Source organism: Miscanthus floridulus, chromosome 1, assembly GCF_019320115.1.
Source record: "Miscanthus floridulus cultivar M001 chromosome 1, ASM1932011v1, whole genome shotgun sequence".
Taxonomy (NCBI): Eukaryota; Viridiplantae; Streptophyta; class Magnoliopsida; order Poales; family Poaceae; genus Miscanthus; species Miscanthus floridulus.
The window spans coordinates 113,505,176-113,577,264 of NC_089580.1; the positions used below are offsets into that span (position 1 = coordinate 113,505,176).

At 42.5% G+C, this 72,089-nt stretch overlaps 1 protein-coding gene across 2 annotated transcripts; it reads left to right on the forward strand.

Annotated features, from left to right (window-relative positions):
• Positions 1–30,762: 30,762 nt before the first annotated feature.
• On the forward strand, positions 30,763–46,767 carry LOC136491242 (protein NRT1/ PTR FAMILY 8.2-like). Of its 2 annotated transcripts, none has more exons than XM_066487492.1 (6): positions 30,763–30,900; positions 41,719–41,818; positions 41,927–42,144; positions 42,224–42,762; positions 42,924–43,697; positions 46,511–46,767. In XM_066487492.1, the coding sequence occupies exons 1-6, from the start codon at positions 30,820–30,822 to the stop codon at positions 46,668–46,670; spliced, it is 1,872 nt and encodes a 623-aa protein (XP_066343589.1). In that variant the 5' UTR covers positions 30,763–30,819; the 3' UTR covers positions 46,671–46,767. The 2 variants fall into 2 exon arrangements, with proteins under 2 accessions (XP_066343589.1, XP_066343595.1); XM_066487498.1 differs by having other exon boundaries at positions 46,526–46,766.
• The last annotated feature ends 25,322 nt before the right edge of the window (positions 46,768–72,089 follow it).

The window sequence follows — 72,089 nt, forward strand, 5'->3', positions numbered from 1 at the left end:
TCGCCTGAGATGATCAGTCTGTTGACCTACTACCAAGGAAGGTCGGCAGGGTTCACTATGAAGCCTTTTAAAGGTTCGTCTAACAAGTTAGGGCCATTAGATTCACTCGGCAAACAGATATAGGAAACCCCTATCAAATGGCACAATTTCATCACGATTATATACATAAGAGTAGAGGCTGTCCTATACCCGATTCGTCAAACCATTCTTACACCAATAAAGGTAACCTCTAACAAGCTAGAAAAGGTCCTCATACTAAGCTAAAACCAGAGCCATGTAGCCCTCACAGTTGTATTGTAAGTCCTCGATGTTCGCTTATAGATAAGTTCTTAGGGAGAGAAATCTATAGCACCATAAAAACAGCCCAATGTTCTAGCCCCCTGATTCCATATTGCTAAAAAACATCTTTTAATGTTTATTGCATATTCCATTAGTCAAGTTACAAGATCATGGCTTTAGTTGGCACTAGCAAAGCTGCCCAATGCAATAACCCAAAGGTATTAAGGTACAAGTACAAAAGACTAGAATATCCTTAGTGGTAGTCAAGGTAACCACATGTAGCATGAATTAAATAATCAAAGGTGTATAGGACAACACGAAATATCCCATGCTATACTTGCCTTAAACTCAGATCCTTCTTCTATTGAATTGTAACCTCCAAAGAACTTCTTCTAGATCTTCCACTTTTTTATATCACCAACGCAAAGTTCACTGACTGGACATGATCATAAAGCACCATACAAGCATCCATGCAATCATATATGAAGCAAACAATAAAACTAAATCAGAACAGTATACCAAATAGATGAAACAACAAGTAAAAAGGTTTTAAAGATGTTCTATACGTTGCTACGAGCACACATGCGCGAAAAGAATGCTAACCTGAACTACGGTGCGAAAGATACAACTATCAAAAGGCTTGCTTTTATAAGAGAGAACCATAGGCTTTATTAATTTTAACTATATAAAGGATGCATAAGGTATTTCAGAGAAATACCTAAGTTGAATTAAGTCAAACTTATTTTTGGTTTTCAAAACTAAAGTGGAATTTATCATATTTTATCTACAAATCCGATGACATAATTATTAATAAAGTTGGGATTTAAACCATGAAAATTCTAGAGCTGGTAACAATATTAACATTATTACTAATGTGTAGTTCTCGTTGTAATGAATCTAGCGTAACATGAACAGGTCAAATCAGAGCTTAAACGTAGAAGATATGAATTAAACAAGATTTCCTTTAATAAAATAATAGATTAAATCTAACCTCAAATTTCATAAGTTGAAAACATATCTAACAATAGTATGAATATGTAGATTATGGAATTACGAAACTAACGCAAGTTGAACATGTCAAATTGGAGTTAAAACGGAGAAAATATGGCCTAATGAAGATAGTGGCAATTTTGTAAATATTTTGAAATCAATTTCGTGTTAAAAATTATTAAAAACCGAATTAAAACAGTCCTGTGGGCCGGGCGTCATTTTTTGAAAAACACAGGGGTCAAAACATAAAAATTAGGGGCATTGATTGAATTATTTTAGAACTACTCAGGACGGCAAGTTGATTTATGGAAATCAGAGGGTCTCTTAAGCAAAATGTCCATGTAGTCAGCGCAGTTGCTGGCGTGGCGCGCACGTGGTGACATGTGGTGGTGTCTGAGTGGTTGGTCTATGGTGAACCGCTTATGTGGCCGGCTGACTGGGCTGGTGAACTCGGTTTGTATTGTTCTTGTGGACTAGATCGATGGGGTACGACTTGTTCTAATCTTGGTCGTTGACAATGGATCGAATGGCTGAGGGGATTTGGGGAGGAAGAGGTTGTTGGGGCGGCGCTCTAGCATGGTGGCATGGCCATAGAGACTCAGACCTCGTCGGAGTTCGGCAATTTTGACGTTCCGAACATCATCGGTCAAAAAAGAAAGCACTGGAAGCTAGATAGGACTACGATGAACTCATCTCTGCAACCTACGGCAGCTAAGATCGAGCAGACGTGGCTAGCTATGAGCAATGATGGCAGCGGTGCGACGGCGACACAGTGAAGGTTAAAACAGAGTGAGAAAGAGGGAGATAAAGGGCTTGGCATGCTCACTAACACGACGTGAAGCTCGGGGAGGAACTTACCAAGACAGAGGGGCAGCTAAGCAACGCGGCAACGGTGGCTTCTTGACAGCAAGATCTCGATGGCGGCGCTAAGGCATAGGAAGGCATAGTAGCTTGAAATAAGGTTGGGGATGGAGACAGCAGACATGGGCTTGGCTTTTATGAGGTGGAGTGGCGTGAGGTGCATGGTACCATGCAAAGATGTGGGTGGAGCGGACTTCCAACGGTGGCAGTGTCTAGCTTGGGTACAAACGGGAGGAGGGGGACCACTGACAAGAGGGCCTAGGGTGATAGCGAGTGAGAGTGCGAGGGGAGGAGAGCGCGGCAGCGGTGCGAGCGTTGCTGGGCTGGCCAGCTGGGCCTCGTGGAGAAGTGGAAAATAAGGCGCGTGCCATGGGAGAAGGTGGAAACAGGAGCGAGCCGGGGTGGAGAGAAGCTGGGCCTTTGGGCCAAATTGAGAGGAGAGAGGATTTTCCATTTTCCAAATCCTTTTCTATTTTATTTTCAAAACTAAATTCAAATGTAAACCAAATCAAATTCAAATAGAGTTTCAAATATACTTTTCACTCAAATAGAAATGAGAAATTTTGGTAAGTTCTCCAAAAATAAATTTTACAACTTTTTAAACTCTTTTATTTTCAAATTTTCTTTTCTTTTGTTTCAAAGCCATTTTCTAATTTATTTTTGAAAGCATTTTAAATTCATTTTGAATTTTGGATTCAACCACTCATTACAATAGATCAAATGCACTGGCATATATGCACATCCATGTTTCTACATCCTATGATGAATTTTATTTTAAAGAAAAATTTTATTTCCTACATTTTCATGAGCACATAAAATACCAAAATAAATTATTTTAACTCTATTTTCAAAGAAGCAAATTTTAGGGTGTTACAATTCTACCCCTCTGAAAATGAATCTCGTCCCGAGATTCAGGCGATGGTGATCAAAGAGATATAGATTCTCCACCTTTGGATTCTTCTTTACTTCATCGAGTAGTTCCATCTTCTTGATAAGGATCCCACTTTCCTTTGCATACCTATTGACCTTACTCTAAGTAACTTGCCAAACTGATTCCAAGATTCTAAAAGGTACTCCAAACAATATTCAGGTAACTCCAATCACTAGGCCACCTTTCCTTTTAAGTCCATAATTATTAGACCCCTTTCTTCATATGTTCGCCATCCAACGGACCCTGATGAATCTCTTGGTCAGAAGGAAATTCTACTACCAATCTTCAAAACATTAAAGATTCTAGTTAAGTTGCTCAAACTTGGAATACAATTCCTAGTTCTTGGTGTCACCCGAACCTTCTTAGCACAATTTTCCATTGCTAAGGGCATCGGCTATGACTTTGCTCCTTGAAATAATAGCGCTTTTCCAAGTCATAATCAATTTCATTCCAACGAGGACAACACAAGCTCAAGACCATCTTAGTGAAGATGTCCTATAGATTCTTGTGATCCACCTTGATGTCACTTTTACTTCCAAAAAGATAGTACTTCTAGACTTCACAATGGATAACTCCGGATAACATATTAGGTAGTTCAACTCACGCTTCCTTAGTTGACTTAGTGAACAAGCCACTACTTTTCTTCTAGTATAAGGACACATCCCACACCTTGACAAGGTGCATCATAGTGGATATAAAGCTCTTGTCCTGATCTAGCAAAGCTAATACTTAGGTTTTACTTCAATCTCTTCTCCCTTCAAACACTTAGCTGAGGTCTCTTGATCCAAACTAACTTAAAAGATTCTCTGGTAGTTCTACAAATAATTGATGATCTTGGATAAAATGTCCTTGAACCTTTAACCAAACCTCATTGGAACTCTGAGTTTCTCTCACATCTTTGGGTACCACCATGGTTCCACTGCGCAAACTAGAACGTAGGATACTTCATCTTGTAAATTCTTCAACTTAGCTACCCCCTTACGAAAAGATAAACTAGGGGACATAAAAAGGGAAGCTTGCACCTCTCTCCAGATGAGCTAACTAGTATCAAGATGTTCTGACATCCCAATGAGACTCTTGTTTATGGGCAAGGATAAGAAATCTAAAATTCCTCATGAGCAGAAAAACAACAATGAAGTAAAACAGTTGTAACTCTCATTCTGTTAATCCAATTGTTTACACCAAAATTTAGAAGAAGAGTCATAGGGACTCGAAAGTTCCCAAGATCATGTCATCAAGGAATCAATTGCGTGCAGATTGGAACCAACTGATTCAGATGCAAAACTAGAATCAGCTTTCTTCAGATAGCGCCAGTGGATAATGACAAAGGCTATGATCGACGCCAGAATGAGGCATGTTGGACTCTATAAAAAGGGAAAAATTAGAGTCCAAGTTATCTTAAATTAGGAATGTTTTCTCTAGGGTCAAAAATTGTAATGAGTCGTGCTTAGACTGATCCGGTATAAGTTAGTTATAAGTTAGTTATTGATTCTTACCTAGTTCAAGTATGGCTGCATCGATCCGGTCGACCCCCACTGCATGAACTAGATTAAGGTCAAGTTATCGGCTCTATCTAAGGGTGGCATTCCTTCGGATAGATTCATTAAGTTATCGATATTGCTTATTACTTTCATTATTTATTTAATTACGACAATATCACTTCACCCGATTGGGATTGATCTAGATCGACCTTATATCCTTTTTAACCCATCGTTTGTTAATCTAAAATTGATCTAATCTATACTTTAAACGATGAGTTATGTTTTATTGGCTATTTTACATAAATCTTGATCGTGCAGAGCATGTGGTTAACGCGTGTCTGATCTTGAGTAGATCTATCGGTTAGCGAAAATTGTTCCATGGCCTGTTTCATGGCCTGTGTGATTCTGCCACACACCCCACTATTAGCACTGTGGAGTAGGAATTGTTATTTGGTAGATCTATTTTTGAGAGGGCATGACCTTAACTATGCGCTATGCCTAAATCGGTTGTTTTAGCTGATATTGAGCGCTTTCACGAACAGTTTGCATCACGAGATCGTTGAAGTAGCGATAGGTTGAAAGATGTGTTAGCCCCATGATCTTATTATTGTATTATGGCCTGCATGATTCTGCCTCATGCCCCACTGATATTAGTAATAAGTTAGGGTCGTTGAGTCTATTGTTGTTTCTACGGCCTGCATGATCCTGCCTCATGCCCCACTGGTCATAGCGATAGATGAGATCTAATATGTTCATTAGATTTATTTCTATTAAATGGTTGAATAATGATGAACTATTTCTTTTATAAAGGAGTTCTGTTACTTGTAGTCATTGGCTTAGCCTGAAGTAATTATTGTTGATATCTTTTTGCGAGTGACCGGTATTTGTTTAAAAATGAGATTCATAATGATAACCGATTCTTCTTAGACAACCCCATGAGCTTTAATCAATTTATTTTTATGAATATGCTGGAATCAGCTATTTAGTCGATCTCCTTTCATATCGGCTCTCAAAGCCACACATTCGGGACTGTCTGGCAAACACCAGCATGTTCCACCCTTAATTACTGATAAGCTTTCTCTCCTTGTCAATTATGGGGTCAAATTGACTGGAACGTCTTGAGAGGAGTGTGTAGGATCGACCACCCTTGCGCTGAAGTAGGTGGATCTCTAGCTCCATCGAGCGGACCCTTTCGGCTTGCTACGTGTGTCCTCGGCACGGGACAAAATTCTGTGTCGACACACGTTTCTGGAATGCCCGGTGGGACCCCACAATCATCATGGTGGTTTACAACAACAACGACATCCTTATGCTACATTATGAAGATCTACCTGATGGGGATAAGGGTATCATCAGCAAAGCTACAGAAGAGTTTTAGAACAAGTGTTTGTTGTCCTACACCAAAACATGTGACAACACAATTGTTCAAAAATTTCTACTACCAAGAGTTCTATTGCACGGGCAGACGGATACAACTAAAGATGAAGACAGGCGTTTCTGTAAGGAAGTTGTTGACAAATCTATTCGTGATGCCATATCAAGCCATAACGAAGCTTTCGTGGACATATTCCACAATGCCATGTGAGAGGCGATTCATGGGTTTCTAGTTGGTCAAGGTGGGTCAGCTTATTACAACATTCCAGATCTGTCGACCTAAGGGACTAATCAAGTCGGTACCAGCCATCAAGAAGCAGCACCAGCTGGTAGTGATGATGTCTAAATAGTTTAGGGTTCATCTGAACAAACTGAAGGAACTACTACAAATTAGACACAGTACAATCCTGGACCATCAATACAGCAAGTGCAATAGCCGGTGGGGCAAAGTTAGAACCAGGTAATCAATTTTGCCACATCAGGCCACATACCGTCGTCGGCTCAAAAAAATAGCACCATCAATTCAAAGGATCCATAGAGATATAGATCCTTATGTCTACAATTAGAGACTTCAAGCAGCGAGCCAGCAAAGGACCCAACAGATCGAGATTCCATAAGGGTATCACTTTGGCATAGATTATAACACCCTTCACATGATGCCAAATCTAGGATGTTAAGGCACATGGGATTTCAATCCACAGATGGGTCAACAGGTGCAGAGGAATCAAAATCTGTAAGCTAATGAATTATTGGTGAGGGTGATCGACATGATGAAGAATTAGTTCGGTCTAAAGCCAAAAGGGCTAACCTTTTCGTACAAACGCCCATATCTAGAATGGTATGATTTGGTCACCCTTTCCACAAATTATAGGCTCCTAGAGTTTGCTAAGTTCACTAGCCAAGACAGTATAAGCATGATAGAACATGTCAGTCGGTATCTTACATAGTTGCACGAAGCATCAGTTGAGGATGCCCATTGAGTTCGTTTCTTCTCCTTGTCCTTATCAGGGCCAGCCTTCACTTAGTTTTCATCATTACCAGTCAATTCCATTGCCAATTGGGCTGACCTAGAGAAGAAGTTTCATACATATTTTTACACTAGGACTACATAAAAGAAGATTACCGATCTAACAACTATAAGACAGAAGACTAATGAATCGGGCAGTGAATTTCTTCAGAGGTTCCGAGAAACTAGGAACTTGTGCTTCTCCTTAAATTTGGTTGATGATCAACTGGCTGCTTTAGCTGTTCAAGGAATGCTGCTAATATGGAAAGAAAAGCTACTAGGACAAGAGTTTGACAACTTGGGACAATTGGCTCAACGAGTGGCAGCGCTCAATAGCCAATTCCAGAGTATGCACAGAGATACCTGGTTCTAGAAGAGTACCACAGTAGCCAAAGCTTCTGATCCATACTCAGCCGATGATGGCTATGAAGATGAAGAAGAGGTTGCTGCGGCTGAATGGAATTGAGGCAAGAAGACAGTAATGGTGCCCAATCCTTGGGGAAGAGGAGTCAAGGAGAGCTATGACTTTGATGTCACCAAATTAGTTAAGCTCTTTGATTTCTTGCTTGAAAAAGGGCAGATCAAGTTGCCCGATGGTCATGTCATGTTGCCCCTGATCTATTAAAGAATAAAAAGTTCTGCAAATTCCATAATGCTAATTCTCATTCCACCAACGAATGTAGAATTTTTTGGCAGCATATACAGAGGGCTATTCAACTGGGGAGGCTAAAATTTGATATGCCTCGAAAAATGAAAGTTGTTGATAATCCTTTCCCAGGAGACCAAAACATGGTTGATGCTGGGCTATTCAAAGGAAAAACTAAGGTCCTAACAACAATCAAATCAAATGAAGCTGGAACAGTCGATCCCAAGATGCAAATATCGGCTGACGAATACAGAGAGATTAGAAGACATTGTGTCGAGCAAAAGAGTCGATATGAGCAGGGGGGGACGTCAAAAGCAGAGATGACAAAACCATAGGTTACATCTCGGATTCTATTGAATAAGTGGTAGCGATAGAAGGAAAAGGATTATCAGCATTGGTTAAAGGATCAAACATACCAGCATCAACTGAAAGAAGAGATGTATGAAAGGAAACAAGCCGAATTACATTGGAATTGTCATTTATTCAGACATTGCTAGAATGAACATTTGAAGTTGCCTACAAGACATGACTGTCCAGAATGCAGCAATCAGTATTGGGAGTTTAGGCAATCTCAAACCAATTGTTGGTCTATCTATACTCAAGATGCATATCATCATGATAACAAGGATCGGTGCTTAAAAAATGGAAGTGTTCATAATTGGCTGGGAAAAAGAGTTGTTGACTAGGATTGGGCTGATTATGAAGGGGAAAGCAACGAAAGAAAATATGTTTGGTAAGAGGGCCAATGGTGTCCAAGAGGTTTAACAAGAAACCAAAAGAGAAGGGTGCAATGCCTAAGAAATAAAGAGATGGAATAGGCTTAGGCATCCGGTAAACCTCAAGTATGGCGTACCAAGCAAACAGCCGATAGAAAGCAACCATCGTCTAATATCCAAATGGCTTTTCTGTTGCCATCAGAATTTAGAGTCATTGGTGAGAGCCAACAGCCAATCCAAGCAATCAGCTTTGAAAACCTGTATTAATGGATAATCCAATAGATGGTATAGATGGCAAACTAGGACATGGCTTCACGTCGGCCGATGAATTAGAAGAAGTAGATATTTGTCCTGGAGATAGACCTAGGCCAACATACGTAAGTGCCAAGTTGGATCCAGAGTATAAGCGGGAATTAATTGATTTATTAAAGGAATTTAAAGACTGCTTTGCTTGGGAATACTATGAGATGCCTAGTTTAGACCGGTTAATTGTGAACATCGGTTGCCAATCAAACCTGGATATCGGCCATTTAAACAAGCTCCGAGAAGATTTAATTTGAACATACTGGATGATATAAAAAAGGAGACTGAAAGGTTATTGGAAGCAAAATTTATCTAACCATGCCGATATGCAGAGTGGATATTGAATGTTGTCCCTGTATATAAGAAGAATGGAAAACTAAGAGTTTGCATCAATTTCAGGGATCTAAACAAAGCCACACCCATGGATGGTTATTCGATGCCAATAGCTAATATGTTAGTAGATGCAGCAGCCGGGCACAAGGTTATTAGCTTCATAGACGGTAATGTAGGGTACAACCAAATTTTCATGGCTGAAGAAGACATAGCAAAGACTGTTTTCAGGTGCCTTGGCGCAATCGGTCTGTTCAAGTGGGTTGTGATAACCTTTGGTCTGAAGAATGCCGGTGCAACTTATCGAAGGATGATGAATTACATTTTCCATAAGTTAATCGGTAGGATTGTTGAAATCTACATCGATGATGTGATGATAAAATCCAAAGGGTACAAAGAGCACCTGGTTAACTTGCGTGAGACTCTAGAATGCACAAGAAAGCATGGTTTAAAGATGAATCCTAATAAGTGTGCTTTTGGAGTATCAGCTGGACAATTCTTAGGGTTCATGGTCCACGAGAGAGGAATCGAAGTTGGTCAGAAGAGCGTGAAAGCAATTGATGAGACAGTTCCACTGACTACCAAAATAGAGTTGCAATCTTTGCTTGGTAAGATTAATTTCATCAGAAGATTCATTTCAAATTTGTCGAAAAGGATCCTGCCATTTTCTCCCTTGTTGAAGCTAAAAATGATCAAGAATTCAAGTGGGGTGACATACAACAAAGGGCATTTGAAGAGATAAAAGAATATATGAAGTGTCCGCCTGTGCTGGTCCCTCCTTAGTAAGGTAAGCCGTTTAAGTTGTACATATCAGCTGATGACAAGACAATTGGATCGGCCTTGATACAAGAATTTGAAGGAAAAGAGAGAGTTGTTTTCTATCTAAGTAGAAGACTACTGGATCCAGAGACGAGATATTCTCCCACCGAAAAGTTATGCTTGTGCTTATATTTCTCTTGCACTAAATTGCGACACTACTTATTAATGGTCGAGTGTACAGTTGTTTCCAAGGCTGATGTGGTTAAGCACATGTTATCAATGCCAATACTGAATGGAAGAGTGGGAAAGTGGATTCTTGCGTTATCAGAATTTGACTTGAAGTATTAATCGGCTAAAGCAGTCAAAGGACAAGAAATGGCCGATGTTGTCACCCAGCATCATAAGCCAAGCATTGGTTATGTAGAACCGATGCCTTGGATGTTATTCTTTGATGGGTCATCATTCAAGCAGGGTGGTGGCATTGGTATTGTTATTATTGCGCCTCAGGGGGCAAGTTTTGTGTTTGCTCTTCCAACTGAGCCAATGATTACTAACAATCAAGCGGAGTACGAAGCTATTCTCAAGGGACTTCAACTTCTTCATGAAGTAAAGGCCGAAGCAATTGAAGTGTTTGGAGATTCACAGTTAATCATTAATCAGTTGATCGGCCTATATGAGTGCAAAGAAGAGACTAAGAAGCTAATCATTTAGCTCAAAGTGCATTAGGATATCGAGTGTTTCAAGAAGTCTTGAGTAGTGAAACCTCAAGTGATGACTGGAGAGTCGAAATAGCCAATTACCAGAAAGCTAAGGTATAAATTAGCTAAGTATGTTTTGTTAGATGATCAGTTATACTATAAAATAGTCGATGGGGTGTTGCTCAAATGCCTAAACCAGGAAGAAGCTAAGGTGTTGATGGGTGAGGTACATGAAGGGATATGTGGAGCTCATCAATCGGCTTATAAGATGAAATGGATTATCCGCAGAGCTAGATATTTCTAGACAATGATGTTGGAAGATTGTTTTGAATATTACAAGGGGTGCTAGGACTGTCAATGTTTTGGTAACCTCCGGAGATCGCCTACCTCAGCCATGAATCCAATAATCAAGCCATGGCCGTTTTGAGGCTGGGGAATTGATTTAATTGGCCAGATTTTTCCACCTTCAAGCAAAGGACATAAGTTCATATTGGTAGCAACAGATTACTTCACTAAATGGGTTGAGACAATTTCTTTGAACATGGTAACCTCAAAGAACATGATTGATTTTGTTAGAGAACACATTATGTATCATTTTGGGATTTCTCAAACTATAACTATAGATCAAGGAATAATGTTCACATCAGAAGAGTTTGGGGATTTTGCTGCTAGTATCGGGATCAAGCTACTGAATTCCTCTCCTTACTATGCCTAGGCTAATGACCAGGTAGAGGCGTCCAACTAGATTATGATTAAGATGATCAAGAAAATGATTGAGGAACAGCCAAGGAAGTGGCATTCGATGCTAAATGAGGTGTTGTGGGCATATAGGATGGCCTACCATGGATCAATTAAAATGTCACCTTATGAGCTTGTGTATGGCCATAATGTAGTTCTTCCTTGGGAAGTTCAGACTGGATCGAGGCATGTTACACTATAGAATGATTTGTCAGCCAAAGTCTACAAGAATTTTATGATAGACAATTTGGAAGACTTTAGTTGCCTTTGGCTGCATGCTCTTGAAAATATCAAAGCCAATAAACTGAGGGTTGTAATATATTACAATAAAAAGGTCAAGATTAAGCAATTCTCTGAAGGAGACTTGGTCTGAAAAGTAAAATTGCCGATCAGGTCAAAGGACAGTAAATTTGGCAAATGGTCACCTAATTGGGAAGGACCTTATCGGATCAAATGTTGTGCGCCTGGTAATACTTATATTTTGGAAACACTAAAAGGAGAGGAAGAATTTGGCCGAGCAATCAACAGAAAATATTTAAAGAAATATTATCCTAGTGTTTGGATCAATACTTAATAAGCGATTTGTTCGGTCGATAGCTTTAATAGCCGATATGGAAGGTATCGCCTCAAGTGCAAAAATGAACCCAAAGGGGTGAAAGCCAGTACCATATGTATCGCCTATAGAAGCAAACCAAACACGAACGAAGTGATGTGTATGAAGCACAAAACAAAGGAAAATCACTTAAGACGAAGAAATTGTTTGCTAGACATCACCTATTACAAGCTACGGGCCAGAGAACACTTTGCCTACTATATCATCGACTAGGGTGTTGAAGGCTACAGAGTTGGTGGCGCTCATGAAGTCTTCAACCAAGCACTCATGCTCCCTAGGGTACGTTGCATCCAGAAAACCATGGGGAAGAAGCCAAAGATTGTGACCAGAATGGGCTTGTGCAGCAGCTAGTGCCATGGCGGCACCATGACGAATGCCATAAAGGGTGATCTCCCTAACATCATTTGGGATGTCATGCAAATGAACCACCAGAATGGTGCCTCTGACATTGACAAATCCCACCGTGTGATCCATAGCTGATCGAAGACTCTCCAACTGAGCAGTTAGATCTAAAAGATTCAAGGAAAGAGTGATCAGAAATCTTGAGGGCAAAACTAAGTAGAAAACAAAGAAATTATGACAGACATCTCACCCATGATTCTAGCTTCAGTACTGGCCAACCTTTCTCCCATCAGGCCAACCTCGGGGAGTGATTGGCCTTCAATCATGGCCAAAGCCAATTTTGCTAGGGAGAGGCAGTTAGCTAGATGCTGGTCGGTCCGATTGATGGAGGCCAGTAGATCATCATTGTTGATCTACCTCCTCGAGTGATGAGGAAGCTGGCGATGAATTGGTGCTAAAGATGACCCCGAAGGCTAGGCAGAGTCGGCCCTCTGATCCGAAACGATAGGAGTACCCCAAGTTGTTCTCCATGATTTCAAACCTATGGGAAGGTAGGAACTATACTGAAGACGAAGAAGGTTTGAGACGAAACGGGTTGTTTTTTTTTTGAACCACAGCCGTGGCCCGTATATATAGCCTAGGAAAGCGAGAAGGTAGATCTCACTGGGGATGTAAAATTGAAATCAATAATAGAAATGGTTCAACACTCTAGAAATTCAGGGGACAGATAACGAGGAGATAATGGACTCGATCTTATTGTTTCCCCAAATTACAAAATATCATGGGATGGATACAAAGAATTTACATTGACCAGGGGTTAATCCACCAGGGCCTCTTTGGATTGAAGGGAGTTTGGATCCCCACAAGGCCGAAACTCATCATGAACCAAGTCACATCGGGCCATTGATGAAATTGTGCCAAAGAAGAGGAAAGGTCGCCCGCCCAACATATGATCAGCAGATTTCTCGGTAAATTGAGGAACTATGGGAAAAAGCCTATGGCTTTCCTAGTGGGCATTTGGAGGAGCAAACAAGGGGAAGATATCCACACATTTAGGCCCTCACAAACACTAGAATAGCTTTGCGAGCATGGAGAGAAGACTCAGGTGACATCACAAGAATTCTTCTAATCACAATGGCTGGTCTTCTTGCTCAACGAGGTGCTAGAATGAGCGACACAGTCACCCTATGCACAAGAATTTTTCTAACCGCTTGAGATCTTCATAGCAAAAGGATAGACCATGGAGGGTCCAGTGGAGTTGGGAGCACTCAAGGAGGCAGATAGAAGAGAAACATGGCTGAATTGTTGAGTTTCCCCCGCCAGGGTTGGATAGGCATTTTATAGCTGGCCCGGAAAGATGAATCCAAGTGCCCATGAAGCAATGATGCTCTCGTAAAAGTTTTTGAAGCATAGGCTCATGAGCTAGCATAGGTGACGACAAACAGTAGACCCTAGATCAAGATTCTTTACCCATGACTATAGACCTATCGGGGGCACAGACATGATAATTTTGGAATAAAATTACTTTTATCCTAAAATTAGGGGGCATGTGTTTACACCAAAATTTGGAAGAAGAGTCACAGGGACTCGAAAGTTCCCAAGATCATGTCATCAAGGAATCAATTACGTGCAGATCAGAACCAACTGATTCAGATGCAAAACTAGAATCGGCTTTCTTTAGATAGCGCCAGCGGATAACGACAAAGGCTATGATCGGTGCCAGGATGAGTCATGTTGGACTCTACAAAAAGGGAAAAATTAGAGTCCAAGTTATCTTAAATTAGGAATGTTTTCTCTAGGGTCAAAAATTGTGATGAGTCATGCTTAGACAGGAGTCATGCGTAGGTCCCAGGTATAAATATCAAACCTTGGCTATTGTAAAAGACACAATCAATCCAATATATAAGTCATTTACTTTTTTGGCTCTGACCACCCCTTAGGAGTACGAGTAGAGTAGATCATAGTGAGTTCTTCAGCAAGTATGGCTGCATCGATCTGGTCGACCTCCACTGCTTGTTGTAAGTACCGTCATGGCTTATACCTCTGTTCGTACGGCTGCATCGATCCGGTCAACCTCCACTGTGACTTTGGTATAAGTTAGTTATCGATTCTTGCCTAGTTCAAGTATGGCTGCATTGATCCAGTCGACCTCCACTGCATGAACTAGATCAAGGTCAAGTTATCGGCTCTATCTAAGGGTAGCGTTCCTTCGGATAGATTCATTAAGTTACCGATATTGCTTATTGCTTCCATTATTTATTTAATTACAACAATATCACTTCGCCCGATTGGGATTGATCTAGATTGGCCTTATATCCTTTTTAACCCATTATTTGTTAATCTAAAACTAATCTAATCTGAACTTTAAACGACGAGTTATGTTTTATCGACTGTTTTACATCAATCTTGATTGTGCATAGCGTGTAGTTAAGACATGTTTGATCTTGAGTAGATCTATTGGTTAGTGAAAACTATTTCATGGCCCGTTATCAAGGCCTATGTGATTCTGCCTCACACCTCACTGTTAGCACCGTGGAGTAGGGACTGTTATTTGGTAGATTTGTTCTTGATAGAGCATGATCTTAACTGTGCGCTATGCCTAAATTGGCTGTTTTAGCCGATATCGAGCGCTTTCACAAACAGTTCGCATCACGAGATCATTGAAGTAGCGATAGGTTGAAAGATGTGTTAGCCCCATGATCTTATTATTGTATTACGGCCTGCATGATTTTGCCTCAAGCCCCACTGATATTAGTAATAAGTTAAGGTCATCGAGTCTATTGTTGTTTCTATGACCTTCATGATTCTGCCTCATGCCCCACTAGTCATAGCGATAGATGAGATCTAATATGTTCATTAGATTTATTTCTATTAAATGGTTGAATAATGATGAACTGTTTCTTTTATAAAGGAGTTCGGTTACTTGTAGTCATTGGCTTAGCATGAACTAATTATTGTTGATATCTTTTTGCCAGTGACTAGTATTTGTTTAAACAATGACACTCATAATGATAACCGATTCTTTTTACACAACCCCATGAGTTTTAACTGATTTATTCTTATGAATATACTGGAATTGGCTATTTAGTTGATCTTCTTTCATATCAGCTCTCAAAGCCGCACATTCAGGACTGTCTGGCAACTCTAGCATGTTTTGCCCTTAATTATTGATAAGCTTTCTCTCTTTGTCAATTGCAGGATCCAATTGACTGGCACGTCTTATGAGGAGTGCATAGGATCGACCACCCTTGCGCTAAAGCTAGGTAGATCTCTAGCTCCATCGAGTGGACCCTTCTAGCTTGCTACCTGTGTCCTCAGCACAAGACAAAATTCTGTGTCGACACCAATGAAGTTGTAACTTATACCGTTGGAAATATTATAAAATTCTCCACAACTTCCTTATAGAACACTTTTCTAAATTCTGTGGTTCTGGTAGTCGAAAATAGTGCACAACAAAAACTACTCTAGGCTTCGGACAACATAGGTGCATCGTCTTGTGATTTTCATAATTCCATAACCAACATAGCTATCAGGGTGATTCTTATGGTCAGAGAAAGATATTGAAGTCTACTATTGCCCATAATTTTCTAATGATCTCTGATCGTCCAAAATCAGAGACATAAACCGAAGAGGGCAGACTACTCTGAAAGGTAGGATAGGGAAAATAGAAGAAAACCATAACCTAACTATTTATTTAATTAATCCTTATGCCTTAGGCCTATAAGCTAAATAAAATTGTGGGAACACCCAACAAGATCATTGCAGTCATTACAAAGATGCAAAACAATCATAAGCATAATGACAATTCAATAAAGCACTAAAGGTGCACAACTCAATCATTGACTCAAGTTGCAATACTATCGTTTTTATTACATAAAGGGCACAAACTCCTATTCCTTAACTATGGTGTGGCTATGAGGGCATCTAGGGTAGCGTCCCTTGCATGATAGTGAGGGCAACACATATTCCACTTTGTTGATCTTGGGTAGTCTAGCATGACTTCTTCATTCATCACTCTCACCAAATGCTTCTTTCGGGTTGGGTATCACTGACACTTTATGTTGGCAACCCTCTAGCCACTTCCATGGTACAATTGTTGACTCTTCTAGGGGCAAAGTTTAACATAATGTCCTTCCTACTGGCAATTATAACACTTCCTCTTAGCTGGATCTTTAGTGATGTCATACTCCACAATATTTGTTGCTTAGTGTGTTGTCAGCTTGCTGACTCTAAAAGTTCATCTTTGTTTGACTGGACCACTTTCTAGCTCGCTTGATCTTTTGAGGTTGAAACTCCTTATAGGCGATTGTCCACCCATCTATGCATACCTCATGTGGAAAGAGTGGAGTAATCTTAGCTTGAGAAACTTCTGATTCTTTAGAGTATGAGTTTATCTGACTAGGGATTGGAGCTGAATGTGACCATGTAGTAGAACTCAAATGTTGATTACTTCCCAATTTTGGATCTGGTGAGACCGCCTTCCTCTTCTTGTCCACATTAGCTTCACAACTTGGGTTCGCCTTGACTTCCCTCTTATTAGACTTGTTCTAAAGATAGGGAAAACCATAATGCTTGCAACATTGACATTGATACTGACTTCCAAGCGTATTACTACCAGCACCTTCATTGGACTTCATTTTCTTCTAAGCTTCTACCACTTGTCTCTTCACTAGTCCCTTTGATATGTTGGTTTGGCCCTGTGGCAAGCACTGTTGAAAACTCCCGTGTTGAGTCATTCCTTCTAATACTTGTTGTTGCATAACTACAAGCTTCTCCTTGTCCAATGTAGTCAAGGACAACGTAGCTTGGTCCTCCTGATCTCTGATGTTGGTGGTCTCCTCATTACAACCCATCTATTTAGACAAAGAGAGAGGATTTAGAATAGAGACAAGGTTTTCATAATAGATCAGAGGCCGAAGTGAGCATAACTTTTAGTAAATAACAAGGTTGGATAGAAAGCAAGAACTAAGCAAAGATGAAAACATGCTAAAACATCCAGTTCTAACTAGGCCTGCATCCTACAGTCAATATTACTCTGATACCACTTTATAGCACTCAGTTTTAAGAACAAAACCAGATAGACATCATATGTGAGCCCAGGAAGTCAAATCTCACATATAGCTACAAGTAAGGGTAATATCAATAGACAATGCTCAATATATAACGTACTTGGTATAAAGAATATAACCTTAGATAGCAAACAACGGAAAGACAACTCTGATCTTTGGGTGAAGACTCCAATTCCACAGGGACAACTGACTGGTTGATCACAAACCTAATTTCTCCAAACTCTAGCAATCTGGTACCTATCTAGGATTTTTTCCAAATATGTGAAAAATAAAGCAAGTGTAAGTACATGTCGTACTCAACAAATATAACATGGGGTTCATGAGGCTCAAAAGGTTGACACTGGTTTAACTGCGATTAGCTTTTAATTATCACAATTTTAGCATAGGAGTAGAAACAAGTTTATCACAAGCCCATATAAACACATGATTAGGTAAACATGAATAATGAATATCATAAGCAGTAATCATTAGTGAGCATCTTTATCATCAGTATCATCAGTGTTCATCATCTATTCCGTAAATGTTCTAAGGCCGCTCGTGACCGTGAGCACGACAGATATACTAGTTTTACACTCTACAGAGGTTGTACACTTTCACTATGAGTCATGATTTACCCTTTCGCCCAAGGTGATCAGCCTCTTGACCCACTACCAACGAAGGTTAGCAGGGTTCACTATGAAGCCTTTCAAAGGTTCATCTAACAAGTTAGGGCCATTAGATTCACTCGGCAAACAGATATAGAAACCCCCTATCAAATGGCACAGTTCCATCACGGCTATACACAGAAGAGTAGAGGTTGTCCTATACCTGATTCGTCAAGCCATTCTTACGCCAATAATGGTAACCTCTAACAAGCTAGAAAAGTTCCTCATACTGAGCTAAAGCTAGAGCCATGTAGCCCTTATAGTTGTACTGTAAGTCCCGAATGTTCGCTTACAGATAAGTCCTTATGGAGAGGAATCTAGAGCACCATAAAAACAACCCAATGTTCTAGCCCCCTAATTCCATGTTGCTAAAAAGCATCTTTTAATATTTATTGCATATTCCATTAGTCAAGTTATAAGATCATGGCTTTAGTTGGCACTATCAAAGATACCCAATGCAATAACCCAAAGGTATCAAGGTATCAAGGTACAAGTACAAAAGACTAGGATATCCTTAGTGGTAGTCAAGGTAGACACATGCAGCATGAATTAAATAATTAAAGGTGTATAGGACAATAAGAAAGATCCCATGCTATACTTGCCTGAAACTCAGATCCTTCTTCTATTGAATTGTAACCTCCAAAGAACTTCTAGATCATCCATTTCTTTTATATCACCGACGCAAAGCTCATCGACTGGACATGATCATAAAGCAACACACAAGCATCCATGCAATCATACACAAAGCAAACAATAGAACTAAATTAGAACAGTACACCAAATAGATGAAACAACAAGTAAAAGGTTTTAAAGATGTTATATACGTTGCTACGAACACAAAGGCACGAAAGAACGCTAACTAGAGCAACGGTGCGAAAGATACAACTATCGAAAGGCTTGCTTTTATAAGAGAGAACCATAGTCTTTATTAATTTTAACTATATAAATGGATGCATAAGGTATTTTAGAGAAATACCTAAGTTGAATTAAGTCAAACTTATTTTTGGTTTTGAAAACTAAAGTGGAATTTATCATATTTTATCTATAAATCCAGTGACATAATTATTAATCAAGTTAGGATTTAAACCATGAAAATTCTAGAGCTGGTAACAAGATTATCATTGTTACTAATGTGTAGTTCTCGTTGTAATGAATCTAGTGCAACTTGAACAGGTCAAATCAGAGCTAAAACGCAGAAGATATGAATTAAACAAGATTTCCTTTAATAAAATAATAGATTAAATATAACCTCAAATTTTATAAGTTGAAAATATATCTAAAAATAGTATGAACATGTAGATTATGGAATTACGAACCTAACGCAAGTTGAGCGGGTCAAATCAGAGTTAAAACCGAGAAAATATGGCCTGATGAAGATAGTGGCAATTTTGTAAATATTTTGAAATCAATTTTGTGTTAAAAATAATTAAAACTGAATTAAAACAGTCCTATGGACCGAGCATCATTTTTGGAAAAATATAGGTGTCAACAGAATATCATCGGTAGTCCTCCTAGGGGTATCCCACGAAGGCAGATTGATCGGCAGAGAAGCGTGTCATCAAGAACAAGAAGGCAACAGAGACACATGAGTTAGACAGATTTAGACCGTTAGTATGACATAATACCCTACTCTTGTGGTCTGTTGGTTTGTATTAGCTATCGTATAATATTGTGTAAGTTTAGAGGGGGGTCCCTGCCCACCTTATATAGTCTAGGGGATAGGGTTACAAGTCGGTTAGATCTGAGTGATAACTAGAAAGTAATAACAGATTACAGGAATCTTGGGATCATACATATCCTAACAGATCTCGTAGTATCTTTAGGATATCCTCCTGGTGTCTTGCGGAAGGCACCGAGCAGAGTCGTGTCCCGTAAGGCTTCATCTTGTGGGCTAGGCCACCCCTGGGGGCGCAACCCATGTGGTCTACCGTGGGTATCTAGGGTCATATCCCCCATAGCTAGTCCTCGAGCACCTTGTACCTATTGTGCAACACCATCTTGAGCTTCTCCAAGTAAGTGCGAACAAAGCCGAGCAGTTAAACTCATGGTCTGACCACCGTGATGAGTTGCCAAGCAGCGTGAGCAGTTGTCGAGCAGCGTGAATCATCGCTGAGCAGCGTTAACCGTAGCCGAGTAGTATAACCCAAGTACGGCTTGCCATTAGGGTGTAAGGAGCTCAAGTTTAGAATCAAAAATTTCTTCGCAGTGGACCAAGTGTGCCCACTTAGAGTCCGACCACAAGAAAAGGAGATAGTCTTCTTCAGCTTCAAGAGGTGCGGAGTATTCTAGAATAAAGCAAACACACTCACTGCGAGGTGAAGTGTGCCCACTTAGTCCCTGCGCCTGACAGTAGATGATATAGTCATGTGGTGCTAGGGTCCAAAGTAAAAGAAAAGCAGAAGATCAGCCAAGCAGGCAGCCAGTCCCCGGGCATAGCACCAAAATGAGAAAAAAACACATTCACCGCGAGGTGAAGTGTGCCCACTTAGTCCCTAAGCCTGATAGTAGGTGATGTAGTCACGTGGTGCTAGGTTCAGAAACATCAGTCAACTTGGAGAAAACAGAATCACGGAGAAAACACAGGAGCAATGGTTGTACAGTAGTGATTACTGAGCCATAATGGTTGGCGAAGATGTTGGTGAATATTCGATGAGCTGTAACAAATGACGGAGATAAATCGGTGATATGGGCTGGGGCTACACGAAGGCCCAAGTAATGGCCCACCTTCAGTTGCGGGGAATTCAGAGAAACACAAATTGCGGGAACGGTTTCCCAAAAACCCTCGAATGCGATGAGATGGGGCAAGTGCTTTATAACTACGGCGCTGCACCCCACACTCATACCTTTGCCCCTTTGCCATTTTATCTTCCTCCTCCACTATTGCATTTCTAGATTCACATCTACTCCCGCTTCCCAAGCCAGATCTAAGAGATGGCATCGAAGAAGGGAGGTGCAAAACCGAAGAAGACGAGCCCCTAGAAGGCGAGCGTTGAAATCCAGCATGATGAAGAGTGGGTGCCATCGTGGACGTTAGAGGCGAAGCTCAATAGATTGGTGAAGGCGGGCTTTCTACCTGACCGCATCACCGCCGGATGGCGTCCGGCCCTCGGTGAGCCCTTCGCCATGCCTCATACCGATGAAGTGGTGGTATTTGAGGATTATTTCTAGCACGTGTTGGGATTTCCTGTTCACCCATTCTTGAGGGATCTGTTGGACCTCTAAGTGGTTAGTCTGTGCTACCTCCACCCAAATACCATATTGCACATATCTATCTTCGTCTATTTCTGTGAGGCGTATCTTGGAATCCTTCCACACTTCAATCTCTTCCGTCACCTGTTCTGGCTGAAGAAGAGAGGCGGCGGTGGTTCCAAGGTGGTCGGCGGAGTATATCTTTAGCTACACAATGGGATGGCGGGGGAATACCTTACTATTTCGCTAAGCAACTCGGCGGATCATGTTGACATCCTTCGACAACCACGACACACGTCTTCATACGCGGATTGACACCACCAAGCTCTGACTATGTCCGTCCTACTACAACATGAGATCAACTTTGTTCCAGCCATCAAGCGAGCCGCTAAGCGAGCTGCCCACGTCGCTGACCAGATAACACCATACGCCGTCGGCCAGACATTCTGTCTAAAGCTAAGTTACGCTTTAATATTCTTCTAAATATTCTCCAATCTTTGTATATCACCATAATGTTTCTCTGAGCTGTTTTCTCCATGTTTGCCCTCCAAATGATTTTTTAAACCCCCAAACAGTCATGTTGATGCTCGAATATCCCTAGAGACGGCCCTGTCTCCGACTCCTCCCTACACGTGCACGAGCGTCTACCCTCTGCGTTATGGATGGTCGGCAGCAGCTCCTTAGCGATGCTTTATTCTTCCTACACTCACACGGGCTCCGTGCTCCATGTTATGGTTAACAGGCTAACTAGGGCTAGAGACTCAGCTACACCCTAACTGTTCGGGCAATTTGTATTAAATATAAATACATCTTCACACCAACTGATCGCTGAGCTGCATACGCTATTTCATCGCCATTCCTGATTTTTCTCCAGAGTTCATATATTTTTACATCATGTACTACCCGTTCTACATATTTGTATTATAGGATTGTTGTCCAGGTGATTGGACCACCTGGTGCTCGTACTTCTCCACCGATTAACTGGTCGGACCGCTTGGTTCATGGACTTCGTCACCGACCAGTTGATCGGACTATTCACCGGTCGCTTCTACTCAATGCTCACTTCACTGTTGACTAGTTGACCAGACTGTTCATCGCTCGTGCTTCATTGCCAGCTACACCGAGGACTCCTCGATGCTCGGACATCGCAAGCTACATTGAGGACTCCTTAGTGCTCGGATTCTTCATGCTCGGAGACTAAGTGGGCACACTTCACCCCACTTCACCTTGCAGACATCGCCAGCTATGCCAGGGACTCCTCGGTGCTCGGACATCGCCAGCTACGCTGGGGACTCCTTGGTGCTCAGACATCGCCTGCTACGCCAGGGACTACTATGCTGCTCGGACATCGCTAGCTATGCCTGGGACTCCTCAGTGCTTGGACATCGCCAGCTACGCCGATGAAAGCTCTAGTTTGGTTTTGGTGAATTGATGAACCCCTAAGTGCTAACCTAGTTTATCAAGTGATCATGAGATAGGTAGCACATTCCAAGTGGTGAAGTAAATGATGATCATAACATGATGATGGTGATGCCATGGTGATGATCAAGTGCTTAGACACGAAAAGAAGAAAGAGAAAAACAAAAGGCTCAAGGAAAAGGTATAAATGGTAGGACCCATTTTGTTTTGTTGATCGAAACACTTAGAGAGTGTGATCACATTTAGGTTCAATAGTTGTACTATTAAGAGGGGTGAAACTCATATCGAAATACGGTTATCAAAGTGCCACTAGATGCTCTAACTCATTGCATATGCATTTAGGATCTAGTGGAGTGCTAACACCCTTGAAAATGTTTGTGAAAATATGCTAACACATGTGCACAAGGTGATACACTTGGTGGTTGGCACAATTGAGCAAGGGTTAGAAACTTCACCGGTAGAGTGTCTACCCGTAGAGTGCGGACAGTACGACGGTGCCACCGGCGCTCTATATAGAAAAGATGAAGGTCACTATAAGTGACCGGACATTGGTCTCAGTTGGACCGGCATGTCCGGTCAGTGGCAGCAGAGGGCGTGCGGTTTTGGTCTCATGACCGGACGGTGGCATGAAAACTGACCGGACACTCAGGGCCTGAGTCCGATCAGTCAGACATATGATGACGTTGAGTGACCGGACACTGGGTGTGTCCAGTCAAGCATGATCGGACGCATCTGATCATGAATTCTTGCTTCTAGATGCTTACTGGAAATGACCAGACGCTGAGCTCCAGCGTCTAGTCACTTCACAGCAGCGCGTCCGGTCATCACTTGACCATTGGGATCGAGTGCTCAGTATTTGAAGAGAGGGGACATATGGCGTGCATCGCACGATTGGACGCTAGGGTCCAGCGTCCGGTCAATCTGACTAGAGCATTCGGTCGCCCCATGTTCAGTGCAGTGAGGAGCCCAATGGCTCTATTCATGGGGGCTCCCTATTTAAGCCCCATGGAAGGCTCAAGCTCACTCTCTTGGCCATTTGCATTGACATAGCAACCTTGTGAGCTTAGCCAAAGCCCTCCCACTCATCTCCATCATTGATTCATCATCTTTGTGAGACTGGGAGAGAATCCAAGTGCATTGCTTGAGTGTTTGCATCTAGAGGAACTTGGTGTTCGTGTTTTGCTATGGAATTCGCTTGTTACTATTGGTGGTTGCTACCACCTAGATGGCTTGGAGTAGCGAGGATCATCGAGCGGAGGTTGGTGATTGTCTCCAGCTCTGATCATGGTGATTATGAGGGGTTCTTGACCTTTTCCCAGTGGAGAGCCAAAAGGTACTCTAGTAGATTGCTCGTGGCTTGTGTGATCCTTATCTTGTGTTGGTTGTGTGGCACCCTATTGAGGGTTTGGCATGTGATGCCAATTAGCACATGAACTTCCAAGTGAGTGAATCGCCACAACGAGGACTAGCTTGCCGGCAAGCAAGTGAACCTCGGTAAAAAAATATTGTATCATCATTTGATTCTGAGGTGATTGGTCTTCATTGTTATTCATTCTTGTGATTGATTGGTTCATTCCTCGACATGGTGGTATAAATATCTTGCTCTCTCTCTCTACATTACCACAAACTAGTTGTCAAGCTCTCTAGTGTAGCTAGTTGTGAGAGCTTGTTAGTTTGGTTAGTGTGGCTCTTTATTTAGCCTTTGAGAGCACACTAACTAGTGTAGTGACATAGTTATTGTGTGGATAGTAACTACATAAACTAGAATTGTGGTAGGTGGCTTGCATTTTTAGTAGGCTAGTGCAACACTTGCTTCACCTCATAATTGTCTAACCGGTTTGTGAAGTGTTGTTGTAGAAATTTTAATAGGCTATTAACCCCCCCCTCTAGCCATTAGGACCTTTCAGCTAGGGACTCCTCAGTGCTCGGACATCGCCAGCTATGTTGGGCACTCCTCGGTGCTTGAACATTGCCAGCTACACCGGGGACTCCTCGGTGCTCGGACATCGCCAGCTACACCGGGGCTCCTCGGTGCTCGGACATCGCTAGCTATACCGGGGACTCCCTTGATGGTCGGATCTTGCTACATCTCATTAGTATGCTATCAAACTGCTCCATGCTGTTCAGATCAGGGTGCTGATCTTAGGCAGCACGTCTGGGGTCTTGATAGGCGCATGTCAAACGACGTCGGCAAGCTTTTAGACTTCTTTTTCTTTGACCCTGCTACAAGATTCATTCTTCATCTTCCAGCAGGCTCGGGGACTAAGTGGGCACACTTCACCTTATGGTGAATGTGTGCTTTCCAATTTAGGGCTTCGCTCATGGACTGGTTGCCTGCTTGGCCGGTCTTCTGCCTTTCTTCTACTTTCTGACCCTGGCTCCATATGACCACGTCACCTACTGTCAGGCTCGGGGACTAGCTGTGGGGGTATGGCTGCCAATATCCATAAGACAAGACATGGGCCGCACCATCAGAGGTGGCCCGGCCCACAAGATCAAGGCAAGCACGGCGCTGCTTGGCGTGCACCGCAATATATTGTATAGTACCAAATAGGATACTTTCCTTGTAACCCTACCCGTCCAGAGTATATAAGGAGAGGTAGGGGTCCCCTAGTGGACATAGATCTACATGGTCATCTAGATCAATACAATACACCGAAGACACAGGACGTAGGGTATTACATCGATCAGATGGCTCAAACCTGTATAAAACGCTGTCTCTGCGCCTTGTGTCACCATCCGGTTCCTATCACGTGCACCTCCGCCGATCAATCTACCTTTATGGGATACCTCTCAGAGGACTACCGAGCATCTCTTGTCGACAATAGGGGTCAAAACATAAAAACTAGGGGCATTGATTGAATTATTTTAGAACTACTTAAGATGGCGGGTTGATTTGCGGAAAACAAAGGGTCACTTTAGAAAAATGTCATTGCAGCCAGCGCAATTGCTGGCATGGTGCACACGTGGTGACATGTGGCAGTCTCTGAGTGGCTGGTGTACGATGAACCGCTTGCGTGGCCTACTGACTGGGCTGGTGGACTCGGTCTTTACTATTCTTGTGGATCGGATCGATGGGGTACGGGTCATTCTAATCTTGGTCGTTGACGATGGATCAAATGGCTGAGGGGATTTGGGGAGGAAGAGGTCGTTGGGGTGGCGCTCTGGCATAGCGGTGCCATGGCCAAAGAGACTCGAACCTCGCCGAAGTTCGGTGATTTCGACGTTTTGGACATCATCGGTCAAACAAGAAAGCATGGGAAGCTAGATAGGACCACGGTGAACTCATCTCTGCAACCTATGGCGGCTAAGATTGAGCAGAGGTGGCTGGCTATGAGCAATGGCGGCGGTGGAGTGACGGCGACGCGGTGAAGGCCAAAATAGAGCGAGAAAGAGGGAGATAAAGGGCTTGGCGTGCTCGCTAACATGACACGAAGCTCGGGGAGGCACTTACCGGGATGGAGGAGTAGCTAAGCAATGCGACGAGGGTGGCTTCTTCACAACGAGATCTCGACGGCGGTGCTAGGGCATAGGGCGGCATAGTGGCTGGAATTAAGGTTGGGGATGGAGACGGCGAACACGGGGCTCGACTTTTATGAGGCGAAGTGGCGTGAGGTGCACGGCACGACGTGAAGACGTGTGTGGAGCGGACATCAGACGGCGGTAGTGTCCAGCTCGAGTACGAACGGGAGGAGGGGGACGACTGACAAGCGGGCCTGGGGTGACAGCGAGTGAGAGAGTGGGGGGAGGAGAGCGCGGCAGCGGCGCGGGCATTGCTGGGCCGGCTAGCTGGGCCTCGTGGAGAAGGGGAAAACAAGGCGTGGGCCACGGGAGAAGGTGGAAATGGGAGCAGGCCGGCTTGGAAGGAAGCTAGGCCTTTGGGCCAAATTGAGAGGAGAGAGGATTTTTCCTTTTTCCAAATCCTTTTCTATTTTGTTTTCATAACCAAATTCAAATGTAAACGAAATTAAAGTCAAATAAAGTTTCAAATATACTTTTCACTCAAATAGAAATGAGAAATTTTGGTAAGTTCTCCAAAAATAAATTTTACAACTTTCTAAACTCTTTTATTTTTAAATTTTCTCTTCTTTTATTTCAAAGCTATTTTCCAATTTATTTTCAAAAGCATTTTAAATTCATTTTGAATTTTGGATTCAACCACTCATTACAATAGATCAAATGCACCGGCATGTATGCACATCCATGTTTCTACATCCTATGATGAATTTTATTTTAATGAAAAATTTTATTTCCTACATTTTCATGAGCACATAATGATGAGTACAGGCCCGATCTTCCGAGAGGTAGCCGGTAAGTTCGATTTGTGGAGATCTCGACGTAATCAGACGCGATTCGAATCCTGCAACCGTTACACCACTGCTCCGTTGGTTATCAACCAAGCACAACTTGATTGACCTCGCCAAGAACGCTTTTCCTGCAAGCGAATCGAAGAGCACAAGTAAGAAGGTAAAACACGCAATCTGAAATTGCAAATATGAATGACGCGAATATCAATAGAGGATTCAAGAACTCGGTTCCAAAGGACTAATCGACACAGCGGAGGAGATCAAGAACGGGGGCCCTAGATTACTGTAAAAGGATTTGTCACCACAGTTACAATGAACGATTCAGTTTCTCGATGGAAAACTAAACTCTAAACAAAACCCAATTGTGTAGCAGCGGCGGCGGCTGTGTTTATAGTCTAAGACTCGACCTAGGGTTGGGGACGGCCGGGGGTTGGGCGCCCACAACTTGGGCTTAAGGCCCGACACGATACATGGCTAAGTTGGCCCAAATAGGTGACGCAACACCTTGCCGTAGTCACACAGAATGATCCACGGACCTTCTGGAGCTGGGACCAGATCCAAAACGACGGCGTCGTCGTCCCCTTTCCAACGCATCCAAGAACGGCCCGTTTCGATGTCGTATGAGAAAGTTATGACCGAAACAGTGACGACGTGTCTGCTGAATCCGAGGGCGACGTGGCAGCTGAGTTGGGAACGAATTGTAACTTGGGGAAAACCATGGCGTCGGTGTGTCCAGCGTGGCGATGTCCTCATCACATAAAATACTAAAATAAATTATTTTAACTCTATTTCCAAAGAAGTAAATTTTAGGGTGTTACAGCCCTGCACGGCTGCACCACCACTGGCAGAGTCTCTTGGAGGCCAACCTGAGCTCGGCTCCCGTTCCTTGCTGCACGTATACATACATAATCCTTCTCTAGTTGTTGTAGAGGATAGAGAAAAGGTAGTAGATCAAGAAGGCTAGTTGCTACATGTATTGCTACTACCTGCTAGCTATTAGTGGGGAAATAGTTAGAAGTTGCTTATTGTTTTTTTTTTCCTTGAAAAACGCAAGAAGAAGTTGCTTATTGTACCATACTTCTAAGTTTTAAAGTTTACAGTACAAATCTAGCTGAAGTTCAAGGAAGAGCATATATAGAAGAATAGAATCTCAAAGTCTTGAATTTAGAGAAAACATAAGAGGCTGCAGAAGCATTTTTATGTATGGTTGATACTGAACATCGCCATCCCCCCCTTTCATCTCCACTGCTCTGCCACTGTGCACCACCACATGTTTCCCAACCAAATTAATAATTGAATACTTGATGACTGCCTTATGAGTTACGACCACCTCGAATGCAACCGGCATGGGAGTTATGCAGGTGCAGACACCGGTACGATACCTTGCACTTCCATATATATTTCTGATTTTGGAAACTACCTGCAGTCCTGCACGCAAGAAGCACAGTGTATATATTATATATAATAATAACTGGGACTGCATACTGGAAGATATGGGTTAATCTGAGCATCCATTTAAGCGTCAACGAAAAATCGAAGTGGGACTGCAAACTGAAAGATGGGCCGCCTACTCTTGATGTTTTTCTGGTGCTGAGTACTATTTGCTAACCACCACCAGCTGGTGGTCGATCTGAATGTATCATTTATGAAAGGTTTGGTAAACACTAATTTGAACTCTTGGTGGTATGACTTGGTGTCCAAAGTTGTCCCGGTCAGTCTCACATTAAGTACAGACTTGTTTCGGTGGAATGTCACAAAGAATGGCTTTTTCACGATCCGGTCTATGTGTCTATGATTAAGCAAGGAGTTCTGCCAAAAAAACACCCAATTTAGAAATTAAGGGTACTGTTAAAAATCAAGATTTTTCTGTGGTACTTAATAAAGGGAGTTACACTTACTAAAGATAATTTAGCAAAAAGAAATTGGCAAGCAGATATCAAATGTTGTTTCTGTAGAGCTGTTGAGACTATCCAGCATTTGTTTTTTGATTGCCATTTTGCGAGATTTGTTTGGAATGCGGTGCACACTACCTTTGGAATTCAAGCATCCACTAGTTTAATATGTTTGGTTCTTGGCTGAATGGCATTGGTCCTAGGCTTCGAAACGTGATTTTGTTGGGGGCTGTGGCAATCTATTGGGCTTTATGATTGAATAGGAAAGTCTAATACATATTTACAGATAATCTTTAGGGTGACTTACTGTTTCCAACCATTGTCCCTGCTGCATTAAGAAGGAGGAGGAGGAGCGTTCGTTATGTTCAAGCGTGTTTGCGGAGACTTGGAGACAATGATAATGGTGGTCTTTGCAAAGTTTGGTTGGTGCTTCCGGAATCGAATTGAAGTGTAGCTATTAGTTCCTTTCCGGTCATTTGGTCGCTCATCTTAGATGGGCTTAAACTTTAATTTATTGTTTTTTATTCCCCGCTTGGTTGTAAGCACTTGAGCCTTATGGCTTGGTTTTGTAGTTGATGCTCAGCCGTGCCAACTGCCGATTGCTGACAGAATGGTTCTAATTTTTCATACATGTTCGAATTGAATAATTTCTTAGAAGAACATCACCAGTGATCCCCCAAATATAAGCAATGGACATTAATTTTCTCCGTGGCAACAAACTTTTTTGTTTAGTAGCAGCCATGCTTGATATGAAGATTAGTCAATGGAAACTGATGATATGCCCAGATTTGAATATTACTATTTTGCCTACACCATTATATGGCAGATTTCGTGCATGCCTTTGGTTTTTATTTCAGTTTTCCTTATCTCCTCTGTGGTTCCACTCCGATTAGGAAACAAAAAAATTCCATATCAAGTTGCATCACAAAATCTTCAGGATAATGTACATTGTTTTCATCAAATAATTAGGTGACACAATATGATGTCACCACCCATCATATGTACAAACAAATCATTAAATATTTCTATAAAGTTAATTCCATCTTACTAGCAATAGTATTTTTTATTTCATTTTTTTCACGTTCCTTTTATACCTATGATCCATGCAATGGAGAAATGCCCTGCAAAAATGTAACTTTGATCCATGTCATGAAGCAAATGTCATGCGGCAACGCGCCGGGTATATAATTGATGACTGCCTTATGAGTTATGACCACCTCGTATGTAACTGGCATGAGAGTCATGATGGTACAGACGCCGGTACGATACCTTCCATATATATTTCTGATTTTGGCAACTACTTTAACTACACGCAAGGAGCACTATTGGAGCACGATATATTATACACATTTCCGATCCTACAGGTGCCTGAATGTGAAGATGAGATAAGGTATTGGGTCTTAAGAATGAGGATGACTACTTGTATTTAGGTTAGGTGGATGATGTTTATCGCCTGAAAAGAAATATATAAACGGGAGTACGGGACCGCAAACTAGAAGATATGGGTTGTTTTGAGTATCCATTTAAGCGTCAACCAGAAATTGAAGTGGGACTGCAAACTGAAAGATGGGCCGCCTACCCTTGATGTTTTTGTGGGGCTGAGTATTTGCCAACCACCAAAAGCTGGTTGTCGATCTGCTATATTGTATCTCCTCGCGTGCATTGCAGTTGTTTTTTTATGAGACAGGAGGGATTTCCCCCTACTGAGAAATTTTATTAAAATGAGATAGTACAAAGATTACAATTAAAGAAAGCCTTCTAGCCATGGTTCAAAAAGCGGTAAGAAAGCTCCATTCACTTCTTTGTATAATTAATATAACAAAGGCTACTATTTGACTGAAAATGGCTTTACACTTCGCAGTGCAGGTTAGTTGGAGGTTCCGAAAGATATAATCATTTCAGAATGTCCAAATGCTCCGGAACATTAAGACGATTACTTCCATGTAAAAATGTACTGATAGCTGTTGTTTGAAGTAAACCAGTAAGGGTTATCAGTGCTTGGGATTTGGAGGCCCAGACGCGTGCATTGCTGTTGAACAAACAATGGATTAGCTTAGCCTCCTTCTTCGCGTGACACACTGACTGGGAGGACTCTTTGATTTTCTCTTCTTTAGACAAACTTACGCCACTTGCCGCCGTCCTTTCAGTTCATTTCAAGTACACCTCTTGCAATATAAAAGGCGAAGACAGCAGGGGTGGAATGAGAACTGAACTGAACGAGAAGCAAACACAATGAAAGGAGACTCCATCATGAGTGAGGCGGAGGAGTCGAGCCTTCCTCTTCTTCCTCTTCTCCATGGCATGCCTTCACAGGTCAGTGCTTAGCTTAATACTATCTCATCACTTCGTTGTCAAGCTTTGTTACTTTGCTTGTGCCGTTTTGTATTTGTTTATTTTTGCATCGAGGTTACCGGTGTTTGACAAAGTGCGTACAAGCTTAACCTCGCTCTGTTTGTCTGTTATCGATAGATCCATACAGTTGTTTGGCAGTTCATGTTGACAAATAAACAAAACAGGTTTGGAACGATGAACAAAGGGTTGTACCCATTGTTCTAGAACAAGGAAAGACTCATTGTTTTGTTCTATGGGTAACCATAGAAACTTCTTTCTTGAAAACTGATTTAGTATGCTGAATACCCCCAAAGAAAAGGAACATCCAATTTCCTTTTGATGCTCTCAAGAACAACAAAAGTATCATGGCATGTTGCATCTGAGTGGAGTGCTTAACAAAGACCAGCTATCTTGAGCAAAATCACACACAAGAAACAGCTGTTCTATGGCCTCTTCAGCTCCTTGAGAGCAGAGGACACAAGCATGTAAGAATGATCTCAACCATGTTCCTTTATTTAAGACTATTTTTAGTGGTGAGCCTGTGTTTCATAAGTAGCTGAAAGAACCAAATACAACCTTATGTTTATATTGACATGAGTATTTCCAAAACCACTTAGAAGCCAAATGTGTCTCTGGATGCCATACCCTATCAAACAATTGTATATGCTCTAGTAGGGGAGTAAATTTGAGGCCCCTGACTGTATGTCCACCAATAATAATTATGTTGGTGTTATACCTCATAAAATGTTTTCAATATCCTTCTATTGAATAAATGTCTGTTGATAAAGGCAAATAAAACAAATTCAGAAGATCTGTTCTTCCCTAGACTTCCTGAAGAGTAATGTGTTGATCATTAGCGAAGGAAAAAGATATGGATGAGTTTGGTAGTGGACTCTATTCTCCCAAAGATCTCCACAGAACAGCATATTTTGCCATCTTGCAAAACCATCGAAACAATTCATTTTAGATTTATCCAAAAGCTTTAATAGGCCACGTAAAAAAAGAGAACCTTTTTTTACAGACTTGGTAGTTTACCATTCCTTTGTTGTTTTACCCATATACACTCAATCTAGCGAATCTCCTCTGTCAAAAAATGTATGTAACTGCTTCATTTGCAGAGCCTCATTTTATGGGTGCAAATCTAACACTTCTAAACCACATTGTCTTTTGGCTTGTAAATCATGGGCCATGCTGCCTTGGAGGATATTTCGTTAATCTTTAGCTTTAGCCAAAGAAAAAGATGTGGACGAGTCTGGCCCAGCGGACTCTATTCTCCCAAAGATATTCCTAGAAAAGCATATGCAAAATCATATTTCCAAACATAATTATACTTTAGGTTCCATTTGAAAATGTATAACACTAAAATTTTGTGTAAATATGTATTTAGATGTTAGGAAGAAAATAAATTTTCTATACACAATACATACCAAACGAGACCCCTCCCCCAAGTGCTCCCTACGGGCAACTCAGGGGCTAGCTGGCGCCACTCAGCGCTCCTCCCCGTCACCACTTCCCCGCCCATCGTTGCCGCCCTCCAGAGCATGGCAGTGGCGGCCAGCGGTGGTCGCAAAAATGGGTAACCATCGCAGCCCACTTCCTTCTCCCCCCCCCCCCCCCACTCCTCCACCACCCCCTCTACCCTACCTTCTCCGGCGAGTCTCCGACGGGTTGTTGGCCAGCCGGCGGGGCAGATCTAGGTCCCAAGAGGCCGGATCTACTCTTTCCCTCCACGGATCTATGCATTCGCGTAGGGACTCATCGCGTCCACCGTGCGCCCGCGACCGGCCTTGTGCTGGCCGGCATCGGCCTGCTGGCCGAGCCAGCTAGAACGACTCTCCCCCTCGTGCGCTGGTGTTTGGCACGACAGCTCCGCCCTATCCTCTTTCGTGGAGCATGCGACCGACCTCGTGCTGGCCGGCGTGGGCCTGCTGGTTGCTTCTGGCTGTGGCGGCTGGATCTGCTCATACTATAGGGGTGCTAGGGTCGGCTAGCACCTGCCGATGCCGCGGCCGGGATCCAGGCCCGCAACGGATTTGTTGGCAACCAGTCTCCCCCAGTCGTATGGTGGTCGGAGTCCCCTCACCCTCTCTTGACTCCTGCCCGTTGGCTGCTGTCCAGATCCGGCCGGCCAGAGGCTGGTGCAGCTAAGGCTGGCCTGGGCTGCTCAGCGGCTATTGGAACCGTGGCCGCCTACCCACAGCAGGCAAGCAGAGCTGGACTCACCCCTTGCGGCTGTGGCCAGGGCGCTATGGCGTTGTTGCGGTCATGGTGCCTGTGCCAACCTCTGATGGTGTGCATGGCAGTCGGGGCCTATGGCCGGCTGTCTGTGGGGTGCCCCAGTGGCCGTGCTCGAACAATTTCTTGGGTGAGAAGTTTGCACGGCTCCTTGCTTTGGGCCGGCGGTGGTGGTACAGCATGTGCCATTTACCTTATTGAAGGCGTCGTTGAAGTTCCTATTCGTCACGCAAGTCATTGGGGGGGGGGGGGGGGGGGGGGGTTTATAGGACGAAAGTCCTTCTCATGCTATTCGATCAACGTTGTTGGCGTCTATGGATGTCATCCCCTTCTTGGAGGCTTCGTTGGAGCACTTCTGCCGTAGTCTTGTTTTGATCGCCGGAGTTGCTCCTCGCTGCATTGTGCCCGTGTGCGCTTTAGCTTTATCTTTGCATTGGTCTGTCCAGCTAGGATGTTTGGTGTTGCCGCAGTCATCTAGATCTTTGCAGTAGATTCTTGGCCGCTTGCGCTCTTATCGGCGGATGCTTTGCCGTCGTTTACCTGGGTGGACGCTTTGCCACCGAAGTCGCTCCCCTCTCGCGGATGCTTTGCCGCGTGGTCGTGGGCGGATGCTTTGCCGCCATGCTACCGGTTGATCTTGTTCGGGCGGATACTTTGCCGCCATAGTTGTCTCTTCTCGGTAGATACTTTTCCACCGCGGCTTCATCTCCCCTGCTGGTAGTCTTTTGTGTTGTTTTTTCTTTGCAGGTCCAGTTGGTAAGGTTGTGGTGGAGGGCCCTCTCCCTACATGTTTGTTTCTTTTGTGTATTTTGTTCTTAACCACTATCTCTGTGGTTCGTGTGATCCCATAGTTGCATTGTGTAAGCCGTTCTTTCGGCACTCTAACTTCTTTTTAATGAAATACACGTGAAGTTGTGTTCTCGGAAAAAAAAATTCTCTACAGACAAGTTGTTTGCTTTTGGGGGGCATCTTTGTTTATGTCATACTTTTGATGGCAATTAATAATAAGCACAGGGCATCTTTGTTTATGTCATACTTTTATGGCAATTAATAATAAGCACAAGTATGGTATTGCTTAGATATGTAGAAAAGACAAATCAACTATAGTATTCAAATATATTAAAAAATCTCAAACAGGAATTCCATAAAAAAAGTTATGTCTCTGTTTTCCGTTGCATAAAAAAGAAACCTAAGATGTCTTCCTTTTTTCCTTTTTGACCATTAACAGAAAGAATGTATACCGATTGAGGTTTAAGTCCGAGTGTACAGTGTTTATGTTGGTAAAGCCATTTTAAGTCACTTCTGGATCACTAGACAGACATATCAACTTTTAAACCGGACCCGCTTAATGTCCTTGTGTACTGATTAAGTCATGATATGTTGTCAGTATTGCATTGGTCCGAGTCATTTCAGCTCTCAGTGTTCGGTTCTACTAGCTTCCAGCTGAGCATGGATGCACGTAGGGCGTAGGCTCAGCTGATTGAGAAAGGACCGGAGAAGTGACGAGCCATCAGACAGCCTGAGACCCTAGAGAGTAGAGACAAAGGCAGCTTTGATTTGCCGTACCAATATCTTACAATTACTATAAATAGAGGTTCACCACTGCCGTCACACAGGATTTGTAGAGGCGGCTCAAGACTATTTATAGAGACGGTTTGGCTAGCCGTCTCTACCAAACCGTCTTTACAAATCATACATTTGTAGGGGCGGTTCCCAGACCGCCCCTATAATACTTGTTTGTAGGGGGGGCGGCTGGTAACATCAGCCGCCCCTATAATACTTATTTGTAGGGGCAGTTCAGTTTAAAACCGCTCCTACAGTATATTTTCTTGCCTAAAAAAATTTAAATTTATAATTCAAATTCGACCAGAACGTTGCAAGTGAGCCCTGTTTGTTTCCGTGTATTCCCGCGTTTGCGTTGCGAGTGAGCAAGGAAAGCGAGATAATCCCACCGAACGCCCCACGACCAACACGCGACTGGGAATCACCCGCAGCATGGAACGCGCGAAACTTAACTACGACCTGCGATTCGCAAAACGCAGCCTCCGAACCGTGTTCGCTCAAGAGTGTTATATACACTACAATTACAAGTACAATTCACAAGAATATATACAATCCATCATTAAATAGACATAATTCACAAGGTAAAACCAATGTCAAATTCTATACACATTGTTATCAACGGCCTAGAGCTAGCCTTTCGGTCTCACGAAGGTGTTAGTACTAAGGATTTCTATCTAAGTCAGACTCTCGGTCATGGTAGGTGCCTTTGACGTGTACAATCTAGTCCAATATAAAGTTGCAAAGGTCGCCGACGAGCTCTAAGAGTTGGTCATCCTTGTATGGGTCTCTTTTCATTTCTTTCTCTTCTTTTCACTACAAGAGAACAAGTTTTGGTTTAGTATTTTATATCATATACAAAGTTTTTATACTACGGGTGAAGAGGTTTAAACTTACTCTTAAGGGGTGTCTCCAATAGACACCGGTGTTACTCATCATAGAACATACATAGTATCCATAATGTACACTCCTAGGCTTCTGCTTGGGGCACTGTGTGTTTTGCATAAGAAAATGTTAAGTAATACTTTTGACTGTCATGTAATGGAGTACTGAATAAGTAAGTTACACCTACCGTATATAGTGTTTTTATAGCCAGTTTTTTCTTCCTTGCTGGATCATGCCTTCTATGATGTTTAGTGACATAGAACCTAAATATTTTAGCAAATATAACTTGTTAGTATTCAAAAGTAAACGTTACAAGTATGTATATAAATATATAAGCTAATGAGGATTGTCGATATGTATACGTCTTGAGAATCAATATGAAGTCTTTATATGTCACCGTTTCCCTATCTATTGAATCAAAGACCCATGCCATGCTCCTCCTGACATCGATGCCTATACAATCTAGTGGTTGTTGCATAGATTTAATTATAGAACTATATAAGCTCTTTTGCATCGGATAAAATATATCGAACAAAGCTTTAAGTATAGACTTGAACTTACTCGAAGTTGTATGGTAGTCATATAGTAGAGTGCTGATGGAGAATTTTGAAAGCCAGGGCAATGTATGTCAAAACTTTAAGGGACTCTTGCCTTAGTTTCTTCGTACGGATGTCCTCTTTCTCCTGAAGGGTCTTTCCAGCAGCTAGCTCTTTGTCATCTAGTTTCCACTGTTTAGGGTAATTAAAATTTTTTTGTGCTATAGCTTGAGGGTCTATATACCCGACTTTCACAGTTGGCATTTGTTTTACAATGTGCACTTGCATTCTACAAATCACGGCGTGTGTTAGTTACAACAAAATCCAAAGATTACATTCATATCATATCGGGAGGACAAGGACTTATAGGCACCACATGCGAATTAGATTCATCTTCATTGCTCCGAGGTGAAAGCATGTCTGCATGTCATTCAAGTCAAATATAATTTTCTCGGCTGGGCTTCCAAATGTGCCGGTGGGGAAGCATACTTGTATGAGGTCTATGCTCGTTGGGAGAACAAGCAAGTATCAATCATGAAACCTTCTCATTCCAATTGTAGGCGCTGGATGTCCCAGTTTGGTAGGAAGGGCTTGCCTCTTTCATATGTTTTCGGGCAATCCTTTGACCATTTGATGGCATTGACATTTGGATACTGCTTTGCTATTTGGTGGAGTTTGCTAGTGACGGCCTCCTCAGAAGCCCATGATGAGACTTTTTTAACTTGGTTCTTAGGCTTGAACTGGTCATGGGCATACCACTTGTGCACCAACGAGACGTCTTTCAGCATAACATAAATTGGCCTTATGGTGATTGGATGCTTCTTTTGAAGTTCCCATTCAGGCACGTCCTCATCTTCTTGTGCATCACCTTCTTTAGGAGGCACTCGTTGTTCATGCATCGGCTGCGCTTGTTGATAAGACTATGGCATCTCATCATGCACTTGCTCGGTACGAGCTGGAGAAGGTTGTGGCTTATCAGGCACATGCTCGCTAGGAGGCAGGGAAGAATGTGGCATCTTAGGAATGTGGTGGTCACGAGACAGTGAAAATATCTCCCCGTCCTCAACAACTCGCTCCAAATTTGGGAGAGGAGGAGGCGGCGAAGAAGCAGTCCATATAATGTTCTGTTTGTGCCAAAGGATGAACTACCCCATAACGTCTTCGAGTAACACCAGCCCCTCGGGAGTTGCGTAGTCTATCCTCCACTACATGAACTTAGGCTTCACGATATGCACCTCGACTCTAGTGTAGTCCGGCGATATCTTATTATTATGGTGTAAGCCACCGGGAGGATGTGTCACACCCATTGCCACCTCCATCACAATGTTCTATCATTCGCTGAGAAACACCAAGGTGCAACTAGTTGGTTCTCATATGCGATCGACGAGGGTTGTGGCTACAGTGGAACCTTGGCTGCTAGGAACTTTCAGTGGGCTACCAACTAATGCCAGTTCTCCTAGCAGCATCATTAATGTTCGTGGCTCCGTAGATAGTCCTTGCTCCTCTAGCGCCTTCGCAACTAGAGCCTTTACTTGGAGCTCAAGATTAGTCTCCCGGTTTCTACCATGTTTCTAGTACATGTGTCTGTCCTCCTCGAATCCATGATTCTAGGTCATTCTTTCCCTAGCCCCCTGGTGTGGCCTGTGTGCTCCTTGTTTCCCAAGCCAAGGCTAAGCTCGTCCCTCTCTCTGAAAGGATTGAATGAGCCTTTCTCCTTGTCTTCAACATATTTCAGTATCCTTGATACTACCTCTTGGGTCTTCGGCTTATCAAACTTAAGATTACCGCCGGATGATTCTGTACTCCTCGCATATATCTAATTCCTTGAGCGTACCTTCAAATTCGTCACATCGATATTTCCAGCAGCTACGACCTCTTCATCCATCTTTCTAAACTGCTCTTCCTTGGCATAGTAGCCACCGAGGGCCTAGATGATGGTGGTGTTTGTTCCTTTTTGCCAGCTCGGTGTTACGGACACTGAGCTCCAATGCCTTCGGTGAAGTTTTTTGAGCCACGAGCTCCTCCCATTGACTAGGAGTTATGTTGCCAAACTTGTTGAAGGGAGTTAACCCCTTTTAGATATACTTCTTGTTGAGCTCCGACCTCCAACGTCGGAATGACTCTCCCATGATTCTAAAAGCATTTTTTTACCAGTTCATGCTTACCCTCTGAAAATCTAAAATTGAGCTTCAGCTGCCTATCCCATAGTTCATCCTTTTTCTTCTCTGGTACGTCTTTCCAGTTAGGGATTGCTGGGTTTAATTTATCTCTTACTAGGGCCCCGATGGCATTACAGAATTGTCCTCTTAATTCCTTCGGCTTAAGGATCTCCCCTGCTGGCCCGACCTCTGTTATCGCATAGCATGCCTTATCTAGATATTGATTTGCTTTTCTATCCCTTTGTTTCCTCTTAGTCTTGGTAGTCATGGTTGTGTCTTGAGGTTGTTGAGCAGAGGCCTCAATGTCCGTCTCTGTGGCTATTGCCTCTACTCTCCTTTCCTCTACTCTGTCTTGTCCAGCGAGATGTCGCAGATGTCGACGTCGTCTTTTCTGAGTTTTAGGAGGGACCTATATATACGATAGGTCAAAGTGTTAGTAGAGGTAACAAAACCAAAGCTTTAGCAAAATTTACAAGCTAACACTTTTTCCCTACCTCCTCGTTCGGGTCAAAATTCTTATCCAAATCTTCCTCCGTTGGCCTCCTTCTGGCTTCACGTGGGAAAGGATCCTCAGGACTTATATATCCCTCTTTTGAGTCCTCCTCCTCCTCATCATCTTCTTCTTAGTCTTTAGCAGCCTCTCTTGCTCTTCCTTCTGCTCCCCTTCCTCCTCGTCACACTGCTCATGAGAAAGCATCACTTCTAGATCTTTTTCTAATACGTTATCGAACTGCACCTGAGTAAGCTAGTCCTCTAGTGCTTGCTCCTCATAGGTTGGTTGCTCATCATGCTCAAGGCATCGAGCTGCACTGTCTGGTGTCCGCAACATTATTTCGCGCTTTGTTCTAATATATGCAAGAAAGTGTGCTTTAAATACGCGAGAAGATATAAGAAATCAAAAAGATCTCAGAAACTAGTACTAGCAGTAGTAGAGGCTTCAGAAACATGCCAATCATCATCTGATCTTAAACTTGGAGCATTAAGGCATCATAACAGAGAAGAGAGGAGAAGGTAATGTAGAGGAGACTGCTAATGATGCCAAGTTCCTCACAAGTTAATGGGGACAGGGATCCCAATCTTCCGTTAGGTAAAGGTAACTATCGTTATGGCGGAGAATGACACACCGATTCGGCTTTAGATCGAACCCTGCAATCTTAGCACCACAGCTCCTCTGGTTATCAACCAAGTCATGGACCAGGTTGACCTCGCCAAGAAGGCTAATCACTGCCTGCGCAACGAAGAACACAAGCAAGAACAAGAAAGAACACAACCAAATTGTAGATGAATGATTAATCTCACAAAGTTGGGGTCTCACAAACCGATAAACGGTGAAACTGTTCTTGACAGAATAATCTAAGCAAAACACAAACCCTAATGGAGGAGTGGTGGCTATTTATGAAGACTCTAGGGTCGTGCAAGACCTCTGGACGTGCCCCTAATGGGCTCAAACAAGATACATGGTCCAACGGATCAAAAGACGATGTCGCAGCACCCTGGCAGATTCTGGATGCTAACTTGTGACCATGATTCCCGTTGATTCCGAACAGCTTTTGACGTAAGACCACTTGGATTAGCTTCCTTATCAAATTAGCTTTCCATCCATATGTGGATCGTCGAAAACAGAGTGCGGATGTGTCCTGGGTGACCAGTTTAAGACAGACTGGTCCTAAAGGCCGAGGCAAACTTGAAATCATGTTGGATCAGGACTCCGGTTTCTATTGGACATCCTTGCTGGTCATCATTGCCTCCACCACATCCTCTAAGTCCTTCATGACCCTCTCCAATGTTCCTAAGCAAGATAACATCAACAGGTAGTAGTCTATTCTCAAAAGTATGAAAAGAATTGCTTAAGAACGAGTTCACCTCTAAATTGAATTGACGCATTCGAGCTCGGGTCATTGGACCTTGCATGACGGTTGGAGGATCAGCGGATGCATCTGAAGGAGTGATGTCCTCATCACAAGTTCTTGATCATCAGCTCATATTCCATATAATGTATGGACTTGGACAATTTTATCATCGGCAAAACAAAGGAGAGGAGAGGAGAGGAGAGGAGAGATTTGGCAAAAAAAACCAACAGCTGCTTAGCAAACATAGAGCAGCAGCTGATGGCAAAAGATAGGACAACAAGTCCTAGGCGAGTCCTGGTAGATTTGGCAAAAAAACAACAGCTGCTTAGCAAATATAGAGCAAGTAATACATAGGGATGCATAGTAATGTATAGTACCAGGGATTTAACACATAGGAAAAACAGCAACCAGTAGTACTAGTAGTAGGACAACAGTGGTATTAATAGTAAGACAACAATAGTAAATAAAATAACTCAAACAGAAATGAACATATTTCTACTCTAATGCAATATATTTGAAGAAGAAAGTTCAGCAACAACACTGGTTAATGTTTTATGCTGACATAGGTTTATAGTCATTTAATCTATAAAGCAATTACAAGACGTAAGTAAAACTAAAACAACCTAATCTATGAAGGCAGTTGAGTACAGAGGAAGGGATGTCCTATGACACATGTGACATTTTTAGCAGTGGTCCATTAAACTGTTTTTTACAGTTCACATGTGATATTTTGACTGTTAAAAATTTATTTTTAGCAGTGGTCCATTTAACTGTTTTTTACAGTTCACACTAACAGTTCAACTGTTCAAATCAGCTGGTGAGGTTCTTACAGAGAAAAGGATTAAATCGAATTCTACAAACATTAATGACATAGGTGGTGCAATGCCCACCAGCAAAAGGGGCGGGACCATAAAAACAAGTGATAAGAGATAATCAGCATTCATTGTGAAATAATGTTATGCGAATGAAAACTTTAGGATAATGAACATGCATGACGGCCGCGTGCTGCTGCTGCTCGTGGGTTGTCGGCATGCTGCTACTGCTGCTGCTCGCCATGGCCGTGGCCGCGTCGGGATAGAGAGAGAGGAGAAAGAAGAAGATGATATGTGTGGCCCACGTGTCAGTGACAGGGGTGATGAAGTATACGTCTTCGTATACGCTGCAGCTAGGCCCAGACTGTGTCCATACGTATTTTGTGGCATTTTTATAGAAAACGAAGAATTGTAATGGCATGCTTCAAAATAGACGAATAGTAATGGCGTTTCTCCGAACGTTGAAAATTATAATGGCGTTTCTCCAATTAACCCATTTTTAAAATGCCCATAGGTCCTGCATTTGGACAATTGAACTTCAAATTGATTGTTTCACATGTGCATTGTCTCAATGAGAGCTATGCAACGGTGAAGTCATTCTAATGTTTGACAAGGTTAAACCGCCCATACTGATTTGCCTAGATTTTCTAGTACTCGCCACTTTTAGTTGTCAACCTGCTAGATGTATTTACTAAAGGGATGGATTGAATGGAGCAGGGGATAATGGTAATTTGAAAACATTTCTCTAATCCATCCACTGCAGGACTATGAACAATATACTTGCAATGGATCTGTTGATATCAGAGGCAACCGAGCGTCCAAAAGGCATACGGGAAACTGGAGAGCCTGCTACTCAATTCTTGGTAATGACACAGCATTATTACTATATATTCCACTACGCCGTTCCTGGATGCTGTGTGCATAAGCATTTCCAATTAATATGTGGGGGGTGAATTTTGTACTACTTGCAGGGGGTGAATTTTGTGGCGCTATGGCATACTACGGAGTTGGGACAAACCTGGTGAGCTTCCTGACCAAGGTGCAGAAGCAAAGCAATGTCGCTGCAGCCAGCAACATCGCTTTCTGGCAGGGCACGTGCTACCTGACTCCCCTTCTTGGAGCTTTCTTGGCAGATTCATATCTGGGAAGGCACAGAACAATCGTGGTGTCCCTCATGATATTTACCATGGTAGGTGTAGCCATGTTCTTGCGATTTCTGTTTTCAGTTCAGCTGTTGGCCCATGGTTTACGGTTCCTTGTGGTTGCAGGGAATGCTCCTATTGACAGTTTCAGCAATCGTTCCAGGAAGCATTCGTGTAGTGGCGAACTCTCACTCTCAGGATGCCTTGTCTTCTCTGGGCCTCTTCCTGACAGCTCTGGGCTTAGGTGGAATCTGGCCATGTGTTCCCACATTCGGAGCCGATCAGTTCGACGATACCGACGCGCTCGAGAAGGAGCAGAAGAAGCTCTACTACAACTGGTACTACTTTGCTGTCAACGGAGGTTTCTTCTTCGCCAGCACGGTCCTCGTGTGGGTTCAGGACAACCATGGCTGGGGTTTGGGTTTTGGCATCCCTACTGTGGTTTCCGCGGTTGGAATTACCGGATTCCTTGCCTGTATGAAGCTGTACAGGTATCAGAAACCCGGAGGCAGCGCGCTGACTAGGATTTGCCAGGTTGTGGTGGCGGCCACCCGCAAGGTGAACGTAAATGTGCCGACGGACAGCTCTCTTCTGTATGAGATGCCGCCAGGGAAGGAGTCGGCCATTGTCGGGAGCCGGAAGCTGATGCACACTGATGGACTAAAGTAAGCTGCATTTCGTTTCATATGGTGTCTTCTCTTCAGTCTTTTTTTAACAATAACTTCTCTTCTCTTCAGTCTTCACTCGCTCGACGTTACTATTCTCGACATTGTTGAAATTGCGAAATTTAAATACTAAGACAAGACTCCAACACCCCATTTACTAGGTTCTTTGATCGAGCTGCCACCATAACCACCTCTGAAGATGTATCTACTGGCACGACTAACCCATGGAAGCTTTGCACGGTGACCCAAGTGGAGGAGCTCAAGATCTTGGCAAGAATGCTTCCTGTCTTTCTAACAGGCATAGTCTTCAACACTGCCGAAGCTTTCTTTCCGTTATTCATAGAGCAAGGACAGGTCATGGACAGCCACATCATTGAGCAGTTCTGGATACCTCCAGCCACTCTGACGACCTTCAACTGCCTCTGCGTCATCATCCTGGCACCAGCGTATAACAGAGTTGTGATGCCCATGGTGAGTAGGATCACCGGCAAGAAGCGAGGGTTGTCCGAACTGCAACGCATCGGCGTCGGCATGGTCTTTGCTATGTTTTCAATGGCTTCGGCTGCACTGGTTGAGATGGTGCGCCTTAACATCGCCAAGAACAGGGTCCTGATGAATATCCTGTGGCAGGCTCCGCAGTACATGTTTGTCGGAATAGCCAAGGTTTTCAGTGTGGTTGGTTTTATTGAGTTCGCTTATGAACAATCGCCGGATGCCATGAGGAGCTTGTGCCAGGCTTGCTCTCTCCTCATGGTCACGCTAGGAAGCTACCTTGTCTCTATCATGTTGAAGATGATCGATTCAGTGACAGCCGGAAGGGGGAGCCATGGCTGGATACCAGAGAACCTCAACGAAGGGCGCCTTGATCAGTTCTTCTGGTTGATGGCAGGATTGCACCTGCTGAACCTGCTTGCGTTCGCATATTGCGCTACAAGGTACAAGTGCAAACTAGCTACGTGAGTTTCCTCTCATAATTTGAGGCTCGGAGGAGTGCGTTAGTAAAGTTGATGAGCATTTACCATTTGTATATTATTATGTGCTACCAACTCAAGTTTTGGAGGATATTTTGTTAACATCTTTAGTGGAGTATTGGAACAAATTGTTGGGATAAAAGGAAGGAACAATGCACAATTAATCTTTCATCTTGTGATGAATCATGAGGAGAACATCTACCATCAATAGTGGAGTTAACAATTACCTGCACAATAGACACAACGATATACGTAGAAAACCTCCTCAAGATGAGGAGTAAAAACCACAAGACCAACATGTCCACTCCAAGCTTCCACTATAATCAATAGTGGGTATAAGGAATCTTCTCTAGAGCATCAAGAGGATTACACTAGCATCAATCCATTCATCAAGTTATAAACTTGGCATCAACTACAACCATAATCTTCTAACAAGAGGAATAACAGCAGCGAGACAGAGAAGTCACAGATTCTGTCCTCTTGGGTAATCAGTTCATTTCTCACAAACTACAGCTCCACCGTGCACAAATTTTGATAGGAAAGTAGATCCACGAGTCTCCTAACCATTGACCAAATTTCAGCTCAATCGGCACAGTTTCACAACCCAAATAAATCATCTGCAAAAATTGCTCTGTCATGAAATTGCAGTACCCTGAACTGACAAACTCCTTAAATATGGTTCTCTAGTCAACCAATCCTCAAAACAACTTGATAGATTAAAGTACTCTGAATGAGGAACGAGATAACCATGTTTGGTGTGAGCCCAACCACGTTTGAGCCTCCAATCACTGGCTTGAAGATGACCGGTTTAGAGCCACAAATCTACACAGATTTCCCCCTTCTTCCTCTTCCTCTCTTTTCACGTTGTGGTTCTTGTGTTTTGCTCTCTCCTCCCTCTCTCACAGCAGCAACATCTAAAGCAAAAAGGAGGCTAGAGGTTTTGCTTTTATCCTTCCCAAGAATTGATCTGAATCGTTGATTTGGGCACCAAATCAACAGTGCACAAGCACTAGGCTTGTGAGCTTCATTTGGGCTGATTTGTTGGACTCAAAATCATCCTCCATGTGAAGGGATAGCCCAACAGACCCGCCCCCCCCCCCCCCCCCCCCCCCCCCCCCCCCCACACACACACACCTCCCATCATCATGGAGGGTGGTCTCACTGCCTTTCCACAGTCATGCCAGCGAGTTGGCAACAAACATCGAGCTTTGAGAAGGCATTTGATAAAGTTGAGCATGAGTACATGTTACAGATAATGGGGGCAAAAGGTTTCCCACATAGATGGCTACATTGGATGAGGGCAATTTTCTGTTCAGGCGCGACTTCAGTTCTTCTTAATGGTGTCCCTGGCAAGTTTTTTCAATGTCTCAGGGGTGTCAGGCAAGGGGCCCCTTTTCTCCTTTGCGTTTTGTCTTAGCAGCTGATTTCTTGCAGACCTTACTTAATGACTCAAAGCACAATGGATAGCTTCAACTTCCCATCCCTTTTCAAGGAGACCATGATTTTCCAATTCTGCAATATGCAGATGATACTTTGGTTTTCATGCAAGCTGATTTGCCCCAATTGCTTCATTTGAAGGACATCCTCCATTCCTTTGATAAATCCTTCATGGTACCAGTTAATGACATCCTCCATTCCTTTGATAAATCCTTTGATAAATCCTCCATTCCTAGGAAAAGCTTGACTTGTTAGCCACTGCTTTGGGCTGTTCCAAGGCTTCACTTCCCTTTACTTACTAAGCACCTCCAAACCTTCAATAGCTGACTTTTGGCCATTGGTTTCCAAATGTGAGAGGATATTGGGTTCCTTCTCATCTTATTTGTCAGAGGCTGGTCGATTGGAGATGACAAATGTTGTACTCTCTGCTCTCCCCACCTATGCTATGAGTACCTTCCTTCTCCCCAAAACTGTGATCAAGCAAATAGACAAGTTTCAAAAGCACTGTCTTTGGAGGGGATCAAACCCTAATAACAGAAAGCCATCCAAGGCAGCCTGCCCAATGGCTTGCTTACCCAAAGTGAAAGGAGGTTTGGGGGTTCTTGACCTCCAAACTCAAAATGAATGCCTTCTAATGAAAAACCTACACAAGTTCTTCATAAGATCACATATTCCATGGGTGCAATTAATTTGGAGCTGCCACTATAATGCCAACCGGTTGCCACATGCTGCTGGCCCTGCTAGAGGTTCCTTTTGGTGGTGTGATGTTGTGAAGATGCTAAGAAAATTTAAGAGTTTTGCTATTTTGTTAGTCAGGGATGGAGCACCCTGTTTCCTTTGGCATGATTCTTGGAACCCTGTCATCTGGACTCAGCATTTTCCTGAATTGTACTCTTTTTGTCGAGATAGATTCATCACTCTCAAGTCAGCTGTTGCTCAGCCTTTGCCTCAGGATTTGTTCCACTTACCACTGTCAACTGAAGCCTACCATCAGTTCCAGCAGCTTGTTCACTCTTTTCAGAACTTTCAGTTACAGCAAGCCTCTGATCTGTGGTCATATATTTGGGGCTTGTCAATTTACTCTTCAAGCAGAGCTTATCAGTTCCTTGTTGGTCATCAACATGTTCACCGCTGTTACTCCTGGCTATGGCGCTCAGCTTGCCAGCCAAAACGAAAAGTTTTCTTTTGGCTCCTGCTAAAGGACAGGATCAGCACCAGGCAGTCACTCCGACGAAGATCTATGTTTTTGGATGACTATAACTGTTTTTTTTTTTTTTTTTTTTCATCCCTGCTGTGTTGGATGATTTGCCTCACCTTTTCTTTCATTGGCCTTTTGCAAGCACTTGCCGGTCCAGTTTACAACACCAGGTGCCTAATGCTGTGGAGGTGGAGGCCATCATTGAAGCCTTCAGGGTACAGCTTCAACTTCCTTTCTATATGGAAATTGTTGCCACCATGTGCTGGGCGATTTTGATGGTGCGAAATAATGCTATCTTTTAGGGCGAGGCGCCGTCAGTGCTTGCCTGCAAGACTATTTTCAAGAAAGAATTTGCTTTCGTAGTGCTGTGAGCAAAGTCCATATTTCATCCACGAATAGATCAATGGCTGCAAGCTTATGTGTAATCTTCTTAATTTTCTTTGTAACCTTTTTTTCTCGTGAGACCATCTGTACTGCTTGACTTGTATTTTATTTGCCTTAATAAAGTTCAGTAGGGGGCTTGCACCCCTCCTGTTTCATGAAAAAAAAACATCGAGCTTTTCTCTCGTCATCCACTACTACAGTAAGCATTTATAGGGCCGGCTGACGATAGTATTAGAGGCGGTTTTGCCAGCCGCCCCTACCATACCGTCTCTACAAATCAAGGGTTTGTAGGGGGCGGTTCCCAAGCCGCACCTACAAATCAATTTGTAGAGGCGCCGCCTTTACAAAAATGATTTGTCAGCCGCCCCTATAATTTCCATTTGTAGGGGTGGTTCAATATTTTTCCGTCAAAAAAATTCAAATTGAACCACCCCTACAGTATATTTTTCCTGTAAAAAAATTTAAATTTCAAATTTTAAATCTGACCCGAACATATATACGCATATATAATTCAAACATTGTATCCACGCAGCACAAGAATATTATATAAACTAACATTACAAGTTCAATTCACAAGAACATATATAATTTATCGTTACATAGACATAATTCACAAGTTTAATCCGTTCCACAGTTCTAAACCGTTCCACAAGGTAAGATCGATGTCATATTCCATACACATTGTTATCAACGGCCTAGAGTTAGCCTTTCCATCTCACGAAGATGTTGGTATTGAGGATGCCTTCCTAACTCGAATTTTTGGTCATGATAATTGCCTCATACGTGTATAATCTAGTCCAATATAAAGGCGCAAAGGTCGCCGACGAGCTCCAAGAGGTTATCATCTTTATGTGGGTCAGCTCTCATTCCTTTCTCTTCTTGCCACTACAATTAAACAAGCGAGCATATATAAAAACAGTGAGGATATATAAACACAATTAAAGAGGTTGAAGAGGTTCAAACTTACCACTACAGGGCTGTCTCCTGTAGGTACCGGTGTTACTCATCATAGTGAATACGTAATGTCCACAGTGTAGACTCCCGGACTTCTGCTTGGCGCACTGTGTGTTTCGCATATAAAAATATTAAGTAATGCTTTCGACACTAACATAATGGAGTACTAAAGTAAGTTACACTTACCGGACATAGTGTTTTGACACACAGGCTAGGCCCTCTTTTTTGGAGTATGCCTCCCTTTATGTTCGTTAACGTAGAACCTGTACGCCCTGTTCGAATGAATTTAACAAATGCAATTTGTTAGTATCCAAAACTGAACGTTACAAGTATGTATACAAACATATTAGCTAATGAGGATTGTTGATATGTATACGTCTTGAGAATCAATACGAAGTCTTTGTATGTCGCTGGGTCCTTATCTATTGAATCAAAGACCCATGCCATGCCATGGCCAACATCGACGCGTATACAAATCCAGTGGTTGTTGCATGAATTTAATCATAAAAACGGATAAGCTCTTTTGCATCAAACAAAATATATCGAACAAAGCTTTAAGTATAGAGTTGAACTTACTCGAAGTTGTATAGTAGCCATATAACAGAGCAATTTTGGAGATTTTTAAAAGCTAGGGCAATGTATGCCGCAACCTGAAGGGCCGCTTGATGTATTCCCTTGTTTCAAATTATCTCTTTCTCCTCAACAGTCTTTCCAGCAGCTAGCTCAATACTATCCAATTTCTAGTCCTTAGCGTAATTAAAACATGTTGCTGCTATACATTGAGGGTCTATGTACCCGGCTCACGCACTTGACATTTGTTTTGAAAGGTACACTTGCATTCTACAAAGGTAGGTGTGGGTTAGTATCAATAAAATTCAAAGATTACAATAGTATCATATCGAGAGGGTAAAGACTTATAGGCACCACGTGCGAATTAGATTCGTTTCCATTGCTTCGAGGTAAAAGCATGCCTGAACATCATTAAAGTCAAAGACAATTTTCCCGGTTGGGCCTCCAAATATGCCGGCAGGGAAGCGTGCTTGTATGAGATCTATGGTCATTGGGATAACATGCAAGTACCAATCAAGGAACCTTCTCATTCTAAGTGGTAGGCTCTAGATGTCTCGATTTGGTAGGAAGGGCTTACCTCTTTCATATGTTTTTGGGCAATTATTTGACCATTTGATGGCATCAACATTTGGATACTTCTTTGCTAGTTGTTATTTGCTGGTGGTGGCCTCCTCAGAAGCCTTTGCTGGAACTTCTTTAACTTGGTTCTCAGGCTTGAACTGGTCATGAGCGTACCACTTGCTCGTCGATGCGACGTCTCTCATCGATGTAAAAATTGGCCTTATGGTGATTGGATGCAATTTTTGAATTGGTGGCTCCTTATCCCAATCCTCTTGTGCATGCACTTCTTCCGGAGGCCCTTGTTGTTCATGTATCAGGTCTGTATGACGCCCTTGCTCCTTATGAGGTGGAGAAGGTTGTGGCATCTCAGGCACATGCTTGGTAGGAGACGGGGAAGACTATGGCATAGGCTATGGCATCTCATGCATGTGCTCGCTAGGAGGTAGGGAAGAATGTGGCAGCTCAAGCAAGTGGTGGTCACGAGACAGTGAAAGTACCTCCCCCTCCTCAACAACTCCCTCCAAACATTGAACAGGTGGCGAAGAAGCAGTCAATACACTACTAGAAATATCCACTTTTATGATGAATAGATTTCGTCACTAAAGTAGCTAAATTCGTCATAATTTTAGTTTTATGATAAATTTATGATGAAAACCGGTTCATCATAGAAGTCGCATCACACTTGCATATCTATGACGAATCTGACAAAATCATCATAGAAGTGCCTTGATTTGTGACAAAAAATAGATCATCATAGAACTGTTTTGGCAGGCATGGTAGGGGGCTACCACATTGGTGGGCGCTTCCATTGGAGATGCTTTCCACGTGTACATGCTATAGCCCTTGTGTACATGCTATAGACGGTTCCATTGGAGATGGTTCGGGTATGTGTCACCTTCTTTTTGCACAATGTGGCCATCTCTGGTTCTTACACGTTTTAGGTTTTTATTGGACCATGTGTCATTTTCCTGTTGTTCCACATGTCTGTTTTCTACTAGCACACGTGTCGTGTTGTCGTTGGATCACATGTCGTATTTTTATTGGTCCATGTGTTTGTTTCTTATTTGACCACGTGTCACTATGTTGTCTGTCCATGTGTCGTATTTTTATACATCCATGTGGTTTGATCATTTCCTTCCATGTGTCAGATTTTTAATAGCCCATGTGTCGTGTGCCCTGGCCAATTCACATGTCATGCACTAGTTTGTCCATGTGTCACATTTTTATTTGATCATGTGGCCGGCCTATCCTGGTTCTACCATGTGGAGTACAATCAATTTGTTATAGAAGTAGTTCGAGATCGTCACTACTACACAGACTGACTACATAACTATTTAGCCTAGCAATCAAATAACAACAATTTACATTTCACATGTTAGCAGCGAACCACTAACAGAGTATCACCACATTAAACTGGCATACGAGTCCACACATCAAACCAACACTTAAGTCCACACATCAAACCACAAATGTTCACCACATCAAGCTGCAGGAGTTGAAGACTGAGAGTTAACAGAATAGCTGAAGCGTGAGCATAGCTCACGGAGATTGTTGTACTCCTCCTGTTGCTGTTTCTTGTATTCCTCAAGCTCCCTTTCAGTCTTTTTTGTCTTCATCTTTAGTTCATCCACTTGATCGACGAGGGCAGTGGAACTTTCCTGTTCAGCAATAAGCTATTCCTGAAGCATTCTCTCTACCGATGTCTCTATTCTGGAGGAGCATGTCTAGATACCAGCATTCTATAAAAAAGGTTGTTGTTGCTTCCCTAGGAGGGGGCCTTACCCTGGTGGAGGCAGAGGACCTTGCAAACAACATCAGCACTAGTAATTGGTTGCTACCCATCAGCAACAGGTTCTGGTTGCATAGTTTTCATAGCTTCCTATGAAATTCAATCAGTAAAACTTTAGGTTATTGATAGTGTAAGAGGACTTCAATTGAAAACCCAAGAGATTGAATCATAACAAGTAATGCATGTCTTCCTTAGCCTACTACTGATAGAGATTTCATAAGCTTTAGTAGATTTTAGTAGATTTCCATAACACTAGGCTCCTGCTACATTTTCTTCTTTTATGGCAATGGCTTCAGTAGATTTCGAGGGAAGCAAAAGAAGGTACTTACAACTGCTGCTCTTGCAGCATCGCTCAGACCATTTTTCGTACTGGTATGGAAGTCCCTAAAGACTTCCACATCATTAACATCTTCATTAGGTGTACCATTTTCTTCTTCAAGTCCTTGATGTTGTTCTGCTGCATTCCTCTTGTTATCCTTCTGTTCACATTACACATGAGTTTCGGTTTATATTTATACAAAGGCAAGAGTAACAATAAAACACAACCATCACTTATAAATTTTTGCATCTAGACAACATAGGAGCAAGATACTATAGCCTGGTGATACTTCACTTTTGCACGGTTTCGCTTGTTCTTCTCAGATGTTTACTATAGCTTCATTTGTGTTAGACTCCAGCACAAGTAGACCATAACAAGACTAGACAGAAAATCGATGGGTTCACACACCTTGTTCTTAGCACTAGACCAAATCTTGACAAGTTCACACCACTGTGTATCGTTCATGGATGAGACAGGAGAGGTCATACGGATCTGATTAGCAGGGATGCCATTGAAGTATGTTCTCTTCAACCTGTAGCGTTCCTGCCATACCACAGACTGCATTACATTTTGGTAAGCTTTTTTTGTTGGTGAGTGAGCACCGTTAATGTGCAGCCTTCCCTACACACAGTAGTGTGAATGAAAAGTAAATCTGTTAAAGTTGCTCAAAGTAGAGTTGAATGTCAAGAGGGGATACCCGTACATACATTTTGCCTTTCCACAAATCTTGTGCAATAGATGGAGCTGAGCTTCTCCCCCTTGTATTCTTTCTAATACGTCAAAATTGGTACTTCTCTCTTGACTATGACACCTACTTCTGAGGCAAACTTGGCAGCTTGCACTGGATCATGTGGCCTTCTGTTCCCCTCGGCAACAGAGATGCGCATCCTCACTCCTCCTAGTGATTTGCTCATTTTGTCAAGCATAATTCCATGAGTTCGAGGCCTTAGCTTCCTTGCTCTTCCTAGCAATGGTACTACATAGTTTTCATACATTCAGATTATTAGAAAAGTTACATGGATATCAAATAGCTAGTGCAAATTGATTGACAGACATCTATAAGGTAATACCAAGCTAGGCAACTTTCATTGTTCTACGGGTGGGGGGAGACAGGAGTTTGCTAAGAGGGCCCCTTGTCAGTAGGGCTATCATCATCTGGCCATGAGAAGTTTCTCTCAGGGCTAGGTAGGGTGTTGTCCTGACCAATGTCACCAGTCAATTGATGAACTTGGAATTGATCCCTAGGTCCGAGTGTCGGTCATGATGGAGAATTATGTTCACCTACTGCTGCTACCTCCACCCTTTTGCCAGCGAAGACCTCTAAGTACAAAATCTATGAGCAACCTCTTCTAGTGGTGTTGACCTCACTGACTTGGAGAGCCTTCACCTAGGACTCATTGCAACGCTGCCTTTTGTCCTGTTGGTAGAGCCTCCTCTATGGCTTCTTCGACTCAGACACTGAAATTGGAGATATAAACCTAAGCAGCAAGCATGTACAAATTCCATTGATATCCAAATAGTAAAGCATTACATGGCTACCTAAACCCCCTTGCCCCTCCCCCTTTAACTAAATGCAAGATAGAACAAGCACCTCATCAATTGATAGGGGCACTGACTCATCTTCTAAATCTAAATCTATTTCATCTATATCATCAAATCCCTCAACTACCTCTCCTAGTTCAGGGATATATTCCAAATCTTCACTATGTCTACCCTTTGTGTTTGACTTTTTTTTGCCTTTAGAGACACAGGTTTTGGGCCCACATGTCGCATTCTAGGTTCTTCCATCTTTCTATGATTCCTTGCGATTTGTGCATCCCGTGCTCATTCATAAGCAGTTAGTGGATGTTCATTTAGATTACAAAGGCATTTATTAACTAAAGCTTCTACGAAATGTCAACACAATAGAGCAAGAGTATGCAAATAAGCACCTAACTAGTAACTATAGCTTATACGGAAGTCATTAATCCAATAAAGCACATGTTAGCTACACTCAACTATAGTTAATATGTAATGCCATTGCTATCTACATATCCTTGGTTGAGCCACTACAGTAGAGCACACAGCATAAAAGGAATTTGGGTACCTCTTCCTCCATGTTCCTTGGCTTTGCTTTGTCATCGACACCACCGTCCTATCATCGCGGTCATGGAGCTAGTGTGGCCAGCATTGATGAAGGGGTACCAAATCTGGCTCCGGCTAGGGATCAGATATAGTTGGTCATGACAGGTGCTGAGCTAGGTAGGGGATCCTAATTTGGTTTGTATCATCATCGAGATAGTCCTTCTGCCATTAGCTGATCGGACTGCTATCGACGAATTGAAGGGGGTCCGGCTCTGGCTAGGGTTCGAAAATGTATGAGGGTGCGGCTAGAGAGTAGAGAGGGAGTCGAGCTACTGTTCTGATGACACCAAGGGTTCAGAGTGGGTTGGTAGAGTGGGTGGCTAGAGTGTGAAAAGGGATGCCATTGGACTAGGATTTGGAGCTAGGGGAGAGATGGTGTGGCTAGAGAATGGAGATGGTTGCGTAGATGGTGACTCTTTGTGCTTTTATGTGGCAATCACATTACCACAAATGCCCTTGTCTAAAATTGATGGCGTGGTAAACCTATTTTCCACGCGGAGGGCAAAAGAGAGACATCTAATTTTTGGTGCGTGTTGGTGGGACTGCTCGGCGTAGTGCAAAATCAAATTTTTGGGCAGGTAGACCACCCTGTCTGCTCAATAGAGATCAGAATTTCGGGCGGCCTTAGTTGTTGCCTTTTTGGTTTTTTCATAATATAAATAAACATAAAACTAAAAGAAGATGATAATAAATAATTAAAAGATCCATGAATTTGACACCTAAAGATTACCAAAAAAATAAAAAATAAACCTGCTCGATGTAGCTTATTGCTCTACAACTAGCGATTTTTTTTGTGTGTGTGTGACTGCATCCGCGGCTGTTTGAAATAAGTCCTATAATTAGGAAGCAAGGGAAAGGCATGCCTAGGGATGGATAACCCTCCAAAAAAACTAAATGGGTTATTCCAATGATATCCCCATGGATTTCCCACCCTAGAAAAATAGTCATGGATTCTAAGGTGCTTTGAGTTTCCAAAGAAGAGAAAAAAATTAAAGCATCCTCCTCCTGGCTAGCGCTCTTGTGATTCGCCAACTCACCAGTACTCCGGATCATCCTCCTCCTCGCTGGATTCATAGTCGGTGCTGTACTTTCCATCGCTCAAGTATGTCCCCATTGTTCATGAGCCTCGAGCTGGTCGCCAATGCCGTCTTAGCGAAGGTGAACATGGACGACAACATCCTGCACACCCGCCTCGACCCTTGATCTGTGGGACATATTAGTAGTACAAGTCATGACTAGGCTTGGTCTATGGGACGACCGTATGTCAAGTCTTATTTGCATGCATGTCTATGTTAACTTTTGTTGAACTTTGTATTAGGTCGGTTAAACTCTATTGAGCATTGTGTAGCTCAGGTCCTTTGATCATTTGGTAACTGGTTATACTAATGATGTTTGCCCTTTCTGATCGAAGGACGTGGGTGTATAGATATTAAAATTTTCTGGACCCTAAGACAGTCTGACCCTACAAAATATAGACGATCTGGATCACTACAAAATACAGGGACCATCCAAGTAGTCCATAGAACCTGACTACCAAGGGCTAACAACTAGTTCTAATCTATAGAACCCAACAATTAGTTGAGGATACAAACATGTATGGACTAATAACACAACTAATTGGTTGATTCTTAGTTGGCTATTTTTAGCCATGGCTAACTAGTCGCAGTCCATCCAAATAGGGCCTAAGACAGTCCAAAACTAAAGAAATCTTAATAGGCTGGATCAGAGTTTTGATGAAACAACAAAATATAGATTGTGTCAACTCTTGCGCCGTATATGTGGGGTCATGGGCGCATAGCCACACGTGCGTAGGTCATGGGGTGGTCGATGACCCATGAACTATATAATAGCAGAGACAAGGGGCGAGAGGAAGGCTCTCTAGAGCTCCTGCTTTAGTTCCATCCCAAAGCTTTTGCCCTCCTCCCTACTACTAGGCATCTTTGTTCTTTGTTTTTTTTCTGCATATTGTTTTTTACATAGATCATGGATAACCATGATCATTCTTGGGACATGTCTGTGTATCGCTATGTCTTCCATGAGCTTCGTGTTCGCCATGGCCTACAAACAAGGGTTGTTGTGCTTGCAGTGCATTCTAACTTTTACAGTAGGTGGTGCATTGCTTCTATAGTTGTTCATCAAGTTCTTGGACATCAAAACTACCATCTTGCTGAGGATCATCTAGGACCCCATGTGTTTGTTGCAATTTGTTCAAATGCAGATCTTTAGATTTTGCTTTCATACCACTATGAGTTCCATGGTGTAGAAGTATTTTCTCATCGTATCCGTTATCTTACAATCCATCCAAATGATCCAGAGATTGGTGGAGTTCATGCAGTTCCTCTCAACTGAGCAGTAGCAACATGGTTAGATGATGTTAACGTTTAGTATCTCATAACACTGATGTTCTGAATTGTGTTTTCAATGTTCATTGGAGACAATTGTGATGTTCTTTAGTTTATCTTATTGTAATAATATCCATGTAAATGGACTTTTGTTGAACTTTGTATTAGGTGGGTTAAACTCTATTCACCAAATATATAGACAAGTATAGTATTGATGAAATGATGTTTACCTATTTCTTGTAAATCGTAAGCATGCCTCATAGTCCAAGTCCTATAAATTTGACCAGCCTAGACATTTTACTCTTCTACTGAGCTATGACTAGAACTTTTGCCAGATCAGCTGTGCTACAAAGAACAGCTGCACCGACTGTGGCTGCATGCATGAAGTACTAGTAAGGTAGTTGGATTTGAAGCAACATCTTTAGCCACAGCCGAGCGAGTGCAGACGATCAGGACCTATGAAAACATGTAACCATCTCTAGCTAGCTGCTACTCTACAAAACCAAGCAAGAGAAATTGCTTATGGAAGCAAGAGCAACTCATTGCAACCACATAAGGGTTGCTTTGTGCCTCGATTTGTTGAACCAAACATGTATCAGTAGTACTAGTAGTCATGAGTGGCTTTGATCTTACAAGAACCAAAGACGTATCAGTAGTTTTTGATAAAATTTGTTGAACTTGCAAGAACTATGCATCAAGGAGTTCATCTTAACATGTATCGCCTTAGATCTAATGCATAACGAATGAGACATAGCTGTTGAATTTTACTACGGACGCAAGAAAGGCCAACCGCTGTATATTTGATCTCGTAGGACATAATATAAATGGTCATCAGTTTTGAATGTCATAGCAACTAGTCTGCCCCATGACTATTGTGACTGCTTGGATTGGAATAAAAAAAGTACAGAAAAGACCCATCACAACAGCACCAAGCATTCAAGTCTCAAGCGTGTCATAGTGGTCAAAAGCTCCTTTTCTCGATTCCTTCTTGTGTCCAGCTTTCTTGCTGCATTCATAGCTAGGTGTGGAGCTAGGAGAATAGAACATGTTGCTTTTGACTTGGGGGCATCATGTACATGACCAAGCTACGCGATGCCTAATCATTAAAGCTGTTGTTTGTGCGGTTGTTGGGCAACAACGCATTACCAGAGTTGTGATTCTAGAGAAATCTTTGTTCTTTGCAGCACTGTTGTGGATGCCCATTGGCTCTCTGACTACAGTGTCAATGTCAGTGGAGACTATGTCATTTTCAAGATGGTTCAATGTGTCAACTTGATCAGAAGTCCTTATGACCTCAACTATCTCAACAAGACCAAACCGATTCGATGACATTAAGATTTTGTGTGCTCTAGGTACTGTTCGTTGTCCTATATCAGTAGTACTAGTAGTAGTAGTAGTAGTAGTAGTAGTAGTAGTAGTAGTAGTAGTAGTAGTAGTAGTAGTAGTAGTAGCCATGACTGGCTTTGATCTATGGGATATCACGAAGTCATGTAGTGTATGTGTTGAGCTCATGTAGTAGGAACCATTGCTAATATAGTATGTTGTGTTATTTGCATGTCTATGTCAAACTTTGTTAAACTTGCCAGAACCTTGAACCGAGGAGCAAGTCTGGACTTAATCTAATGTAGAAAAGAAGTGCCATTGGTGTTGAAATGTTACTGAACAAGCAAGAAAGTCCGCCTACTGTTTTTTGAATGCCTCGGACAGTGAAGGTGCTGTAGTGGATGAAGTTTCCTCAGTTGGTTTCTATTTGTTTTTTTTGTTGCCTTGGGTGTCTGGCCTGATGGCACGAAGTCATGTATTTTATGTGTTGAGCACATGTATGAGAAGGCAACTGCATGTTCCTCGTGGTTTAGATCTGCAGAGGGAATAGGAGAGCTTCGAGAAGGTAGGAAATAAAACAAGCAGAGTTGCGGATGAGATCGCGGCGGTTAGAGCGATGGAGCAGAGATTTACTCAAAGATTCTAAATTTTGACCAAATATATATAGAGTATGATGAATAATAAGTATTTTATACAACATAAAATAAAGATCTTAATCAGTAATCCTCTTCGGTGAAGTGCGAGAGGAATCTCTACACTGCTGGGTCAAGATACATAGACAAATCTCGTCGGCACATCGGGCTGGTGGATCTCTGGCCGAACCACTTAGTGATGTAGTTGCGGTGGAAAGCATGGCCACAGCCGAGCATTTCCATAGCATGGCTAGACGTAGGATTAGATGTTTCATCCTCTAGGTAGATGCTGCAGTCCTGACACCCGCTGGCGCCGCCTCTGCCTCCACGCAGAGCGTCAAGAGTGCGTCAGACATGATGAAATCCAACTATTCATTGACCCAAAGCTCAAGCGTTGCATGGGAAATATAGCAATCCCAGCAGGACTTGCATGCTAGGGCCGTGAGTTCAAGAACCTCAGGCCTAGAAAGGATGTCCTCCCACTGCTCATTGGTGAGATTGAGCTACTACAGCCGTGTGAATGTCCTCATCAAGCCACGAAGGACATCATGGACACCTTCTTGGTCATCGGGGATGCCCACAGCTTGATTCGCCTTCAAGATCCTTGTGGCGCTGCCTCCTTCGTATAGGAGGTACACTGGCTACTAGTGATCGATGGCTTTGAGGGTCTTGGTCACAGTGCATTCCAGGGTCACAGAGAACGATGCTTCAAGGATGCTCCCATCAGATGGATCCTTGATGGTGAAGATGTTCTTCGACGTCATTCTACACTTGATGCCGTGTTTGAAAGTGGAAAACTAGGCAGTAGGATCTCTGGTGGAGCTCATGCCGATGGCTACTCTATGGGTCTAGTGGCTTAGTTTGTAGCTATAATTTGAAATGGTTTGGAGTTGGAGCAAGGTCGATTTAAAGGGAACCTCATGTTAAATAGCTATAGGATGAATGGGGGGACAGTTATGAGATGGAATTTGAAGTGAATCGCTTCGAATGTTTAGGACCTTAGACGACTTCTAGTAAATGTCGTCCCAGATTCTAGGGGTTGGTCGAATAGTTTCCAATATTGGACGTGTTGGGAATATTCTAGTAGAACGTGAGATGTGTCTAGCATGGTTAGATTTACAATGCTCAGACTTTTTTATGTGTGCTATATAATTTGAATAGCTATGTGGCTCCTCCATTAGGCATTACATCAACGCGAGACTTGATCGGATGAATTCCGTTATGCATGTTTACCATTCTATAGATCAGAAAGAGAACCGCACTAGGGATTCAAGTCTCAATCGTATCATGGTGGTCAAAAGCTCCTTTCTCTAGTATGAAGTCATGTTAATCATCTGTAGTTAGAACTAGTATGTATTGGTAGTAGTTGGATGACATTGAGTAGTGGGATTGCACTGCTCTCCTCCTATTTGCATGTATTAGATAAAATTTGTTGAACTTACAAGAACCATGTAGTGATGAGTTCATACGAGCAAGTCTCATTTTTCCTCATTTTCCTATGATGCCTGTTACCGTGTCATTTACAATTTTAAGTTTGGGCCCTGTTTTTAAATCTGGGTTGGCACATAGGATTGTCCGGCTGTTGATAAACAACACAGGCTAGACTTTAGTGCACCATGCAACATGACATACATTGAATGGAACTTTGTTTACTCCTCTGCTAATTTTCCAAGAACAAGGGAACATGGAGCCCCTGAACGAGCACCTCACAAACTTGAAGCACCCCAATCGAGTATGGAGCACCTAAATAGGAGCGAACAAGGGAACAAGATTTGCTACGATTCACTTTCCTGAGACACGTTTACACGGACACCTGGAACTCGAGTGAGGTGCCATTTGGTTCCTCGAGAAAGAATCATCGCATTGGATGATTCACTCCCCTGAGACAAGTTTACACGGTATACGTGATCCTTCAAGAATGTGGAGTCTCCGCCTACATAAACCACTAGCCCTATTTCCCTAATGTTCTCTGTCTCGTCATAGTCGGGCATTCGTACTCTGCCCTGATGCCGCATCCATCATTGTTCATCGTGCGCACGCTCTTACTCTGCTTCATCCTTAGCTATGTCGTGATGGATCGGCTCCTGATGGAGTTGGCCACAGACATCATAGGCCGCATCACTGAACAGTCATATGCCCCCATGGATGACCTTGCTAGACTTAGGGCAACCTGCTCGTTCATGCGTAGGGTGTGCGGCACCACCGAAGTCGGCTGGCACATACCACTGCGCCGGGTGCTACAACATCAAGGTTTCTGGGAGCACCACTACTACGATGATGACTATTGCACCCTCCCCACCACCAGGCTGGCCAGCATGGGAAGCCAAGGGGCCTGCTTCCTCGCTAGCTTCCGTCCCATCTTCGTGGAAGACCGCAAGTCATTGACGCCGCTGATGGAATGGCTTTAGCACTCCACCGAGACAGGCTATAAACTTGGTATGTACATCTATGCCCTCATGCTCTATAGGTCCAATACCGGCGGTGGCAATGATGACATTGCTCGGTGCTTGTTGAGGGAGCTTGAAGGTGCTGACAAAGCAGGGCTGGCTGCACTGCCGTGGAACAACCAGACCTTTCCGCAGTTCCATCGAGACATGTACTAGCGGTTGTAGGACATGGTGCCACATGATGTAGTGCCCGGTCTTTGCCCCCTTCGTCGCCAGGATGGGCATCATCAGTGCATAGGTGGTGGCTGCGTCGAGCCCATCGGATTTGAAATATGGGAGTTGTGGTCTGGGTTCTGCAGCGAGGAGTGTAGGATCTCACGGGAGTGCGATAAGTTATTCACATCAATGTGGTAGATTAATTCTGAATTAGTGCATGTTAAGTTATGTTAAACATCTATACATGTATTTCTGTGGTTGGTGACTTTATTTTAATTTGGCAACAACATCAACTATATGTGTATCTCGTTGTTCAAAGTCTGCTAGTGCTGATCGTATTTTTTCTATACAAGCATGCACCCCTACACTCGTAAGAAAGTCAAGCCTCAGTACATTTGAACACGTCGGACAATATACTCTGTAGTTTTTCCTCTTTTTACTGTGATGCTTGTTACTGTGTCTTTTAGAATTTTAAGTTTGACTAACTTTATAGGAAATAGTAACAACATCTATGACATAAAAGATCACACCAATTTGAACATAATCTTATCTAATTTGCACGAATGCAATCACATGAGTACAATCCAAAACAACACAAAAGATCTCGCCGAATCATGCAAATAGAACAACATTTTATACCGAACCTGACAATGATCTTAATCAAGAATCTTGATCCATGAAGTGCCGCCTAGTGTATATAGAAAACCTGTATACTTCACAGCATACAGAAGGTCCACCCTATGTATACATAAACATGGCCTCACTCCCATTGTTTCATTTCACCTTGCATTGCGCAAAAACACTCGCCTCACCTCACAAAGTCTCGAACTCTGCCTCCCTGTTGCTTACAACTAAGGCCGTGCCCATGAAGTGCTACTCAAGGAAGGGTCGTCTGGTTCTGGTCACCACTTCCTCTAGTGTACTAGCTCTCCTTGCTTAGGAGTAGGTGGGGCCGATGGTGCGCCCTACTTCGGTGTCGATGGAGTCGGCGTCGATGTGCAGTCACGAGAGACCAGTGTTCCCGTAGCGCTCCCACCTGTCGTCTCCAAGACTGCAATTGCTCTCCCTGTCTCCCTCGATGACGACGTTGGCATCAGTGGCACCGATGGTTCCCTCGCCACCGCCACTCCCAGTGCATTCCACTTTGAAATCATCGCAGGCTGCATGGACTCCTCTGTTCTTGCTAGCCCACGTCGTGAGTGGGTCTCATGTTTCCTCACGCTCCCGCTCAGCGTCCACTGAGGACATGTCCTATAACACCCTAGGTGTTAAGCTTGCATTTAGCCTTGGCATTGCATGAGCATAAGCATCATTGATCATTCATGAGCATGAGTATCTCAAATATCATTTCTATGTTTGCTTATATTGCTCGTGTTGTCACTGAATTGCCTTACCTATGCTAGGGTTTATATGTGACCAATGTATAAAATGATTGTGAAACCTTAGGAATACTTTAAACATGTTTAGAATGTCACTAGGAACAACTTTGGTATTCATGGCTAAGTCTAGTTTGGTCTCTAAGTCATAGCTAGTGTAAATCATCATTTTTAAGTTGTAGGTTTGACCGGAGTTGAACATCACTTTAGAAACATTGCATGGCCATGTACCCTAAAACAAAGTTGTAAAACTGAAGCAGTGTAACAACTTTTATTTTTGGGTCATAGGCTAGTTAAGCTCCTAACATGCTTGAATTTGGCTCACAAGAATCAACATTGTACTGATTTTGGAACTTGAAAAATTTTCTAACTACTCTGACAGTGTTGACGTGGCTAACTTTGTGATGATTTAACTCCATAACCATTGTGAATTAGAAGATGAGTTCTAAAGAAATTTTGTTACTGGTATGCAGATCTCCAACTTTTATTAATAGAGTTTGTGCTAACTAATCATGGTTTAGGATCTAGAAGGGGAAGAAAATGCTTTGTTATACGCTATTTGGGCTCTCATGGACGCCGCATCATGCGGTGTCGTGGCCGAACGCGGACAGCACTAGGCCGCCATTGGCCGATGTCGGGCCCTCATCATAGCGCGCTAGCGTGCGGTTAAGGAGGAGCTACACTGCCCATTTCGCTCACTCCCTCGCGCTCTCTCCCTCTCTAATGCTCTCTCGCTCTCACTGCAGAAGCATCGAGCGCCGCCGAGCCACAGCGCTGCTCCGCCATCGCCTAGCGCCAGCGCCACCGCACCATTTGTGCCTCCATTTAGCTAGCAGCTGTGCCATCTTCTCCTCTACCTCCTTGACACACCAGCAGGGCCAGGTGAGCTATAGTGAGAGCGAAATCGTCGTTCTCGTCCTTGCCAAAACCTCGACTTCCATGTCCGCCTTCACCGTGAGTTCGCTGATGCCTGGATCACTCACCCTTTCTTCCACCTTCTTCATGTTAGAACTTGGTTAGGATGTGTACTTCATTGTGGCTTGATGTTATAGTAAATAGTTGCCTCGCCAGTGTGGAACACGACGCGCAGCGCCGCCGCGCTCTCACCACCGCACCACCATGCACGCGGATAGATCTCGTCGGCGCATCTCAACTCACCTAGGTAGCTCCGGTAGATTCTCTTAGACACCATGGAGCTTGTGCGCTTCTCACTGAGCCTTGCCATGGCTTGTAATGGCCAGTGTACCTTAGCGCAGCGCTGCCTTGCCGCCATGGCTGGCGATGAGGTAGCTTCGATGCGTCCACGCTGCCACCTTGGGTACCAGTCGACGCGGGTTAGTGAGTAGATCACGTAGGTGGGGTCGGTTTCACCGGAGAGCTCACCGTCGGTGAGATAGCGCCAGCCGACCACCATGCTCTATTTTCGATTCACTGACATGCGGGGTCCCCTGATCAGTGGGTCCCAGGCGTCAGCGAGTTCAGTTTAGGGTTTTGCTATTTATTTTCTAGATTTCTGTACTAACTTTGGAAAATCATATCTAGAGCTAGGAATGTCCAATTTTTATGAGCCAAATTTTGTTAGATTTCTCATGAAGTGTAGTATTTTGTAAAAATCTGAAATGTACTGTTTCTAGTATTTTTCATGCTGAATAAAATATAGCTATATAAGTGCTTTTTGAATGTTTACAATTTTGTAAAATGTGTAACTTGAGCTAGGGATGTGATAAAATTTTGATTCCCATTTTTCTAGTCTTGTGTTGACATGATCTAGCTAGGAAAAATAATAAACTTGCAGTAAACTTGATTGAAATATTATCCTTCTATTTATCTATTAACAAATGGTGTTTTTTGAGGAAAATTATAGGGATAAAAATAAGGAACGTATTTCCATGCAAATTTTTGTATAGTATTACGGCACTATTATGAAGCTAAGAAAAATATAGAATCTGTTGTTTGACACTTTTGTATAGGGTTAACTATTTTTACTAAAATAAACCTTGCTAGCTTGTCATTTTTGTAGATGATGTTATACATGTTCAACTAGTATAAAATTTGTATAGTAGTAGATTGGGAGCACTTGGAAGCCATTATAATTTTATTTGAATTTATTGTGCACATTTGGTATATGTTTGTTATTTCACCTAATTATGTAATTAAATTAATAAAGGCATGTAAATAAATAAATTGTGCTTGACCATGAAGTTTTCTATGGTACTTGTGATACATATGAACTGTTGATTTTAATAGTAAGGATTAGAAGTAATTGGTTGTATGCAACTAAGTAATTATTGCTTTATAAATCAAATAAATGGTTGCATGCATAGTTTTGGTTGAGTTGATAATGGCCTTTTCTATGAAACTTGTTAATGAAAAGTTGTAATCTGCCTTGTAGTCTGGTAAATAGATGACATATGTGTTTGCTTAAGTAATAGAGAAGAGATATGCACTTACTTAGTAAAATAAGATGCACTTGTTATTACTTTAATACCATGCTATTGAAAGTACTTATGAGGATACATTCATCATGTTATATCATATTACATGTATCATCATATATGCACTCATGATATCTTATTTCATGCTCATGCATATAGGATCGTCCGAAGAGATAACGTTGTTGGAATTCAACTAAGAAGAGGAGGGTCAACAGGAGACTCCTCAAGCCATAGCTCTAGGAGAAGAGGAGCAAACTCCCAAAGAGCTCCCTGAGTGCCTAGATCATCGACCTACCTCTTTCCTCAAAGGCAAGCCCAGAGCATTCTAAGTCTCCTATGTTTTATGAAATACTACTTGAGTCCTTTATGTTTGATGCATTGGGTTATAAGAGTTGACTGGAAACACTTGATGCATGGAACAACCTTGTCTAGATATATACACCTTTAACCCTATGTACGTCCAGGATCGAATATATGCTTAGCCATGCTTAGATCGGTAGAAGTCGGATGATTTCCTATCACCTACGAGATATAGGTGGATACTGAAGCATGGTTGGCTATATTTGCTATCATGGAAAAGAACCATGGGGTAATGTAAATGGAGGCCAGGCAGAGTCTATGGGTAGGTTGCCTCATGTGATTCTGTCTGTGCTGATTGAGGACCATACCATTGTTGGCGCTTCTAACAAGATTGAACGCATGCCTATCACTTAGCTGGCCAAATAACTCGTTCTGACCGTAAAGCCGAGTAGCTCAACTTAGGCTAGGCCCCATTCTGTAAAAGTGCGCACTCTAGAAGGTAGTAGGGATGTGTGGGGAGCTAGCCTTGAGCCCAAGGGCAGGGTAGTCCTAATCGTCCTGGCAGCTAGTTGTCCCTGATTGTGCAGCGCTGGTCGAACCACATGTGTATTTAAAATAAAGGTTTTTGTTTTTCTAAAACTAGTTTCTAGCAACTAATAGCTATATAAATAGGGTTGGAAATCTAGAGTGTGCCAATGATCACTTCCTTTATGCCCAATTAAGGACTTTAGGTGGCTAATAAAGTACTAGCATGGGGGTTTTTTACTTTCGTCGTCCATACGGCGTGCTATTGTATGGATGCCATTCACTTGAGTGGTAATGTATGGATCAAATGCCTCTACGCTAGGTAAGATGGTAAGTTGATGAGTGACATGACCACAAGAAGTGAGCGTGCAGTCGGGGAGAGCTAGCTTTGATACGGCTATGTATGCATGCTTGCATGTGTGTATGGTGCGTATTTAATTGTGGGAAATAAATTGTCATTGGGTAGTTTTGATACGGAAGTATATATATATATGGAAGTATCTAGATTACAACCTAGAGCCTAGATTTACATTTTGCATATAATTGTGGGGTTGGGTTGAAATGAAATTCTTATGTAGGTACACTAATAGCGAAACGTTTAGCCCGACTAGCTGCACTATATATGAGAGAACGTATGCAAGCCACCATGTATGTCGTTAGAATTTTTTTCCTAAGTTTGTAAGGACGTATGGAACATGCATACATCATGATAAATTATTATTCAATACTTGCATTGTTCCTCCTCTTATAAATCTCTTACTCAGCTATGTAACTCTTATCCATTATGACTTTGTCTCACGAGAATTGCACCTGTTGTTGGTACAGATGGCATCACCGGCTGGAAGTGAGAGTTTGCTGTTGATGTTTGGAACTCCTGCCCTGCTTTGGAGAGTCTTGCACTATGCGGTATATTTTGAACCACCCCTCTATTACTGGAATAAAGTATACCTAGAGGGACAACCATGGTATGAAGTACGGCTGACCATACCAGCTCGTACCCAAGCACCCTTCTGGCAGGAATGGAAGGCGGAGTTTGAAGGAAGAAATCCTTGGGAAGCTACCCAAGTAGTAGCCTTCAAGGTACTAAGTTAGATTTGTTAGTAGCACGGGGATGAGCTTACCGGAAGTGCCGCTGGTACTTTTCCTCGGGTGGATCCATGCACAACCGTGTGGGCACAGCTCAACAACAATGCGTTGATCTGAGATCGGGATGAGCGGGCAGACAGTTCTAGTCCCACTATGAGCGCCATGTTTGTAGTAATGAAGATGTTCTATACTCATTAGGACACTAAGGACTTATGGCAGGAGTCCTATACTACTTGCATGGATAAGCTCATGAGAACCAAAGCTGCACAGTGGAAGCTAAAGAAGCGTGTGTGCAAGCACAAAAAGGTAGCAAGTGAGGCTCGATGGGAAACTGATTAAGCATATGTAGCTTTGGGAAATCTCTACGCCCAAATGGAGCAAGTTGATCAGTAGAGAGCTATCGCCCAAGAGGCAAGAGCAGATGATCAAGCGATGTTAGCAGGACTACAGGAGCAGCTAGAGGCCGCTAGTGCCGAGGCATTCACCGCTATGCACAGCGGATCCTAGCAAACAACCGTGCAGCTTTGGCAAAAGTAGAATGAGATAGGACCCATGCCATGAGCATTAGTAGGACCGTGTTGAGAGGGACTTGTGCTAGCAGCTTGCATAGACCCAGAACATAGTAATGGATCTTCAGCATGAGGTGCATTTTCTGAACAACCAACTGCATCCGGTCCTTGATGAGGAAGAAGATCTAGAAATGTTAGTAGAAGATGATGGCTGGGACAAAGAAGAAGTGGAGCTAGAGGATGAGGATGATCCTATCTCCGACCTCGACTGCGATCATAATGAAGATTAGAATCGCCAAGTGACTAGTTAAAGCGCTAGATGTATCCCCGCTATTTATGTAATGGACTTGTAGTTTAAAGTTTGGTAATTATGATTGGACTTCCATGTAATATTGACACTTTGCATGTTGTTTTATGATGGGTTGAACTTTAATGAAATTCTAGTTTCATTTTACTAGTGATTATGACTTGTATGTTAAAGCGTTGCGAGCTCGATAAGTGATCAAATTGGTGATGTCATGTTGCGAGAATGAATTATTATGCCTCTATTTTATTATATGAATTTAAGATTCTCTCCATTAATTTTAGTTTGGATGATGATACAATTCATCTATAATCTCTTGACATCATCCAATAATCACTTATTGTTGCAACTTTGCAGATGACTCACACTCGTGCTCGAGCAGGCAGCAACCAAGAGGGCAATGACAGTGACTTACCACCACCGCCACCACCATCTGCTAATGAATTCTTTGCCCAATTACTAGGAAGTCAGAGAACTATGGAGGAAACCCAATGCCTCATTGCATAGAACATGGCTCACACCCACCAGCAACAACAGGGGCCTAAGACGAATCAGTATAGCTCTTTCAAGGATTTCCTGGACACCAAGCCTCCTATCTTCAAGATGGCTGAAGAACCGCTCTAGGCAGATGTATGGCTCAACACTATTGAGCAAAAGTTCCATCTACTGAGGATCACATAATATCAAAAGGCAGAATATGCATCCCATCAGCTACAGGGACTGGCCAGGATATGGTGGACCCATTTCCTGTCCTCTTTACCTACCAATGGATAGGTCACAAGGGAGCAATTCAAGTTAGCCTTTAGGGGACACCACATTCCCCAGGATTAATGTGCATGAAGGCAGCTGAGTTTATGTGACTCACACAAGGGACCAAGACCCTTACTGAGTACATACATGCTTTCAACAATCTCTCCCGTTATGCCCAGGTTTTATCGATATAGAAGAAAAGAAGATTAAAAGCTTCAAGAGAGGTTTTGGCACTAAGCTGATGAAAACTATGGCCCACTCAAGGTGCACCACATACAATGAGTTCATTAATGATGCCTTGACTCAGGAGAACCACAACAATCTACATGCGACAGCAAAAGGCCACAAGAGGGCAGCTGAGGCAGGCACCTCAGGGTCTTCTCAGTCCAAAGCTCCAATGGTAGCTAGGCCACAGTTTCAACCACCAAAGTCCATGTTCAGGCCTCCTCCACCAAAAGCTTAGGCCAACCGACCTCAAAAGGTGTTTCACAAGGCGTTCACCATTGCCTTACCCAAAGGGAATGGAGGGCAAGGAAGCTCCACAGGACCCAGGAGCAATCATCCATGCTTTAGCTATAATCAGTTGGGCCATTGGTCCAAGGAATGCCCCCATCCTAAGAAGAACAACAATTAGAACTAGAACAATCAAAGATACATGCATTATACCACTGTTGAAGAGGTTCCTATGGGAGAGGTTGTCACCACTGGTATGTTTCTTGTTAACAAACATCCCACCATTGTTTTATTTGATTATGGAGTTTCTCATTCATTTATGAGCCAAGCATTCGCATCTAGGAATGATCAGAAAGTAATTGAGGTAAGCAAGGGTGGTTATAGTATAAGTTTAGCTAGGGCTACTATCTCTACAAATAAGATGGTTAGAAATGTGCTCATCTCTATACAAGAGAGGGAGTGTACAATGGATCTGATAGTATTGCCTGGATTATCTATAAATGTGATCTTAGGTATGAAATGGATGAGCAATCATGGAGTTCTCATTGACACTAGCACTCGTTCAATTATGTTGAGAGAACCAAAGGGAGTAATGCTTTTCTAGTACCACTTTCCCAAAATTTTGAACTCCAAAACTTGTCTTGGCTATCCAAGCCACTACCCTTTGTGATATTCCAATGGTTTGTGAGTTTCCTAATGTATTCCCAGATGAGTTACCAGGTTTACCACCTGATAGGGATGTGGAATTTAAGATTGAGTTAGTGCCTGGTATGGTACCTATCTCAAGGAGACCCTATAGGATGCCACCAAATGAGGTAGCTAAACTTAAAATTCAGTTACAAGAACTATTGGACAAAGGCCTCATTCAACCTAGTTCGTCTCCATGGGGATGTCTAGCATTGTTTGTAAAGAAGAAGGACAAGTCTTTGAGAATGTGTATAGATTATAGGCCACTTAATGCTGTGACCATCAAAAACAAGTATCCTTTGCCTCGTATCGATATCTTATTTGATCAGTTGGCAAAAGCAAAGGTATTCTCCAAAATTAACTTGAGGTTTGGCTATCATTAGATAAAGATCAGTCCAAAGGACATACCTAAAATAGTTTTCTCCACTAGGTATGGCTTATATGAGTATTTGGTCATGTCTTTTGGACTGACGAATGCTCCTACCTACTTCATGTATGTAATGAATTCAGTATTCATGCTTGAGATCGACAAGTTCATGGTTGTGTTTATCGATGACATCTTAATTTATTCAGAGAATGAGGCAGATCATGTGGAGCATCTGAGAATTGTTTTGTCCAGATTGAGGGAACATAAGTTATATGCCAAGTTTAGCAAATGTGAATTTTGGTTGAGCAAAGTACCTTTCTTGGGTCACATCTTATCAAGAGATGGAATTTTTGTAGACCCATCTAAAGTACAAGAGGTCATGGATTGGAAGGCCCCGACTTCGGTTCATGAAGTTCGGAGTTTTCTAGGGTTAGTAGGTTATTATTGTTGTTTCATTTTGGATTTCTCCAAGATAGCTAAGCCCATGACTAGACTCCTTCAGAAAGATGAAAAGTTTAGTTGGACACCAGAGTGTGAAGTAACTTTTCACACCCTAAGGACCCTATTAACTATAGCTCCTGTTTTGGCACAACCTGACATTGAAAAGCCTTTCGATGTATTCTGTGATGCATCGGGCATAGGTTTGGGGTGTGTGCTTATGCAAGAAGGAAGAGTTATTGCCTATGCTTCCCGACAGTTGAGAAAGCATGAAATCAATTATCCTACGGATGATTTAGAGCTTGCGGCAGTTGTTCATGCATTAAAGATATGGAGACATGATTTGTTGGGCAAAGTATGTCACATATACACTGACCACAAAAGTCTCAAATATATCTTCACTCAACCTGAGCTGAACATGAGTCAACGAAGATGGTTAGAGCTGATCAAGGACTACAATTTGAAGGTGTACTACCATCCAGGAAAAGCTAATGTTGTAGTAGATGCACTTAGTTAGAAAGCTCATTGCAACACTTTGGAAGCATTGTTGGAAGATGGATTTAATTTGTTACATCCTGTTGTGCTACACAATATCACTATTAGTTGTTCACTTGAGAGCAAAATCATAGAACTGCAAAAGACAGATGTAGGTATATTTCACATCAAGAGAAAGATGAAAGAACAAGAAACCAAACATTTTAGATTAGATGAAAGAGGTGTGCTATGGTTTGAGGACCGACTTGTGGTACTGAAAGACCATGAGCTTAGAAATCAAATTTTTGATGAAGCTCATTCGTCCGAGTTGTCTATCCACCCGAGTAGCAACAAAATGTATCAAGATTTAAAAACCCATTTTTGGTGGACCAAGATAAAGAAAGAGATCACCGCCTATGTCACTAGGTGTGATAATTACAGTAGAGTAAAGGTTGTTCATTTGAAATCTGTTGGATTACTTTAGCTATGGCCTATTCTAGGCTTGAAATGGGAATAAATAAATATGGACTTTATTAGAGGCCTTTCGATGACACAGCAAGGTCATGATTCAATATGGGTCATTGTAGATCGTCTCACCAAGTCAACACATTTTATACCAGTGAACACAAGGTATCTAGCTGGGAAGTACACTAAGTTGTACATTTCTCAAATCGTGAGACTACATGGAATACCGAGGACCATAATCTCAGATCGGAGACCATAGTTTATAGCTTGTTTCTAGGAACACTTGCACCAAGCATTGGGGACTAAACTAATCAGAAGTTCTGCATACCATCCACAAATTTCTGGATAGACTGAGCGAGTAAACCAGATCCTAGAAGACTTGTTGAGAGCTTGTGTTATATCTTCCAAAGGTTCATGGGAGAAATGGCTACCTTGAGCCAAGTTCTCCTACAACAACAATTATCAAGCAATCATCAAGATGGCTCCTTTTGAAGCCTTGTATGGTAGGAAATGTAGAACTCCTTTGAATTGGATTGAGCCCGGTGAAAGAAGATACTTTGGCATTAACTTTGTCACTAAAGCTGAAGAGCAGGTGCGCATTATCCAACAGCATATGAAAGCAGCTCAGTTAAGACAAAAGAGTTACGCTAATAAGAGAAGAAGACCACTGACTTTTGAATTGGGAGGCTATGTATACTTAAAAGTATCACCCATGAAAGGAGTACAGAGATTTGGAGTGAAAAGAAAGCTTACGCCTAGATATGTTGGGCCATGCAAGATTACTGAATGGAAAAGAAATGTCACTTACAAGTTACAACTTTCTCTAGAGATGAGTACAATATTCAATGTCTTCCATGTTTCTCAGTTGAAGAGATGTCTTCGCATACCTGAGGAAGCCATTGTACCCACCAACATTGAGCTCCAATCAGATTTGACGTATGAAGAGAAACCAATCCGAGTGTTAGAAGACATTGGAAAGAGTAACATGGAGCAAGGTCATTAAGTTCTACAAGGTGGTGTGGAATAACCATAGTGAACAAGATGCCATGTGGGAACAGGAGGATTATTTACGTGAGGTTTATCCCATCTTTTTCCAACAATGGTTGGTCTTGCAAATCTTGGGACAAGATTTCAATAAGGGGGAGGGGCTGTAACACCCTAGGTATTAAGATTGCATTTAGCCTTGGCATCGCATGAGCATAAGCATCATTGATCATTCATGAGCATGAGTATCTCAAATATCATTTCTATGTTTGCTTATATTGCTCGTGTTGTCACTGAATTGCCTTACCTATGCTAGGGTTTATATGTAACCAATGTATAAAATGATTGTGGAACCTTAGGAATACCTTAAACATGTTTAGAATGTCACTAGGAACAACTTTGGTATTCATGACTAAGGCTAGTTTGATCTCTAAGTCATAGCTATAGTGTAAATCATCATTTTTAAGTTGTAGGTTTGACCAGAGTTGAACATCACTTTAGAAACTTTGCATGGCTGTGCACCCTAAAACAAAGTTGTAGAACTCAAGTAGTGTAACAACTTTTATTTTTGGGTCATAGGCTAGTTCAGCTCCTAACATGCTTGAATTTGGCTCACAAGAATCAACATTGTACTAATTTTGAACTTGAAAATTTTTCTAAGTCTAACTACTCTGACAGTGTTGGCGTGGCTGACTTTGTGATGATTTAACTCCATAACCATTGCGAATTAGGAGATGAGTTCTAAAGTAATTTTGTAGCTGGTATGTAGATCTCCAAATTTATTAATAGAGTTTGTGCTAACTAATCACGGTTTACGATCTAGAAGGAGAAGAAAATGCTCTATCAGTCACTATTTCGGGCTCTGATAGACGCCACGTTGCGCCATGTCGTGGCCGACCATGGAACACACCTGGCCGCCATGTGGCCACCACTGGCCGATGTTGGGCCCTCATTGCAGCATGCTGGC

Excerpts from the sequence above, each read along its gene's own strand:
- LOC136491242 (XM_066487492.1), top strand. The coding sequence starts at position 30,820 with ATGAAAGGAGACTCCATCATGAGTGAGGCGGAGGAGTCGAGCCTTCCT. Across the intron at positions 30,901-41,718 it reads TCCATGGCATGCCTTCACAG|GACTATGAACAATATACTTG; the intron begins GTCAGTGCTTAG and ends CATCCACTGCAG. Across the intron at positions 42,145-42,223 it reads CCCTCATGATATTTACCATG|GGAATGCTCCTATTGACAGT; the intron begins GTAGGTGTAGCC and ends TTGTGGTTGCAG.